The sequence below is a fragment of the Garra rufa genome, chromosome 1, assembly GCF_049309525.1.
Source record: "Garra rufa chromosome 1, GarRuf1.0, whole genome shotgun sequence".
NCBI classification, from domain to species: Eukaryota; Metazoa; Chordata; class Actinopteri; order Cypriniformes; family Cyprinidae; genus Garra; species Garra rufa.
In genome coordinates this window covers 15,044,173-15,100,735 of record NC_133361.1, presented here as the reverse complement: position 1 = coordinate 15,100,735, position 56,563 = coordinate 15,044,173, and the positions used below count along the sequence as shown (strand labels likewise).

The following is a 56,563-nucleotide window of genomic DNA, read 5'->3' as shown; positions in this document are numbered from 1 at the left end:
AGTCAGTAACATGAGTGTGGGTATAAAAAGAGTATTTTAGGGAAGCAGAGTATTTAAGAAGTAAAGATGGGCAGAGGTTCACCAGTCTGCAAAATAATTTTAATAATCCTCAGAGTAAACTTATGAAGGCTTTGAATGTCTCTACGTCTGCAGTACATCATAGTAATAATATCATATGATTCAAAGAATCTCTTTATGCAAGGACAGTGGAAAATCTTTTAAAACATTTTGGGTGAGAATCAAAAAATGTTTGTCAGGATTGGCTATATAAGTTGTTTTTCCCCCTCTACATATTTCATCCAGTGTTTACCAAAATTGTGCCTCTTGTATTCTTCAGACACAACTGCATTATCTAGACTTAATAGCAAAATTGCTTTGACATTTTAATGTCTGGAAAATGTATTAACTAAATAAATAAAGTGTTGTTGTTTGCTGACTCTCAACTCAGTTTGTCTCTTTAGCAACAGATAAACACAGTGTTATGTGCTGTGTCAGAATGTAACCAACAATGCATCAGTACATGTTAAAAATATGTTAACACAAAGTGCGCCAGATATCAGCCATAATATGAATAAATGTTGTAAATCTGTGTCCATCTGTGTATGTAAACAATAATTTAAGCATTATCTTTTAATTTGAATACATCCCAGTGAAATAATCTACAATAATGTGGTTAAAATGTATAATACAGAATTTTAGCAGACATTGACCTTAAATCTCGAAATAAGATGGAAATGCACAGTTTATCTTTTAATAATGTGGTTTGGATAGAACATAAACTGTTTGTGTTCCAGTCTTTCCACCGTTTTTATTACTGTATCTGTATAGTACAAATGCTTTTGTGTGAGTATTTATATTCTGTTCTAGCGCTGTATTAGGTTGGAAAATATAACTGGTTTAACCTGCGCCCTCCTGTGGTGGACTTAGTGAATGCATTTATGTCAGTGTAAATCTTACTTTCGTTTTCGAAAACATCGAGGAGTTGGTGGTAAAATGACGCGTATTTTGGGTAAGGTGTTAAACCACACATATTTGACACAAATCTGAATATAATTTTACATAGATAAAATGTATATTTCATTTTTTAAAGAAATTAATACTCTAGACTCCTGCTGCTGTGTGCTTGCATGCGCAAAATTAAAGTATGGGATATCTTATTATTTTGAGTTGCCAAGTATTACCTGACTGGATTGAGATTTTAACCACAGGAGCGGAGTTAAGCACACTATTAATAGCTTTGAAAACAGGCTCCATATAAGGGTATGCTCTTCTGACAAGCGCATGTAGCCTATATTTCTCTTCTCGCTTTTTTCTCCCCTAGTCAGATTTCTTCTTTTATTTTGAACCCCGGCGGCTGAAATGGCGCAAAATCCGCGTGAGTATCAAATTACAACGAATGAACACGTTTATTTGAGGAAAAAAAAAAAAAAAAAACCTGTCTTGTAGAACTAGCTAGATTAAACGATCGTTTCCGTTAGTTCCATAACATTGCCCCAGGCAGGACATTTCCTCTGGCCTGAATCTGGCCCATATCAACAACTAAAGTATGGACCAGATAAGTAGCCTATTTGTTCGCCGGCCCCAAACTCGTCCACGTCTTTCTAGCCAGAACCGAACCCAAAATGAGTCAAATCCTGAAAAGAAGCGGCTCAGTGATTCTTGGGAATTTGGATAAAACATGTCCTAACAAGAAAAGTGCTCATTCTGTTGGAAATGAAGAACATTTTCATAAATCAAAAGAATCAAGATTATAATCAGAGGGTCAGTTGCACATATGTAAGGTTCTTTTATAGTTTTATTTTAATTTTGTATTAATTTAATTATCAAATCTGGCCCATTGCCTACAAAATCACTTGTCCTCAGATAGGAGATAATCATTTCAGCTTGATTAAAAAAGCAAAAAGTAATCATTTAATTGAATAACAATTTTACTATATAAAAGAGTACATTGTAATATGTATCAAAAATTACAAACACTGTGTTTTGAATAATATTTACAATTATTTTTGGTTGCACAAAATGTGTCCCACATATGCGTCACCACCGTCAGATATTTATAAAAGGCAATAAAATCAGGCAACTACAAGGTCAACTGCATTCCTGAGGACCACATTATCAAATCTTCAGCTCTACTGCATGCTTCAAGATCAGCCAAGCTCCTGTAAATTTGCTATTTTCTCTTAAACTTGTTCATATTTTTGGACACTACTACTGTGGCAACCATAACATGTCAACACCGTCTCTTTTGTATAAATAATATTAGATTTGATTATGACATAAATGTATACTTTTTAAAAACAAGTCTGAAGTAGCTAGCAACAGAGTGGAAACAAGATGGCTAATGTGAACAACTAATGCATATCATGTGAAATAGTAGGTTTTTGTCACCACCGTCAGATGTCACCACACTGTAAAAAATTTGCTGTAGTTCTGCAGCTGGTTGCCAGTAACTTACTGTAGATTTTTAATTTATGTTATTTACTGGCAACAGTTTGTTCAAAGTTAAATGAACATTAAACATTAACAAGTCTTTGTCTTTACAGAATAAAACTATAAAATAACAACCTACTGCAAAGCATTCTGGGAACCAGAAACCTTCATCAACCTTTTTCTGTTTTTTTCCTTCAGATTTTGGTTCCCAGAATGCTTTGCATGAGGCTGTTATTTTAGTTTTATTCTGTAAAGATAAAGACTTGTTAATGTTTAATGTTCAATTAACTTTGAACAAACTGTTGCCAGTAAATAGCATAAATTAAAATCTACAGTAAGTTACTGGCAACCAGCTGCCAGTAATACTGTAATTTCTACAGATTTTGTTTACAGTGCACCGTCAGGTTTTCTGTCTGACGATGTTGAAATAATTGAAAAATATTTTATCACAGTGCTCAGGATTGTTATTTGTTGGACCAAATAGTTAAATAAAGTTGTTAAACAAGAAGGCGTTGACTTGAGTGGTATACATTTTGGAATTTTATGTTGTAATGAGGCCACTGTCACCACCGTCAGATTAGTGTCACCACCGTCAGAGGGAGTTTTAATTTTTTTAAATAAATATGCATAGGGGCCTACACTATTTTTTGTCAGTGCTGCTGAGTTATTAAAGTAATAGTTTCTTTTAATACAAAAATACATTTGTTAAATAAAAAACTTTTTTTGTTTGATTTAAGCAAAAAGTAAACGTTGTAAAACGCTAAAAATTAAAACGCCTATTTTATGAAAAAAATACAAAATGGGGAGGTGACACCAGTACATTGTTGAAAAGCTAAGACCTTGGTCTATAATAATATACATTCAGATGGTGTAATTAAACACATTTTTTTTTTGAAAATTAAAACCTGTTTTATCCAAATTCCCAAGAATCACTGGGCTGATGTATAGATTTTATACAGGCACGGCGTAAATATTTTAAACGCGAAAAACTAAACCTTATGCGATTTCAAACGAGATGTGTGGCACCTCAGATTCAATTTCACCCACTCCTACCCCCCAAAACCCTTAACCAAACCATTCGTTTCGGACGATCAGCAGTGTTAAACATTCACTGCTAAATTCAAGTTAAAAAGAAATTACTTACAAAAAATCTGCAAATTTTTAATTAGTTTACATGGTAATGACTACTAAAATTAACCTGCCGGGAACGTTCTAGAAACAGCCTCTAGTCAGTATGGATAATAATGCAGATATTAATATTGATTGGTTTTATTTATCCATGTATTTATTTATTTATTTTAATTTATAGAAAGCAAGGGAGACCAAAGTCCATTTGAAATTCGTCCCAACAGTAAGTGAAACAAAACAAACTATGTTTGACAAAGCATATTAATAACTTGCATTTTATGTGAAACTCAACAAATGTTGTAAACCATAAATAATTAAACCAGACTTAATTTTTGTATGTTAATTCTAAAAAAAATCTAAAAATTCAGAAACTGTTGTTTGTTTGTTTGTTTGTTTGTTTGATTCAAAGTAATATAATGGAAATTGTAAAACTCCAGTTGACATGTATTGTGTGTTTCAGTGAGTGATCTGAGGATTGTTCTGGTGGGGAAGAACGTGTCAGAAAACAACAGAGTTGGAAACTTAATCTTAAATAAAAATGTGTTTAGAAAGAAAACACCACAACCTGATGTAGAGACGTTCAGTGAAAGAGTGGAGAGGAGACACATCACAGTCATCAACACAACTCACCTGCTCAATCCAGTACTCAGACTACAAACAATAACTCATAATGTGTCCAAGTTGTCTCCTCCAGAACCTGATGTGATCATACTGGTGCTGCAGCACAATGATTTTACTGAGAAGAATAGAGACATATTACCTTCAGTGTTGAATTGCTTTGGCGAACAGACAATGAAGCGCACAATGATTCTGACTACTGATTATGAGACACACAGCACTGAACCGACATCTGAAGAAAACAAATTTATTCAGCAACTATCTGCAGAATGTGGAGGAGGACAACTTCAACTTCAAAACACACAACGCTCTCAAATACTTCAAAAAGTGGATGAAATAATCAGTCAAGGTGCAGTTAAAAAGAAACATGTCTCATCAGTGCTTCAAGAGGACATCAGTAAGTCTTCTACAATTTCTACCAACTGCTGTTAAGAATGTTTTCATATTAATTATTCAAATAAGATTCAAATTAATGATGAACGTGTTTATATTTCTATTTGACTTACAGGTAGAGAGTAAATTATATTTACCAAAAGTTTCTGACTTTTAATGTCAAAGCTGAAATGTGTCACAGTCCTGTCTGTTCATCTGGTCTCCCCCTGTCATTTTGTCATTTTTGGTTTCACCCTCATCAGCCTGTCATCCCCATCACCTGTGTTTAATTAGTCATCTGTGTCACCTGTGTTTAATCATCTAGTCACCCTTTAAAAGTCTGTTTGTATCTTCAGTTCTTGTCGGTCTTTAACGTTGGATGTCGTGTGTGTAAGTGTTCCTGCCTGATCCTGCCTGTTCCTGCATTGTTCTTCTTGAAGTGTTATATAAAATATATTGTTAATTGTTAATCTTGTCTCTCGTCTCGTCTCGTCCTGCACACAACCCTGACAGAAAGACCGACCCAAAACAGTTCACGGCGTCTTCCCCTGCGTTTCTTTTCCGTTTTTTGAATCAGTGTTTGTTTTATTTTTTTTTCCCTTATGAATATCCCTGCTGTCCGCATCATCCTGCTGGAGCAGGGGAACCGCTCTCTCGAGGACCACATAAGTGACTTTATGTACCTCGCGCCGATGACGCATTACCCGGACCGCTGCCTGTGCACGTTCTTCCGTGCAGGACTTAACATCGCCACTAAAGCGCAGCTGTCCGGGGAGGGTCCTCGAGAGAGCCTCGCCGGTTACATCGAGTGGGTGCTGGTGTCCAGCAGAGCTTCGTTGACCGCGAAGGATGACACCAGCCCCACTCCAGACCCAGAGCCCAGCCAAACATCACCCCGACATGCAGAGTATGAGCCCGCATTCACCGCGGACGGAGAGCCTGAGCCCGGAGCGGCCACAGTATGGACTGCCGATGGGATCAAAACCTCCGACCAAGAGCGTGAGCCGACCTCTACATCTGCTACGGTGGAGTGCTGCGTGGAGCAAGAGAGGGCGGTAGAGAGCCCTGCCCACTGCACCACCACTGGGGGTGAGCTTGAGCAACACTCTGGGGATTTAATAGACTTCTTCTCAGAAACACTGGCCTGCCTGAACTTCCCACCCACCCGCCCTCTTCTGCCTAATCCTGGATCCCCGCTGGTTCCGTCCAGCCATCCTGAATCCCCGCTGGTTCCGTCCAGCCATCCTGAGTCTCCGCTGGTTCCGTCCAGCCGTCCTGAATCTCCGCTGGTCCCGTCCAGCCGTCCTGAATCTCCGCTGGTCCCGTCCAGCCATCCTGAATCTCCGCTGGTTCCGTCCAGCCGTCCTGAATCTCCGCTGGTTCCGTCCAGCCCTCCTGAGTCTCCGCTGGTTCCGTCCAGTCATCCTGAATCTCCGCTGGTTCCGTCCAGTCATCCTGAATCTCCGCTGGTTCCGTCCAGCCATCCTGAATCTCTGCTGGTTCCATCCAGCCTTCCAGAAACCCCGCTGTCACCTGTCAGTCCCCCTGCTCACCCTCAGTCCTCCATCTGTGCAGTGGGCTCGCCGCAGGTCTGCCAGCTTCCATCGGCGTCTCGGCTGGAGGATCCCTCATCTCCACCTCCAGCCTCAGAGTCCAGAACTCCGCCTCGGCCCTCCGACCCTGCGGCTCCACCACGGCTCTCAGCTCCCTCATCTTCAGCGTCGCCCGTCGGCCCACCAGCTCCACCGGGCTTCCTCGTCCCTCCGGCTCCGCCTTGGTCGGTTGTCGTCCCGCCATCGCCTACGGACTCTACTCCTCTGGCTACGCCTCGTCGCTCCGTCCCATCGGCTCCGTTGGGCTCCTCCCTCCCCCCGGCTCCACCTCAGTCCTCTGTCGCTCTGGCTCCACCGCGGCCCTCTGGATCTCCGCCTCCGCCTTGGTCGCCAGAGCCTCTGGCTCCGCCTTGGCCCTCCGGATCCTCGGTGTCGCCCAGGATCTTCGGCTCTCCGTCTCCGCCTCGGGCTCATCCTTCACCTGCTCTGCCTCTGTCGGTCGGACCCCTGGAGTCGTCAGCCCATCCTCCACCATGGCTCCTCCCTCCGTCGGCTCCACCATGGATCTTCATGGCTGTGGCCTGGGTCTTGCTCTGTGCCTCCTGCTCCGGGTCCCTCCTGTTTCTTCCCTGGCTCCTCCCACCTTCGTCGCCCCCCTGGACTTTGTTTGTTGTCCCCCTCCAGGGGTGCCGTCCTCCGCCAAAGCCTCCTCCCACATGGACTCTGTTTTTTCGCTCCCCTTCTCTTTTTTTTTTTTTTTTTTTTTTTTTTTTGTTGTTCCCCACGGCGCGAGGACGCGCCTTTTCGGAGGGGGGTGTAATGTCACAGTCCTGTCTGTTCATCTGGTCTCCCCCTGTCATTTTGTCATTTTTGGTTTCAGTCCTGCCTGTTCCTGCATTGTTCTTCTTGAAGTGTTATATAAAATATATTGTTAATTGTTAATCTTGTCTCTCGTCTCGTCTCGTCCTGCACACAACCCTGACAAAATGTGCCAGTTTTATATAATGGTCCGTCATTAATTGGTAACAAACTGATCAAGAAGTGATGCAGGACAGTGAGTAGTACTACATTATCACTTCACTTACTACTATTAGCTACTTTTACTTTGAAAACAAACTAATAATTAGTTCCCTATTAGATAAACAGTAAGTAAATGAGAGTAGTTTTATTAAATAAATGTTAACTATAATTAATAATTAGAACATTAATGCATCTGATTTTACTTATCACTAGACATCACAACTCTTTTAAAACTTAAAAGATCTTTCACTTTAGTTAATATTGTTTTTCACTTTAGTTATTTTTGTATCCATTTTAGTTAATAGTGAAATGTTATTATGGTGCTATTAATTTGTCCTTTTTTATTTCCTACATGGTTACATTATCTGACATTCTAAAGTACAACCCAATGTTCTAAATGCTTATCATCATAACCTCGACATGTTTTGAACATATTCACTAAATCCAGTCAGTCTTGATCAGTGTTTCATGTTATAGTCATCACATCTGATACTATTGGGTGATGTTATTTTCAGAGAGCCAAAGGCGACAAAGTCCGTATGGAGATCGTCCTAACAGTAAGTCTATTATAGTTATATTATAACTCCAGACTTTTATTTATTTATTTATTTTAAATATTGTGAAATTGTGGTTCTTTCTGCTGAAATATATATTTGTTGTTGTTTTGTACTCTAACTTCATTATAATGTAAACAATGTGAAATCAAATTAATTAAATTATTCTATATGAATCAGAGCCCAGCCTTTTATCCATTTACATTTCTTAATTTAAATGGTTATAAAACCAGTATATTAAATATTTTGAGTGATTCTATTTTTGCATGAAGTGTTTATCTGTGTTTCAGTGTGTGATCTGAGGATTATTCTTTTGGGGAAGAATGTATCAGAAAACAGCAGAGTCAGCAACTCCATCCTGGGAATAGATGTGTGTGAGAGTGGTACATCTATACAGCAGCACAATGTGACAGTAGTTGGTGGAACAGTGAAGGACAGACACGTTAAAATCATTAACACTCTTCATCTGCTGGATCTAAACATCTCAAATCATCAGATTGAACAGACAGTGAGAGAGTGTGTGGAGATGTCTGCTCCAGGACCTCATGCGTTCATAGTCATACTGCAGTATAAAGACTTCACTCAGGAGGACATGAGAAGAGTGAAATTTGTACTGAAAAAATTCAGTGAAGAAGCAATTAAACGCACCATTGTTCTCATGACTGATAAAGGGACAACGTCACAAATGCATACAGTTACTTATCAGTTTATAAAGGAGTGTGGAGGAGGACATATTGAGTTTGAAAAAGAAAACCCAGAATGGCAATCTGACATATTCAAGACGGTTGATAAGATGATTCAGGAAAGCCAGGAACAATATCTTACATGTGATATATATGAAGATGTTGAAGGAACATCAGGGGATGAAGAGCAGAGCAGATCTGATGGTTCAGTCAGATCAGAAGAAAAAAACAAAGTGTGTTCTTATTACAAAGATGATGGAAAACCCGAACAGAGCAAGAGAAGTGAAGAAAGTCTGAGTACGTTTTTAGAATTTCTCTTCTTATTATGTTAATGAGATACAATAACTATACAAAACTGCACTGCGAATCATTCTCATTGAATAAAGTATACATGTACATAATGCAAATAGAAAAAACTCAATGAACAGGAACAAGGACACAAGAATGAATTTAGAAACAGGGAAAAGGGTAACGCTTTAGATTACAGCCCACAAAGAACTACGTAAGTAAACTGAATTTACGGTGTAGTTTCTGTATTTATAGTGTACCTATATATAACGAACATGTAGGTATAAGGGAAGAATATGTTAAATTTGGGTAATTAGGGGGTAACAAACCAGATATGCAACATGCAAAGAACTACATAACTATACTGAAATTACGGTGTACGTTTCTGTAATTATAGTGTACCTACAGTATTAAAGCACGTACGTGTAGGGAGAACATATGTTACATTTTGATAATTGGAATAACAACCAGATATGCGACCTGCAAAAAACTGTAAGCAAACCTACGTTACGGTGTTAACAGGTATCTCTATTACTGTGCCAGGCATAAATCATACGTTTGGTGTATTTACACGTAAGCTTTTTTAAATAAATGGTAAAATACACTCTTGTTGCATTTAATTACAGGGTAAGTGCGCCATCTGCGGGCTGTAAATTAAAGTGGCGATTGTTCCGCTCTTGTTCAAAGAAGTTACAGGGTAAGTAGACATCTGCGGGCTGTAAATTAAAGTGGCGATTGTTACCCCCTTGTTCAACGAAGTTACAGAGTAGGTACAATACATATACGCACAATCTGAAAATATATCTAAAATATATCTGAACATATTTTTTAAAGTTGCTAATCTCACTCCTACCACTAAACCTAACGTTAACTATGACTGTACAGTAATAAAAATATAAAAGACAGGAAAGTGCAATCATAATCATTTATTTATTGCAAAAATGTCAACAGCTGTACAAAAAAGTAATCCAAATAACGATGCGTCTGCAGCCACAGTCCTCTCTGGCGGAATACTGTAGGTTTGAGGTGCAGTAGGATGAGAGCAGAATTTAAATTGTTAATTGCTGAAAATATTATTCAGATTATTGTCTTGATCCACTCCTCAAAGGCGCCCACGCATCATTTCAACACATTTCACCAGAAAAACGGCATGTCGTAATCTGTGACGAATGCAGGTGAGAGCCAATGAACGTCCGATTTTCCTGTCGCAAAATTCACTACAGCACGGGTTTATGGCTGATGCTGCTGGACTCGCTGTTCGAGATGCAGATGAAGATCGCCGGATAAAGGCTTGAAATTGGGTCTGGTCCTCGCAAATCGTATGGATTCTGAAGATCTGGGTTACAGCACACGAATAAAATTGTTTCATTTTGTAATTAAGATGCGTGTTCCGTGTATTTTATGGTTCTGTTATTAGTCACAGCATGTCAGAGAAAACGCCTTATGTGTCCCACCACGGCAAACGAAGTGAATATTACATGAATGATTAAACGATTGCAGAAATTTTATGTATTTTAAGGGTTTAAAGTGTAGTCTTGATAACATTATGTAGACCTATAGTTTAGTGTCTGTAAAAACGTAAATAAATGTATGTTTTGTAGAACCACATTTTACGTAAAATACCTATGAATTATTATGAGGTCACATTTCTATGTATTGTGTACCTACCCTGTAACTTCTTTGAACAAGAGTGGAACAATCGCCACTTTAATTTACAGCCCGCAGATGGCGCACTTACCCTGTAATTACATGGAACAAGAGTGTATTTTACCAGTAATTTAAAAAAGCTTACGTGTAGATACACCAAACGTATGATTTATGCCTGGCACAGTAATAAAGATACCTGTTAACACCGTAACTTAGGTTTGCTTACAGTTTTTTGCAGGTCGCATATCTGGTTGTTATTCCAATTATCAAAATGTAACATATGTTCTCCCTACACGTACGTGCTTTAATACTGTAGGTACATTATAATTACAGAAACGTACACCGTAATTTCAGTATACTTATGTAGTTCTTTGCAGGTTGCATATCTGAGTTGTTACCCCCTAATTACCCAAATTTATCACATTCTTCCCTTATACCTACATGCACGTTCTTTAATAGGTACACTATAATTACAGAAACGTACACCGTAATTTCAGTATAGTTATGTAGTTCTTTGCATGTTGCATATCTGGTTTGTTACCCCCTAATTACCCAAATTTAACATATTCTTCCCTTATACCTACATGTTCGTTATATATAGGTACACTATAATTACAGAAACTTACACCGTAAATTCAGTTTACTTACGTAGTTCTTTGCGGGCTGTAATCTAAAGCGTTACCGGGAAAAGCTGTTAATGCTTTGGATCAACAACAACAACAACTAAAAAAATCTTACCAAATAAAAGCATCATCAACGAAAACAAAAGCTGTTGCAAAGTTAACATTTGGAATGACAAAATAAAGCTTTACTATTTTGTACATTCATAGTTTTCTTTTTTTTTTTTCAAACAGTTGATGTAAGGGAGTGGATTCGCTCCAACTGTAAGTTGATGAACTTATTGGAAGCTAACATTTTCATATTCTCAAATGTGCTTGTTGTTTAAGGAAGTCTAATGCCTTTGATATTTTTTCAGTGCGAGCAAATTTCTCTAGAAAACAGAAGCTGAACCTGGTGCTGTGTGGAAGTGATTCAACATGCAAAGTCTCGATGTCCAAACTTTTACGAGAAAAAAAAATAAAATTTTCACATCACAGACAGAGCAGTAAAGAGTGTGTGAAGAAAGAGAAGGTTCAAGGTCGTCAGATCAGTGTGGTGGAGCTTCCAGCTCTCAATCGACTCTCAGAGGAGGAAGTGATGCGGCAGACTCTCCGCTGTGTGTCTCTCTGTGATCCTGGAGTTCATGCTTTCCTGTTCATTATTCCTGGTGGTCTACTTACTGATGAAGACAAAGCAGAAATAGAGAAAATCCAGAAGAACTTTTATTCCAGAGAGCATTTCATAGTAATGTTTATCAATGATGTCACTATTGAAGGACCAGTGACAAACATAAAATTCAGCACAGAATGTCAGAGTTTAATCAGTCGTTGCGGAGGTCGATACTGTGTGATGAGTTTAAAAGATCATGAAGACTCACGACAGATCCCAGATCTACTGAATTATTTAGAGAACATGGAGACTGAACCATATTCACAACAGACGTACGTGAAAGCTCAAAAGAACAGAGTCAGGCGTCAAACAGAGGAGAAATATGAAGAGAAACTGAAGAAAATGGAGGATGAAATCAAATATTTAAAGCAGCAGATTCAGACAGGCGGTGAGTGTATCTTTTTTGCTTATGCATCTTCATCAGAATGTAGAAATAGTTTTCTCACAATTTTGCAGAAAGATTTATCTGATTTATAGTTGAGTCAATCTTTTGAGTAAGCTCTTTTCCATTAACTTGTCACATTGGTTAGCAAAACAGTAACATGATGCTCTAACTAATGAAAAATCAAGAACTAATCACAATAAGGGGAGTTAAGTTAAAAGGGACAGTTCACCCAAAAATGACAATATGCTGTTAATTTACTCCCCCTCAGGCCATCCAAGATGCATAAGAATCAAGAAAAAAAAAAAAAAAAAAATCTAATCAAGTGCAATGATTGGTCTATGCATGAACTTTCCTAATGTATGCACAGACAGAGCTAGGTAATAAAATATTACATGTAATCTGGATTGCAGTGTAAATTCCAAAAAGTAAGAGTATTACATTTAATAAATTAGTTATTTCACAGATACAATGGTCAGTCAAAAACTGCCCAGACTAAGCTACAGAGCTAAATTCCATCTACCATCTTTGTCCCTATGTAACAAAAACATCTGGGCCCTCATTTATCAACAGTGCGTAGAAAAGGTTCTATATTTTGTCCAACGAATGAAATTTAGAATGTGCCTAAGTACAAGAAAATCCGCATTTATCAAACGTGCGCACGCAGTTCTTACGCACATGAGTAAGCAGTCATTGTTGATAAATACCACATGTGCGTAAGTACCATGCTCGTTCACATTCATGGTCATTAGCATTCGGAAACGCCTCCAATTAACCATATATGGTGACAACACTTCCCTTTTAAAATTACGTGATTGTGTTTTTTCCTCACTGCAATAATGGCAAAGAGAGCAAAGAAGAGGAACTTCACAAACACAGAATTAGAGATACTTGTAAATGAAGTTGAATCCAACCAACAGATATTGTTTAGTTCATTCACTGCAGGAGGAATTACAAATAAAAGAAAAAATGCTGCATGGGAGAATGTCACCAATGCAGTTAATTCCGTTGGGTCTGAGGAGAGAACTGTCCCAGAAAAATAAAAAAAATAAAAATAAGGTTTGATATTAAATTATTGGCTAAAAAACGTGTCACAGCACACGCTCTCTGCGGAGCGCATTGTTTGCCAAGTCTTCCAATAACGCAAGATAAGCCATTGCACTGAAACAAATATATTTCACATCTGTCTTTTTTTTTTTTTTTTTACTTTTTTTTTTATGGAACATTTTTACATCAAAGGAAAAGAAAGAAACAAAAAAAAAATCCAAATAAAACAAATACAGTAGGGGGTATACATTCTGTTTTTTAACAAGTATGCATAAAATTCTAATTTGTACTTGTACATTATTTATATTCAGTGGTTGTTTATATTACAGTATTCAGTCCATTTCTTCCAATATTTTAGAAACAAGTCCTTTTTGAGTCTCAAAATAAAAGTCAATTCTTCCATATTACATATTTCTTTAACAATTTCTATCCATTCACCAAGTGAGGGGGTGTCTTGCTTATACCAATGCCTGGTGATGCTCTTCTTACATGCTACACTTAATATATTTACAAGATACACATCTTCTTTCAACACAATGTCTGCAAAATTTCCAAGATACAATGTTATAAAATCTCTTGGTACTTCATATCCTAAGATCTTTTTAAACTCCGATAAAACCATGTTCCAAAAAGGTAATATCTTTGTACAACTCCAGAAAATATGAAAATGGTCAACATCGACCTGACCGCACATCCTCCAGCATAGTTGTGATGTAGATAATTGTTTACTTTTAATTTTAGGAGTAATGAAAAAACGCACCAAATTTTTCCATGCAAACTCTTTCCACCTCCGTGAGCAGGTAATTGTATGCTGTGACTTACAGGAAAAATACCATTTTTCATTTGGAATTTCTTCCTCTAATTCTTTTTCCCATTTCTGCTTAATATAGCTAGATGAGTCTTTTCCACTCTCCCTCAGGGCCAGGTAGAAAGAAGAAATTATTTTAGGATTATTCCTTGTGTAGGATTCAGTTATCAATTTTACTAACTTGTTCAATTCAGTAGTACCCATTCTTTTATATTCTCTTTCAAAATAATCCCGAATTTGTAAATAACGATAAAAATCTTTATTATCCAAATTATAATTGTGTTTTAACTCTGAAAAACTTTTGAATTGTTTTTGTGCAACGAAAGTGCACAATGCAGTTAAACCTTTGTTTGCCCATCTTTTGAAACCAGCATCAAAAAGCCCTGGTTTAAAATTATGGTCAAAAGACACCCATCTCAGCAATATAATCTGGTTTTGTAGGTTATACCGCTCGACCAATTTAAACCACACCTCAAGTGTGTTAACTGTTATTTGATCTAGGTTATTTTTTAGGGCTAAGAATTTTTCTTTGTCACCTAAAAGACATTGTATAGGCAGTCCCTGGTTTGTCTGTTCTATATTTTTCCATTTAGACGTAAAACTAGGGTTACACCAGCAAACACAAGACCTAATTTGTGCTGCATAAAAATATTCCAGTAGATTTGGCAAGGCTAGCCCTCCTTTGTCTTTTGCTAGCTGTAACGTTGTGTATTTTATTCGAGGTTTTTTCCCTTCCCAGACAAATCTTGAAATTGTCTTGTCCCAAGCCCTGAACTGATTCTTAGGAATCATTACCGGCAGAGCCTGAAAAAGATACAGTAATCTCGGAACAATATTCATTTTCACTACCTCTATTCTTGAACTAAATTCCATAGGTAGAGTTGACCATCTCTCGATATCTCTTTGGATGTTTTTATTAATGATATTATAATTTTTATGATAGAGTTCTGAATATTCTTTGGTCAGAATTACCCCAAGATATTTTATATATTTTGCCTCCCATTTTAGATTACAAGTTTGCCTAATTAATTGTGAAGGGGAGAAATTAAATGTTAAAACCTGAGTTTTTGAAACATTTATCTTATAACCAGATAATTTACCAAACTCTAGCAGTAGATTCATAAGTACAGGGAGAGCAGTTCCAGGCTCCCTAAGATAGATAATTACATCATCAGCAAACAACCCAATTACATGATGTTCTCCTCCAATTCTTATCCCACTCAAGTTCTCACTTTGCCTAACTGCTTGAGCCAAAGGCTCGATGTAAAGAGCAAAAAGAGTAGGGCTTAAACAACAGCCCTGTCTCGTACCCCTATATAAATTAAAACTGGCTGTCAAATTTCCATTTACCTTAATTCTGGCTCTTGGTTCTGAATAAATTGTTCTAATACACTGTATTGAGTTTTCACTAAAACCAAATCGTTCAAGCACCTGGTACAGAAAGGCCCAATTGACACTATCAAATGCCTTTTCTGCATCAAGGCTCAAAATAGCTGCACATTCATGGTTCTCTGTAATTTTATCTATGACATGTAATGTTCTCCTTATGTTATCATGTGTTTGTCGGTTCTTGATAAAACCAGTTTGGTCCTCATCAATTAGGTCGGGTAAAAATGTTTCAATCCTTTTACAGAGAATTGAAGTATATAGTTTATAGTCCACATTTAATATTGAGATTGGTCTATATGAATCACAAAGTTCTTTATTTTTACCCTCTTTTGGGATTACTGTTATGACAGCGTCCCTCCATGATGGGGGGAGTTTGCCTTCTTTAAGAGTCTCATTTAAAGATCTTAACAAGATTGGTTTTAAATCCTCTCTAAAAATCTTGTACCATTCAGATGGGAGGCCGTCACTGCCTGGAGATTTATTGTTTTTTAGTCCACTTATCGCTTTATCTATTTCTTCCATCATGATTGGCGCAGTGAGGAATTTATTTTGTATTGTGCCAATTGTGGGTAGATCTAGTGTGTCCAGAAATGTTTTCATCTTTTCTATATTTACAGCTGGGGGTTGAGAATATAGTGATTTATAATACTTCTCAAAAATAGTTTCTATCTTTTCTGGTTCATATACTAATTGCTTCATCTTAGGATCCTGAATTTTGTAGACCGTATTCAACGTCTGTTGTTTCTTTAATTGTCGAGCTAGTATCTTTGTACTTTTAGGGCCAGACTCGTAATAAGATTGCTTTGTGTATCTCAACTTTTTCTCTAACTCACTTTTCAAAATATCATTTATCTTTCCCCTTATTTCTCTCATTTGTTTATGTATCTCTTGGTCCTGTTTATTTTTATGTCTGTGTTCTAGAGTTTGTAATTCTTTAACTAGGTTATCATATGTTGCTAATCTGGCTTTTTTAAAAGCTGCAGTCATTGCTATTATCTTCCCCCTTATAACTGCCTTAGCAGCGTCCCATACAAAAATGGGGCTAACATCTCCTTTATCATTCTCCTCCTTATATAATTTAATATCATTTTTTATTTGTTTAACTATTTCCTTATTATTTAATATTCCTACATTAAGTCTCCACAATGTGTTCTTTTTTCGAGTGTTCATGTCTATTTTTAATTTTATTACACTATGGTCTGATAAATCTGCTACACCAATTTCACATTCTTTCACTTTATGTTGATCTTCTTTACTTATCAAAAAATAATCAATTCGCGAGTGGACTTTATGTGGCACTGAATAATGAGTATAATCTCTGGATAGTGGGTGAATCTCTCTCCACACGTCAATTAGGCCAAGATCTTCCATGAGGTTCCTAACACACTTTGAAATTTGTCTTTTTCTATTACAGTGGCTGGTGGTATCCAGTTTCGGGTTTAATACTACATTAAAATCCCCCCTAAAATTAGAACCCCCTCTGTCTCTTGAGCTACTACATCAAAAAGGTGTTTGAAAAAATTTTGATCACTTTCAGGTGGGGCATATACATTGACCAATGTAACCAGTGTATTCTCAATTTTGCCCTTTACTACAATATATCTTCCTTCCTTGTCACTTATTTCCTTACAGTATTCAAAGCAGACTGAGTTAGGGATAAGAACTGCCACTCCTCTCCTATGTCCTGTTTTAAAGGAGCTATAAAAACAGTTTCTATAACCAAGTTTCTTTAACTTTTCATGCTCCTGTTGCGAAAGATGTGTCTCCTGCAAAAACACCACCTGTGCTTTTTCTTTTTTAATTTTAGCTAAGACTCTCCCCCTTTTAGCTGGATTACATAATCCATTTATGTTTTGTGATACAATCTTCATTAATTTCTAAATTGACAAAGTAAACAGCACAATACCCTCCAAAATTCCGAGAACTGTACACTTCAGAACACAACAAAAAACACATTTCAACTGCAGTGTATCTTAAACTTCCTGAACAGTGAAAATACAAGTGAGAGAATAAAAAAAAATAAAAAAATAAAAAAAAAATAAAAACGGGTGTACTTATTCACCTAGCAAGTCCCGTTGGAGGTATGCGGGGCTAGCCTTTGAAGAAGGGGCCCGCCCTAGGTGCATGAAGCAGCGTATCCCAAATATGCTACTCACCACAAACTCTAGTTAAAGTCCAACGAAATTAAGTAAAACGAAATAAATGAAATGTTGCATTCCTCCCTAACAGTCAAAATTACTGTTTCAAACTCTGTTTCATTTTACATGGGATATCTAAAGATTGATGAATTACTCTGGATCTCACCACAACAGGTGCTCAGCAGTTCGCATTTCCTCTGTTAATTTGGTGACATGCGTTGGAATTCTTGAAGCTTTTGTCGAACTCGTAGGTTCCTCTCCGAGTCTTTGTTGCCAGTGCTTTGCCAGGTCATGCAGTTTTGTAGCCGTTCTTCCAGAGGGTCGATTCTGGGATCCGTTGCACTTCCTCCATCGTTATTCGTCGCTGACGTCCTGATGATCCCGCGGCCCATCATGTCTTTCTCCGCTTCCTCAGGGGTGTTGTACGTCCGTACTCCATCGCTCCAATGAATGCGTATTTTCGTGAAGGGAGTCTGAAACAGTATCTTCTCTTCTTTTAGCACTTTCTTTATGCCATTGTATCCTTTTCGTTTTTGCATTATTTCTGTTGCGTAGTCGTGATCGAACGAAATCGGACGACTCTGCACCTGTATCCGTTTTTGCCAAGCCAGTTTCAGAACAGTTTCTTTAACCGCGAACTGAAGGAAATTAGCAATGATAGATCGTGGAGGCGAGTTTGAATTCGGCTTTGGGAGCAAAGCTCGGTGTGCGCGTTGGATTTGGAGGTCAATGTCAAGTCCCAATTCTTTTTTGAGGAGTGCATCCACGAACTGAGCGACTGAACTTCCATCCTCTGCACCCTCCGGAATTCCGTAGATTCGAATGTTGTTTCTGCGTGCTCTCGATTCAATGTCAGTCAGTTTCTCTTGCATTTCTCGGTTCTTTCGGAGTGTTTTCAGCAGAGCAGCATTCGCCTCGATAGACCACGTCTCCAGCTGTTCGATTCGTTTTTCTGCCTCGGTAAGCCTACCTTGTTGTTTTTGAATTTCGCAAGTGTTCGTTGTCAGTTTTTCATTTATCTCATGTTTGAATTGGGCGAACTCCTGTTTCATGCTGTTCTTGAATTCTTCTGTAAATGATCTTAATTCGGTCTTCATTTCTTTTCTCAAGTCATTGATTTGGATGCTTATAGTTTCAAGTGGGACTTAGGCTGTTCGCCTTCCCGTGTTAGCTTAGCTTCCTCACGGTCACCAGGCGAAACACCTGTGTTGTCGATCATACTTTGCTCATTCCCCTTTGTTTGACTATTAAGAATTCTACGAGTCTTTGTTTTGGTACCCCCACTCATTTTACATCAGAATGCGAGTCAAGAATTTGAATTTCAGGGGTTGAATCTGTCTGACTATCGGGAGCTACTGATTATGCAGCCGTTCACGCCGCCATCTTCCGCCGATCTCTTCACATCTGTCTTTTATAGGGTTTGACACCAATTAAGCATCATGTTTAAAACTAGACAAATTATAAATTGAGTGTTTTAAAGGAAACACAGGACATATGTGGATTGCTTAATGCTTACTGTGACACTCTTAAATGCTTTTTATTTGTAGTGTCGCTATTCTACCACTAGATTATCTGCGTAAGCATGCTCAGAGGTGTGCTTATATTTACACACATTTCTACGTATAAGTACAACTTGGTGAATCCCACACTTTGCGTGAAATTGTTCTTACGCACTCACTACGCACAAATCTGTCCGTACGCACCATTGATAAATGAGGGCCCTGAATAATACCATGTTCATACGGAGTTTAAAAGATAAGGAGTATAACACCCTACATAGAAACTACAATCCAAATTTCTACAAGACATCCCCTATAAATACAACAAAACATCACCCTTCAATTATAAACTTTTCAAAACTCAAAGTTATGTAACAATTTCAATATACTTAAATGCCTAATGGTCAGAGACCTGAATCATTGTAAACCATATTTTCAAATGTAACTTAAATTGTGCTAAGGTAGGACACTGTCTAATATTAATTGGTGAATTATTATCAGTTATTGGCAACTCTTAAATCTAATTGACCAAAATCAGTAACTCTAAAATTCACTGCACAATCAACTCTTGCTGAAGCTCTATTTTGTCTTATATTTTAGTACAAGAAAAAACTTGGGCGAAAGTGCAAAATTATTAACAAATTTAAAGGTCCCATATCGTCAAAATCAAAATTTCCTGGCTTTTTTCATGATAACTAAGGTCTAGGGGCTGTGTAACTACCATATGAGTTTCAAAACAGTCAATCCACAGTAAACTGCACACAGCCTGCTTAAAGTAGCTGTTCATTTTCACGAGCAGCTGTGACTTCCGTAACGATGTGACGTCCGATCGACTCAAGTCACCGCCTTCAGTCACAAACCAACGTCCCACCCTCCTTTTGTCAAACCCCCAGACAACAACGCATCCATTCCATTACTGAGCAACAACAACAGGAAAACAAGTGGAGAAAACCCTGTTCAGTAGATAGATGTCAAGCTACGATCATTACACAGGCTTCAGAACAACGTGAATATAGACCAGCGGCACGTCAACTTCAGCCTCTTTCACACAGCGATTCCGGTAAATACACGCATAATGTGTCCCACGATTTGTTCCGGAATTGTTTAATTTGGTTCATTCACAGTTGTTTTCCGGAATCTGTGCGTGCTTTGCACACAAACAATAAAGACATGTGACGTTTGGATGTAATGCGACGCGTACGTTTCACTAAACTGAAACTAACCTGAACAAACTGTGCTTCGGCGCTGATAGTGAGGAGCTGGCTCTGCCTGATGATCGCTGCTTCATTCCACTTTGCACGTAACGTTATTTTTCGTTGTGAAGAGTCGCTTGATAACGTGCATCATTACTACAACACTGCCTTTAGGTTCTGGCTTTGGTTCACACAGTTCCCGTAATTTTCCAGAATCAGCGCGCATTGTGAAAGGGGCTTTACTAAAGCAACAGTTATGTAGCTTACTGCATTCGGTGTTTGTAAAAGAAAAAACATTAATGATCATTCTAAAATATCCTGTTGAGTATCAGCTCTCTCTATTGCTCTGAGCTCGCTTACGCTTACAGCATACATGACCGTAGTTACCTGTGATTGGCCTGGTTGTGCGTCACTCAGAAAACAACAGGCCAATCAGATGAGAGGCTCATGAATATTAATTAGATGGGCCAAAATCGACCTGTTTTTGACAGAGCTCCTAAAAAAGGAGCTGTAAAAATATATTGAGATGGATTTTGGCACTTATACCGCAAATATGTATTCTTAAGGACATCAACAAATAAAATAAACCTCCAGAAATGTGTACGATATGGGACCTTTAAACATTAAACAACACTTGTAGAACAAGAGCAAAAAAAAAAAAAAAAAAAACACTTGTTAATAATTATGATATTCTTGTCAAATACTTTTAAAGCACATTTATACAAAGTATATAAAGGTCTAAGAGTTGATTTTCCTGTCCAAGACCATAAATACAATAGGAAAAATCTAAAAAAAGATCAAATAATTAAAAAATATTAAAAAGCTTCTATTGAGTTCACTGTGTATAAAAGTAAAATTTCTAACTTGAGGGGTCTCTGCATGGACTTCAAAGTGTGTATCTGAGTGATAACTCCAAGACCAATCACATCAAATTATAATTTATTAATTTTTGTTTTATTTTGTAATATTGATTCATTTTTCAGCCAATTTTTTGAGGAGACACTGCTTCCCCTGCCTTCTTGGAGGAAACACCTTTGATATCTGTGTATGTTTAGAGAAATTACAAAGTTATGTCAAAGAGTCATTAGGCTGATTTGGTTGTCTCTTGTGTGTTTCAGGTTCTGATCTGAGGATTGTTCTGCTTGGAAAGAGTGTGTCAGAAAACAATCGAGTGGGGAACTTCATATTAGGGGAAGATATATTTGACAGTGAACCTACTTCAGTGGACAGGAAGCTCCATCAGCACAGGCAGAAAGTTGGCACAGGATTGAAAGACAGATTTGTGAGCATCATCATCAATCCTCAGCTGCTCCAGCCACATGTGTCATCTGGTCAAATAACACAGACAGTGAGAGAGTGTGTGAACATGTCAGCTCCAGGACCTCATGTGTTCATACTCGTACTACAGCACAATGACTTCACTGAAGAGGACAGATACAGAGTGAAGCATGTGCTAGAAGAATTCAGTGGCGAAGCCATTAAACGCACTATAGTGATCACGACGGATGAAGAGACATACACATCAATGATTAGTTCTTATTTCATGAATAAATCGATTCCTCAGTTAATAAAGGATTGTGGAGGAAGACATTTGAAGTTTGATGAAAATAAAACAGGATGGCAATCTGAGATATTCAAAATGGTTGATGAGAAAGTCACAGGAGATTTAGAAGAATATCTCATATGCAACATATTTCCTGATGTTAAAGAACCAACTTTGGATCAAGAGCAGAGTAGATCAGAAGAAGAAAATCAGGAGAGTTCTTACCACAGAGATGATGGAAAACCTGAGGAGGCACAGAAAGAAAGTAATGAAGGTAATTTAGCTTTTTTTTATGAATCATAATTTTGGCTTTCTAAACATACTGCCATTATTTACTGTAAGGTTGTTTCCCTACGGTGGTTAAGGCTGTAGGATTTTCTAATGACTAATGAAGCTATTTCAGCACAATGGTGTAAAACTGAAAGCTCTCATTACCACCCACTGTCACTTATACCAATGATGGAAATAAGCACAATTGTAATACCAAAATACGTTGAATTTCAATATGTAGCACTTCAATGTTAATTTTGAATACAGACTAGTTAGCATATAATTTGTAAATGAAATGGTTTAATAACAGTATTTCATTATTCATTATTATTATTTCTTTATATCTATAATTACACACAAATTAATAAATAAAGGACAGAAAAATACTAGAGCTTTTAAAAAAAACGTCTCTAAACTATGTTCTAACTTTGAGAGAAATAGATCCAACTTGGAAATTGCATAATTTCATCCTAATTTTCAATTTCAGATCCCTGGAGTAAACTAGTCTTTGGTCTGAGCAGTGCATAATATGTTACTGTTGTATAACTGTTGTTTATTCTTTTGCTGCCATTGCGTTTATTTCTGAAATTCAAACTCAGGACTTAAAAGCACCATGTCATAACAATGAACTGGAATACACAGATGAATTGGTCAGAGGTGTGATAAAGACCAGACCACACAAAAGCCAGAGCTACACAGCAAAATCCAGTTGCAGTTAAGCAATTCATTGAGTAATTATTGAGCAGTGACTTTCTGGATCTTTGATGCTGATCTAGACATGCAGCTGTACAATACATAAGTGAAAAAAAGCATACTAACCAGATTTATTTCCATCAACGACATAAACAATTATTGAGTTTATTGATTTTTGTTTGATTAAAAAAAATAACTTTTCTCTGGCTGCTGTTACTCAGTGTATAGGACAAAATTGTCTTGGTCCTGGTCTGGTCTTGTTGATTGGCCTGGGTCTTGGACTTGGAGGTCTGCCATTGTATAATGTATAAACATTCTATTGTCTCTTAATGTGTTTTTCAGTGTCAGCAAATGTCTTTAGAAAACAGAAGCTAAATCTGGTGTTGTGTGGAAATGATACACTTACAGTCTCTGTGTCAAAACTCTTAAGAGGGGAGAAGATTAAACCATCACATGAAAGAGCACTCAGGTCAGAGAGTGTCTGGAGAAAAGTGGAGCTTCATGATCGTCTGATCAATCTGGTGGAGCTTCCAGCTCTCAATCGGCTCTCAGAGGAGGAAGTGATGCGTCAAACTCTCCGCTGTGTGTCTCTCTGTGATCCTGGAGTTCATGCTTTCATCATCATTGTTCCTGTTGGTCCTCTGACTGATGAAGACAAAGCAGAAGTAGAGAAAATTAAAATAATATTTGACTCCAGAGAGCACTTCATACTTCTCTTTGCTACAGATCTCACTGATGAAGGATTTGCAACAGAGTTTATTGGATCAAACGCAGATTCAAAGAGGTTAATCAGTCTCTGTGGGGGTCAATACAGACTGATGGGGTTAAAAGGACCTGAAAACTCAAGACAGATCCCAGATCTACTGGATTATATAGAGAACATGAAGACTGAACCATATTCACCTCATATGTATGTGAAAGCTCAAGAGAACAGAGTCAGACAGGAGGTTGAAGAACAACGTAAGAAAGAAGTGAGTGAAATGGAGACCAAAATCAAAGAGTTAGAGCAGAAAATTCAGTCAGATGGTGAGTGGATTTTTTTGTTCTGTACATTATATATATTCTATATTGTCTAGAATACCTAGGCTAATTCTTATGAAGATTGTTGAACATTTCAAAACTTTATCTAGGGGCTGTTAATTAATTAAAATAGGGGCAGTTGTGGCCTAATGGTTAGAGAGTTTGACTTGTAACCTGAAGGTAGTGGGTCTGAGTCTCAGTACCAGCAGGAGTGAATTACCAGCGCTGTCTTCCACTTTCGTGGCTATAAATTCCTTTGTTAAAAGATGCAACAGAAGCAAACCAAAGACAGTAAAAAACCATGTGCTTCCTCAGCTGATTACAATAACTACAATTACTATAGGCTTAAATACTACGGCCTGGTTTCACAGACAGGGCTTAGACTAAGCCAGGATTAGTAAACACACAAGCTTTATAATAGCTGTTTCACCAGCATTTGACCCGAAAGCCAGCTAAACATTTTTGTAATTGACCAGTAGGGGAGAGCGGGGCACAACCTAACACTTTTTGAATTTCGCAGTTTATGTAAATCCACGTGGGGTTCAGAGTGCAATTTTTATCCACATTATTTTCACATTTGTCTAGTACAAATATATTACTTTGTTTCATATTTACAGTGTATACGTTTTTCGTTATTAACCTCAAAACAGTTTGTTTGTATATGCACCCACCGAGGGCGATTCCTTATTTTTTCAAGAATTATTACGCTTAGTTGTGAGTCTAGAGGAGTGTCTTGTGGTGTTTGGGGGCAATTTAAATGTGGTGCTGGATCCACAGTTAGATAGATCTAATCACGTGCTAATCACAAGCTACGCCAAATCGTGCTAAAAATCGAATCGAATCGAACGCAGCTGAACGCACATGATGGAGATTTACTACTAATCAAAGTACCGGCTTCTTTGACTAAACGCGCCTCATAATCGCATTCGATTTATCGTGCAGTCTGATTCAGTGATCTCTGGATGTTTTAATTCATTTTTGCGACACTCCAATATATGCAACGTTTGGCGTTTACAAAATGGTGGTGCTAGGGATTATATATTCTTTTCAGCTTGTCATTAGAGTTATTCAACGATTGATTATCTACTCATGCCCCCTTCACCGATTCCCTATATTAGTAAAGTTAAAATTCTACCACTTCTTTTATCTGATCATTCTACGACAATTGCATCTTTAACTCCTGCATCGTTGGGCACTAAACTCAACCGATGGAAATTTAACACCTCCTTGTTACAAGATTGTACATTTGTGGCTGAGTTACGCAGCTCTTTGACAGAGTTTTTACAGATTAACAGAGATTCAGCCTCTGACCCTTAAGTATTATGGGAAACCATTAAATGTTTTATTAGGGGTAAATGTATGAGTTTTTCATCCTTTAATAAAAAGTGCAGAGAGGGCTGTAAATGTGAATTAGAAAAACAGATTAATCTATTAGAAAAGGAAATAAAATATAACTTTTGTGGGACTAAAGCCAAAATAGTAAATGTCCTTAAATTGGAATTAAAATCCATATATTTACATAGAGCTGAATTCATCATGCATCATACTAGACAATATATTATTTCCATGGAGAACGGTGTTGGCTTTGAAGTTGAAACATAGTGAATCTAAGACTAGTATATCAGCTATTAGACATGAGGGCTTAGTATATACTCAACCTAAGGATGTAAACAGAGTATTTAGAGACTACTACCAACATTTGTATACTTCAAAATCCAACTCTGACCCAACAAATTTTCATTTATTCCTTAAACATTTAAATTTACCCAAATTAAATGACGCTCAGCTCAACATATTGGATAACCCCTTGACAATCGAGGAATTAAAATCCGCTTTGGATTGCATGAATAGTAAGAAGGCCCCCAGAGTTACTGAAGACATTATGGGACATAATAGCACCTTTGATTTTTAATTCTCTTAACGTTGCGTTAGAAAAAGGAGCTTTACACAGGGATCAAACTACAGCTTTAGTAACTTTGCTGCTTAAGAAAGGTAAGGATCCACTTGAATGCTATAGTTACATGCCAGATAGCCTTCTATCCAAAGATTCAAAGCTTTTGGAAAAGGTCCTGGCCTTAAGATGGGATCGATGTATAGGAGACTTGATTACCTATGATCAATCAGGTTTTTTAAGGGAGAGATACACTGCAGACAGCATATGTAGGCTTCTGCATATTATTCAACAAACAGACTTATATACAGCTTCCTCTGCAATCCTTTCTCTGGATGCAGAGAAAGCATTTGACAGAATTGAGTGGAGCTTTTTGTGGTCTGTCCTAGAGTATTTTGAGTTTGGTTCCTTTTCTCTACAAGCAGTTAAAACTATTTATTCTGAATGCTCAGCCAGAGTAATCACTGGTTCTTCTATCTCCCCTTCCTTTTATCTTGGCAGGGGCACTCGTCAAGGCTGTCCCCTGTCACCCTTGCTTTTTAATTTATCGTTAGAGCCTTTGGCCCAATCAGTCAGACAATCTTCTGCAATAGTTCCAATAAGTTGTATGAATACATCCCATAAAATATCACTTTACGCTGATGACGTTTTGTTGTATATATTGTGACGAGCGTCCCGGACAATCATCAGCGTCGCCCTGGAAACCAACGAGCGCAACGCCCACACGCTCATCACAGTGGAATCGGACTCAGCTGCCGCTCATCAGCCGGCGTCCTTATAAACGGCACGCCGGTGACTCACTCTGAGAACGATCTCCACAGAGCTCACACACTAACAGTTTCTCTCCTCTCTGTTCTTCCAGACAGCAGCTGACGTCCGATTCCCCTGCACATACCACTGGATTTACACAGAGCACAAGGATTGAGAGCACCGACCGTCACGAGCTTCACTCAGTGCACCGCCAACTACTTTCACTTTGTTGCATCTTTTCATTAATAAATCCACCCTCCGGGGCTGAACTGTGAGTTTTCTGTCCTGTGCTTCTTCCCACCCGTGACAGTCTGGTGGAGAATGCGGGCAGATTGGTGAAGATTTCACAGGCAGAAAACGTTTTTTTTTCTCACCTATTTGTTTTTTTTTCTGTTTTTTCACCATGTCCCGGTCCACGGCGGTAGGCGTGCGCTCCTCCCCCGAGATGGACCAGCTTCTACAACGCCTCACCGAGGTCAGCATCCGCCAACAACAAATCGTTGAACATCTGGCCACCCGGCAGGGCGAGACGGAGCAAGAATTAGCAGCTCTTCAAGCAGCCACCGCCGCCCAACGCGCTCCGCTATTAGATGCCCGCGCTCAGGCGGCCCGGCTGTTGCCAAAGCTGACGCCTCATGACGATGTCGAGGCATTTCTGCAGATGTTTGAAAACACTGCCGTGACGGAAGAGTGGCCACAGGAAGACTGGGCACGGGCGTTGGCACCCCTTCTCACCGGCGAGGCACAGCGTGCATATTTCTCTCTCTCTCCTACGGCTGCGGAGCAGTATAAGGAAGTGAAGAATGAAATTCTCGGTCGATTGGGACTTTCCCCGGTTTGTGCTGCGCAGCTGTTCCACGACTGGGAATATAAACCTCGACTTCCCGCCCGTGCCCAGATCGTTGAACTCGCCCGCCTGGCCCGTCATTGGCTATTAGAAGGTAACCCATCAGCAGATCGAGTAGCGGAGCACGTTGTCATTGAGCGCCTGTTGCGGGCTCTACCCCGCCCCCATTGCCAGGCTGTGAGTATGAGAAGTCCGTCCACTCTGCAAGAGCTCATCGACGCGGTGGAGTTGGCGGATGCTACCCAACAGCGGGAGGCCGGGGAGAGAGCGCCGCCTTTTCCCCGGAGGGTGGTCCAGGAGCGACGCGCCGGAGGGCACACCGCGACCGTTCAGCAGGCCGGCGGCTCCTTGTCAAGGATCTCCCCGTGCCGGTACTGCTGGGAAGGGATTGGCCAGGTTTTGACCGCCTGTTTGCAGCCGCTACCCAGCCTGCCAGCCCGAGAGGGAGCCGCCGAAGACCCAGGACACCTCGTGGACCACGCCGTCGCCCAGTCCTTCTGGCCTCGGATAGCGGGAGAGATGGTGAGTCCCCTTCACAACACCCTAACGTTTTTTATGATGTCTTCCAACAGGCTACTGAAGGGGGCTCGTTCGCCAGGGAGCAGCGAGAGGATGACCGGCTCAAACATTGTTGGAGTCAAGTACGAACCGTGGATGGCCGAGATGTCCTACCAGCCCCACACCCTCTCCCGCACTTCGTGGTCCAAAATGGCCTGCTGTATTGTGTCGCACAGCGAAGGGGGGAGGAAAAACGCTTACTCGTCGTACCCCGGACAAAGACGGGGACGATCCTGGAACTAGCTCATTCGCACCCCATGGCTGGCCACCTGGGTCAGGAAAATACTGTGCGGAGGATTCGAGACCGTTTCCACTGGCCCGGTCTGGACGGTGAAGTTAAACGGTTTTGTCAAGCCTGCCCCACTTGTCAGCGGACTTCCCCGAGGAAACCTCCCCCCTCACCGCTGATTCCTTTGCCCATCATCGACGTGCCCTTCGAGCGCATCGGGATGGACCTGGTGGGCCCGCTGCCGAAGTCTGCCCGGGGCCACGAACACATCCTCGTGGTGGTTGATTATGCCACGCGGTACCCTGAGGCTGTTCCCCTTCGAAGGGCCACCGCCAAGAACATCGCCCAGGAGCTCTTCCAGCTGTTCAGCCGCGTGGGCATACCCTCCGAGATCCTGACCGATCAAGGTACTCCCTTCATGTCCCGGCTAATGGCAGATCTCTGCAGGCTGCTGCGGGTGAAGCAGTTGAGGACCACCGTCTACCACCCGCAGACCGATGGGCTCGTCGAACGCTTTAACCAGACCCTTAAACAGATGCTTCGACGAGTCACAGCAGAGGACAGGAGGGACTGGGACCTGATGCTTCCATACGTCCTCTTTGGCGTCCGAGAGGTCCCTCAGGCCTCAACTGGCTTCACCCCATTCGAGCTCCTCTTCGGCAGACAACCCCGCGGCCTCCTGGATGTGGCGAAGGAGGCCTGGGAGCAGCAGCAGCCTGCCCGTCACCGCTCTGTAATTGAACACGTCCAGCAGATGAGGGAAAAGATCGACTGGGTGATGCCATTAGTCCGGGAACACCTGGCCAAAGCGCAGCAGGCTCAACAGCGACACTACGGCCGGACCGCCCAACCACAGGAGTTTCAGCCAGGAGACCGAGTAATGGTCCTAGTCCCCACAGCGGCCTGCAAATTCCTCGCCACCTGGCAAGGGCCCTACACCGTCATCGAGAGAGTCGGGCCCGTTAATTATCGTCTCCGACAACCTGGCCGAAGACGTGCAGACCAAATCTACCACGTAAACCTCCTCAAAAGATGGGTCGGGACTATGGACCAGCTCGTGGCCTTCAACACCTCCGAACCCGTGGTTGTGGATGTGAACCCCCACCTTTCTGCTGCCCAGAAGGGAGACCTCCAACACCTGATCGGTCAGTTCTCCGATGTGTTTTCGCCACTCCCCGGGCGGACCCACGTTCTACATCACGACATCCGCACCCCACCTGGAGTCGTCGTTTGGCAGCAGCCGTACCGGGTCCCAGAGGCTCGTCGGCAGGCTGTTGAGGACGAGGTCCAACAGATGCTGAAGTTAGGGGTGATTGAACCATCTCGCAGCCCATGGTCCAGCCCGATCGTCATGGTCCCAAAACCGGACGGCACCCTCCGGTTCTGTAACGACTTCAGGCGACTCAATGAAGTATCGGAGTTTGACGGCTACCCCATGCCTCGAGTGGATGAACTCCTAGACCGATTGGGACGGGCCCGGTATATTTCGACGTTGGACCTAACTAAAGGTTACTGGCAAGTACCTCTCTCGGAAACCGCCAAACCGAAAACCGCCTTTTCCACCCCCAGCGGCCACTGGCAATACCGGACCCTCCCCTTCGGTCTTCATGGAGCCCCAGCAACCTTCCAACGACTAATGGATGTCATCCTCCGGCCACATCAAGCGTACGCCGCCGCGTACTTGGATGATGTAGTCATCCACTCAGAGGCATGGGAGGACCATCTCGACCGTCTCCGGAGGGTGCTGACTGAACTATGAAAGGCTGGGCTGACCGCCAACCCCCGCAAATGTCACCTGCCGTTACAGGAAGCCAAGTACCTGGGTTACCAAGTCGGAAGGGGATTAATCAGGCCACAAGAACAGAAGGTAGAAGCCGTAAGGTCCGCGCCAAAACCGAAGACGAAAACTCAGGTACGGGCTTTCTTGGGGTTGGCGGGATATTACCGCTGTTTCATCCCTAACTTCTCCTCTCTAGCCGCCCCCCTGACAGATCTGACCAGGAAGGGACAGCCAGAGAGAGTACAATGGTCTCCAGCAGCGGACGATGCCTTCCAGGAAATCAAAAGGGTCCTCACCTCTGAACCGATCCTGCGGGCTCCCGACTTTAGCTGTCCCTTCCTGCTACAGACGGATGCTTCGGACACGGGCCTCGGGGCAGTCCTCTCACAGGTCCAGGAGGGCGAGGAGCATCCAGTCCTTTACATCAGTCGAAAGCTGGTCCCAGCCGAGAGAAATTATGCCACTGTGGAAAAAGAGGCCCTGGCCATCAAGTGGGCAGTCCTGGAGCTGCGCTACTACCTCCTAGGCCGGAGGTTCACCCTGGTAACTGACCACGCTCCACTCCAGTGGATGGCCAAGGCTAAGGACACCAACGCCAGGGTGACCAGATGGTTCCTCGCGCTCCAGGACTTCCACTTTGACATCAAACATCGGGCCGGGGCCGCCAACTCCAACGCTGATGGACTCTCTCGAATCTGGGCAGCTTTCGCAGGTCTGTCAGGGGTCACTCCCCACCCACCCCCTATTTCTCCCCTGCTAACTCATGTCTTCCACAGGACCAGGTCGACGCTTGGGGGGGGGGGGGGAGTGTGACGAGCGTCCCGGACAATCATCAGCGTCGCCCTGGAAACCAACGAGCGCAACGCCCACACGCTCATCACAGTGGAAACGGACTCAGCTGCCCACCCGTGACAATATCAAACACCACAGACTCGGTTAAGGAATGCTTAAAATCATTTGATAAATTTGGTAATGTTAGGAGAAGAGAGAAGGACCCAGAGGCGAAGGCCAGGAAAAGCAACAGAAATCTTTTTTGTTCTTGGCAACAACAATAATAATTATAACTCGGGCTGTCTGCCGACCACCTCCTCTTCGGTAGCGCAGATTAGGTTTCTGTACAGGATAAACAGGAAGGAAAAGTCTCTAAAGGACAGGAGCGCTCAAACCCCGGCAATGCAGCAAGGGGGAAATCCTCTGCAGGTAAGGGTTAGCCAGCAAAGGGTGTCAGGGGTGGGTGAGTCGCCGAAGATGCATTACTGGATGACTGGGTAGACACAGAAGACTCTAGACAGTTACTTGCAAAACGACAGGACCATACAAACACACGACAGGACCAAACTTGACTTGACTTGATAGCTTAACTAATTCAGGAACAAGTTAAGAGATCACAGAGAGATGGAGTACAGACATGTAGAGTAATAATCTGTCAGTAAAGCCCAGAAACAAACAGGTAGAAAAAGAGAAGGCAATCAGAGCAAAATGGGGAACAGGTGCCGTAGCAATCAGCGCGAGCCCAGATTGCGATAGCAGACAGCTGGAGTAGAGAGAAAAGACATAGAGAGAAGAGACTAGATGACGTGAGTCAAACCCGACCCGCAACAGGTAAACTGTCTGGTTAGGAAAGGAAAGGAGGTGACGTGAGGCCAAGTATGGTGACCCATACTAAGAATTTGTGCTCTTCATTTAACCCATCCAAGTGCACACACACAGTAGTGAACACACACACGGAGCAGTGGGCAGCCATTGCTGCGGCGCCCGGGGAGCAGTTGGGGGTTCGGTGCCTTGCTCAAGGGACTCACCTCAGTCATGGTATTGAGGGTGGAGAGAGTGCTGTACGTTCACTCCCCCCACCTACAATCCCTGCCGGACCTGAGACTCAAACCCGCAACCTTTGGGTTACAAGTCTGACTCTAACCATTAGGCCACAGCTGCCCCCTTACAAAATTAATTGGAACAAATCCATACTTATACCCCTTAATTTAGCTGCTAAATCAGAATTTACCCACCACGATTCCTGTCAGTGACCAATTTGATTATCTTGGAATCAGAGTTTCTCTTCCGAGGGAACTCTCACCACGTCCTCTAGGGGTCGCTATTGGGGAACGCTGCAGCGTGACTCTTGCTTGAAGAATGCATATGAAAAAACTACATTAAATGGCCGACGACAATGTATGACGTCACTGCGGCATGACCGCCGCTGATGGTGCGTCACTCCCGGGCTTCACTGTATAAAAGAGGCGCCGATGTAAACACACATCATCTTCGCCGTCTTCAGCTTCTCTTTGTCTAAGAGTACATGTATTCTCTCACTGAAGGCCTGCGTGTGACGTGTGTGGTAATCTGATACCCGCACTTTCACACTGAGTTTTTGTGCGGTGAGAACGCAAGCAACATTAGCTCTTGAGAGAGTAGAATGCAATCGGCGCTCATTGCTTATTTGTAACGAGAGGCACGCTCTCATACCCACTTACACGACTCTCAGCTATGTGGGTGTGGTAAATTACAGCACGTCCAGCTCCCGAGGGAACTAATGTGCTCATCGTGAAAACGCATTCGCAAAGGAGGTGAGTTTCTCTGTTCCTCATTTTGATGAGTGTGTTTACCTCTCACGGTATTAACTAACGCATTTGCGGTGTTGCCAGTGGCTCCTTGCTTGCTTTGTTCCTGAGGGAATTTGGTGCTTGAGCCGAATATGTGCTGCGCGCCACGATTGTGGAGGTAATTAACTGCCCAAAAAAAAAGGGGGGGGGGGGGGGTTCCTGAGACTAGTTCAGCCATGATTATGGAAGAACAGTCTTATTAACTGCAGCTGTCTGAGGCTAGCTGTGTGTTAATTCTTCCCCCTTTAGGGTCTGGAGGCTTTTGGTCAGTTTTCACCTCTGGTGGTCCTTCCTACACACACAGATATCTGAGGACCCCTTTGGGTTTTTTTGAGCAGTTCTCTTTTAGCTCTTGCCTAGATGGTGCTGTCTCCACTGCTAGGGTTTTAAGTAGACAGTCCACTCTGTTGGTTTGGGCTGCGTTTGGGAGGGCTACCCAGAGGTCTTTCACTGATCTGTTAGTTTTCCCAGGCTCATTGACCTTGCTGGATTTATGTGACTATGGACAAGGTAGACCACTGCCTTTAAGTCCTTCATTCCATGAAGGCCCAGGTCTGAGCCCCAATAACACGAGCTCCCTGCGTGCTACCTTGAACCTGTAACTACTAAGCGGTTCTTATGTCCCATAAGAACCTCCGCTACCTGTGGTCCAGATTTGAACTCCTTAAACAGGTTTTGTTTAAGTTTGAGTTAAATGCTGGTCACTTATGGGTGAGTACGGTCCATTTTTTCTTTTTAATAAAAGAAAAGGAACTTCATACTGTCTCAGGCCTGTGTGTTGTGTTTTTGCTTCTCGGAGAAAAATATGACGAGTCTATGGTCCTATGGATTATGGTTACAGCAGTGTTCGTCCTTTCCACGCCACAGGTCGTACGGTAAACCACCCTTACAGCATTTGTTATACATAGGACTTATGTCCTCTTCAAGGTAAGCCCCCTAAGTTTCTTTCTTAGGATTTCCCTTGACATGTTTAACGCTGTCCTTTGCAGGCCTTTTCTGAGAATCCCTCTTCCAGACCCTCTCTGGAAGAGGGATTGCAGAGCCGGAGAGATCTCATCAGCGGAAGGTTCTTTCCAGCAACTCCTAAGTTTTGTCTCCAAGGAGCAATTTCTCAGTCCTCTAGTTGCTGCTCCGGGGAATTTATGTCCTGTTGAGACAGGAACATAAGTCCACCTAGACTGGGGTCTGTTGATCCCCCGGTTAGTCTTAGGGCAGAGTCGGTTCAACCTAAGTAGTACTCCCCTTTCCGCAGAAAAGTTTTATTCAGAGTACGACCGGTAGTGACGCAGCAGCAGCGGCGGTCATGCCGCGGTGACATCATATGCTGTCCCCAGCCATTTTACGTAGTTTTTTCATATGCATTTTTCAGACACGGGTACATAAGTAATCTAGAGATGTTTTCCTTCATTGTCTCGTATTTCCAAGTGGAACTATCAGTCAAGATTAAGAGTGATCTTCTGTGTCGGTCTCCACTCTGTTTGGCTCTTCATGGAAGACTAGCTACTATTAAGATCAATATACTTCCGAGGCTAAGCTTTTTATTTTTAGTGTTACCTTTGACACAACCTACTGGTTGTTTTAAAGAGATCAATACAGCAGTATGCAAATTCTTGTGGAATAATAAACAGCCTAAAATTCATTTTAAATCTATGCACTGGCTAAAACCTCATGGTGGTTTATCCCTACCAGATTTTTGGTCCTATTATTTATCATACCAGGCATGACTACTTTGGACATGGCTAGATGTTGACTCCTCTGTCCCATGGCATATTTTAGAAACTTTTGGAAAAGTTTGGTCCAATTATATGCCATTCTATTAAAACCTGGAAATCAACAGAGAAGATTATGGGAGCTTCAGATTCTTATAGTGACTCTACCCCCATTTGGCATAACAATAATCTTTGCACTGGTAGCAAACCATTAGTTTCCAAATGCTGGGTTGAATGTGGTATCCACACTTTTAAAGACCTGTACAGCGATTATGGGCTCAAGTCCTTTCAGATCCTAAAGTTTTTCTATACTTAAGATTAAGATGTGCACTAAAAGCTTATGGAATACCCTGGTAAATATAAAATATCTCCCCATCCTATGCTAAATTGGATAGATTCTAGTATGGCTCCTAGAGGTATTGTGAATATAATTTATAAATCACTCGTGATTCGACAGTATTCAAACATTCCGAATGAGGGTTTCTGGGAAAGAGAATCTAACACTGTGATTGACTGGGATAATCTCTGGGGAAATTGTTTTGTTACCTCTAAAAACCTAGCTCACCCAATTATCCATTATAAGTTAATCTGCCACTCCTTGTTTATTATATGAAATGTAAAGAAAGTCTGACCCCTTCTGTCAACTGTGTAATAGCTCTAGTCAAGGTACATATATTAATATATTCTGGGACTGTTCCGAAATTGACTTGCTCTGGTCCTTGGTACAGGGCTTATTGTCAGATCTTCATAATACTCAGATCCAAAAGGACCCATTGCTTTTTCTTTTGCTGGATGATTTGTCACTAAAGTTATCTGTCAATAAGGATTCTATCTGCTGCTCTGACTGCTGCTAAAAAGGTTATTTTAAAACTGTGTTTGGAACCATCGACCCCAGTTAGATTGATGTGGATGTCATACTTGCTGGACATTGCCCGCTTGGAGTGCACCACAGCCAAAATACATGGTACCACCATTTTGGTTAGACCTTATTGACATCCTGATTGTGTTGGGTGTTTTTTTTATATATATATATATGGGCAGATCTCGGGCTCTACTGTAAAAAGTTATAAACTAAAAATGTTTAATAAATAAAGAATCGAGAAAAAAAACAACAGGTAAAATTAGTGTTTTTTTTTAACTACCATTTAGATTTTTTAATCAAAGTATATTGCAAACTTTTCATTAGGACCCTAAAGCATCATATTAACTTGAGTAAAATGGGCATCCGATGACCCCTTTAACTAACATTAATTAATGGAACCTTAATGTAGAGTGTTACCTAAAAACTTATACAGCTGCATTTTTTCCTAATATTTTTAACTTTAGGGGCACATACTGTAACTGCATTTATGGACTACATAGTTGTTGCCATGCATCATTTTAGTCAACTGTACAGAAAGCAAGATGATCAGACCTGTATGTCATCTTACATTTCATACAGTTGACTGTTGACAAACGTGATTCAGGGCAGTTATATGCCCTAAAAATATACGATATGCACATATGAATTTTTGTATTTATATAATAAATATTTGATATTTATTGTTATCAATTGATAAATGTTATCACACAAGAAGAGACAAAAAATATCACATGTATGCTGTTATTGTCCTGAAGAGCAAATGTGATTTCAAAGTTCTGTAAATGAGAAGTTAATATTGTGATACATTTTGGATATTATATAGATATATTTTGGTGATATTCTTTGATGTGTAATTTATTTATTTACAAGATTAACTGATTAATACACAAATGCATTATTTTCAGGTGCTGAAGTCGAAGCAGATGATCTGAAGAGTTTGAGGATTGTTTTGATCGGAAGGACAGGAAATGGAAAGAGTGCAACAGGAAACACTATTCTGGGAAAAAAAGAATTTCATAGCCAGTTAAACACAGATTCAGTGACGACTGTTTGCAAGAAAGCAGCAGGTGAAGTTGATGATCGATCAGTAGCTGTTGTTGATACTCCAGGACTCTTTGACACGATACTGACAAATGATCAAGTGGTGGAAGAAATAGTGAAATGTGTTTCACTGTCATCACCTGGACCTCATGTTTTTCTCATCGTGTTGAGTTTGGGAAGATTCACCAAAGAAGAAACGGACACTGTGGATCTTATAAAGAAGACCTTTGGTCCAAAAGCTGCTCAGTTCAGCATCATTCTGTTCACTGGAGGAGACAATCTTGAAGATGAATCCATAAAAGATTTTGTGATGAGAAGTACCAATGCAGAACTGAAGAAAGTGATCAGTAATTGTGGAAACAGATTCCTGGCTTTCAATAACAGAGAAAAACAAGACAGAACTCAAGTGATTCAACTGTTAAACATGATAGAAGAGCTGAAAAATACTAATGCTGGTCGATACTTCACTAACTGCATGTTTGAGGAGGCAGAGATGTCCATTAAAAAGAGAACGGAGGAAATACTGAAAGAGAGAGAGAGAGAAATTCAGGCACAAAATGAGAAATTGAGAGTCAAATATGAGACAGAAATGGAAGAACTAAAGACGAGACTAGAAGAAGAGAAAAGAAAAGCAGATGAGGAAAGAAAACAAAGAGAGAATGAGTTCAGACAAAAAGAGGAAAAACTTCTAAAAGATTTTGAAGAAAAACACAAATTAGAACAACAGAAAAGAGAGGAGGAAAACCAGAAACGATTAGAGGAGGAAAAACAACTAAGAGCTGAATATGATGAAAAAATTGAAGGGATGAAGAGAGAGACTGAAAATCAGAGATTGCAGTATGAAAAACAGCAAAAAGAGAGAGAAGAAGAAGATAGAAAGAGAGAAGAGAAATACAGACAAGAGCAAGAAAATATGAAACATGAACAAGAACGCATTATAGCAGAATTAAAGATGAAACAGAAAGAAGAAATAAAAAAGAGAGATATGGAGAAGAAAATGAGAAATGAAGAAGAAGAGAAAGAAAGACGGGAATGGGAGAGAAAAATAAAAGAAGCTGAAAATAACACTAAAGAGATTCAAGAGGAAATTAAACGACAGCAGAGAGAATGGGAGGAGGAAAAGAAACAACAAATGAGAGAACAAGAAGAAGAAGAAAGAAAGAGAAAAGAGAAACACAAGGAACAACTGAGGGAAAAACAAGAAGAACTGGAGAAAATGAGACAGAGATTTGAAAGAGAAAGAGAAGAAGAACAACAGAAGATAGAGGAGGAAAAACAGAGACAGAAAAGAGAAAGAGAAGAAAAAGAGAAAGAATATAAGAAAAAGAAAACTGAAATGAAAAGTCATTATGAAAGTCTGGAACAAGAGAGAAAACAGGACTGGGAGAGAAGAAAACGAGAAGATGACGAGAGACGAGAAGAAGAGAAAAAGACATGGAAGGAAAAGATTGAAAATCTGAAACAAGAGCAAGAAGAAGAGATCAAAAGAAGAGAAACAGAAGAGAAGGAGAGAAAAGAAAGAGAAAAGAAAGAGAGGGATGAAATGAATCAGAAACATGAAGAGGAAATAAAAGAGATGAAAACAAAACATCAAGATGAAGCCAGAAAACAAGCAGAAGAATTTAATGATTTCAGAGAGAGAAAAGAGCAGCAGTTGAAAGAGATGCTGGATGAACGTGAGAAACAATATGAATTACTAGAAAAACTCTGTCAACACCTGAAAAAACAGAAAGAAGAAGAAATAAAAGAGCTGCAAGACCAGAAAGAAAAAGAAAGAAAAGAGCTGCAAGACCAGAAAGAAGAAGAAATAAAAGAGCTGCAAGACCAGAAAGAAGAAATAAAAGAACTGCAAGACCAGAAAGAAAAAGAAAGAAAAGAGCTGCTAGACGAAATTGAAAACCTGAAGAAGAAAAAACAGTGTGTTATTATGTGATGGTTTGATAGATTTGTTTTCAGCCTGAGGTGGAGCTGTTTTCTTACTGTCAGGATCCCCTAAATGAGTTACTGTGCACTAGAGACTTGCGCGGGACGGATTTTTCAGTCTCGCCCCCGCCCGCTCCCGCCGAAATAAATGTTATCTCGTCTCCCGCCCGCAAAAGCCCACATAAAATTAACCTATATAGATTTTTTCAGTACATCGGTTGAATTTACATGAAAAAGTTCTGTAACATCTCGTACAGTAAGTTCCACTAGACCCCAGCATAAATGCTCTGGATAAAATATTTGTTATTTAGGCTAAGCATCAACATTCACAAACCACTGTTATTCTTAACAAAAAAGCAAACATGAGCTACTGCGTGCATCCACTCTGTTGCGTTGGGTCCCGCGGGATTGCAGGTCTGCCCCCCCCCCACCCCCCACCCCCTTGCTGAATGTGATAGTTTTTGAAAGTCAAACCGAAAAACAGTGCGCATAATAAAGCTATTGACTATCCATGACATAATAGGCATTTTTACATTTATGTACACAATAATAATCTTTTACATCATAATCCTTTCGTTTTTACAATTTGGCACGCTTGTGTGCTGCGCGTCCCTGTGTGTGTATTAAGCAGACTGTATGCTCATTGTGCACCTATCTTAGGTCAGAACTCTAAAAAAAATTACACTTGCATTGCGCATGATAGGGACCATAGTGTTTAGTTTGTTTCATTTTCAGTACACATATGTGACCCTGGACCAAAAAGCAATCATAAGTGTAAATTTGTCGCAATTGAGATTATGTCATCTGAAAGCTGAGTAAATCCATTGATATATTGCAATGCATATTACTAATCAAAAATCAAGTTTTTATATATTTATGGTAGAAAATGTACAAAATATCTTCATGGAACATGATCTTCACTTAATATGCTAATGATTTTTGGCATAAAAGAAAAATCTATATTTTTGACCCATACAATGTATTTTTGGCTATTGCTACAAATATACCCGTGCTACTTAAGACTGGTTTTGTGGTCAAGGGTCACATATTAGTTGTCTAGCTACTGCAATGCTTTCTATTCTTGTTTAATCTTATGATTTTGGGGTTTCATGATATGTTCATATGTAGGAAATAATAGGGATTTTGAGGTTTTATGGGATGTTGATGTAAAGCTTCCTAGACTTAGCATTGAATCTGAAAAAACAACAAGTGCTTTTTGATTTTTACACTTTATTTCCTGCTTTCTTTTCTTTCACAGCTTCCTCTGTCCTCTTGGCTAATGGCTGTTTTGGATTTTAAATACAAGATTAAACTGATGTCTTCCGATGGCATCTGGTAAAAAGATTAGATTCAGTAGGATCCATGAAGCTGTATTTGGTTTTGTTTTCTATTCTGTTTCAGTGTGGAGTTCAGAACAGAATCAAACTCAATAAACCAGTAATTCAAATATTAAGAGAAGAGACACATGGCATGACAGCTAAGCACATTTTTGCTCAAAAAACTGTTTTTTGCCTTTCAAAGTAAAATTTATATGATCAAGGTTTTTTGAGTGTTGCGTCTGAACAATTATAGACAAGTTTGAAAATATTTTACACATGTTTTGGTACTTTAGCAGGCTATACAGTCTATACAGTTAGCATAATGTTAGCTCTAAAATGCAGGATCATGCTAGTCTTTCAAAATTGTCGGGCGGGGGTGATTTGTGCCAGTGGGGTGTTAAGTAATAGTCTGGATCTAGACCATCAGGGGTGACCAACCCTGTTCCTGGAGATCTACCTACCTGCAGACTTTAGTTCCAGTCCTGCTCCAACACAGCTGTCTGTAATTAACACATGCTACCTAAGAGATTAATTAGATTAGTTTGATTAGGGTTTGAGCTGAACTTAGTATGATGGTAGCTCTCCAGGAAAATGTTTGAGCATCCCTGATCTAGACTTACATGCCTTACATAACTTACATACGGATATAATCTGTGTGAGGAGATGAGCGTGCCTCATCAGTGTTTGATTTACCTGCCGTTTGTCAGTTTTTTAAGTGGCTTAAATCACAATCGGATGTTCAGAAATGTTTAGAAATAAGTCATTTTTTTCTTATATGTTACATGATTGACAGACAGTGTTTTGTTGATAATTTTGTTTTGTTCTAATTATTCACAAATATCATGTATTGTGTATTTGAGTTTTTTTGAATTTTCTGAAAAAGTAGAAAATATGACATGCCAATAGTTTAATAAGGTAACAATATCTAAATAAACCTTAAATGAGTAATCTTGTATTGAATTTGTCTTGATTTTATATAGCATTACAGTTCATGAAATTAAAATGTTCTTTTTTACTTCAATAATCTCTGGCACAATTTACCCCGATGTATTCTCCCCAAAGGTACAACTTACCCTGCGGCAAGTTGTGCAACGAGACCACTTTTTTTTCTGAAAGCTATAATTCTGAATCAGTTTATTTCAGATCCAAAGTTATTGTTCCCAGAGATGCACCACATCCTGAAATATATGTACATGCTTAAATTGGAGGGATTACTGTCATGGCTTCACTATAAAGTCACTTTGAGTAAAAACTGGCACAACTCACCCCACTCCCCTTATGTGTGTCACATGAAGCTGCTGCCTGTGTAGAGCGCCTCAAATCACTCACTAATAAGGGTTTATTATCTGTAGTAGATTTGAAACTGAGACAGACTGAATGATGATTATGAATCATAACTATGTGCCATATAAACACACTCTCCTCTCGGCACTTTCTACTTGTACATTTCAGGGTAACTTTAATATTTATTTACGTAAAGTATCTATATTATAAAGTGCTGCATAATAAACTACAGGAGGAACTAGTTCATGACTGAAATGCCTTAAACATCTGTTACTCTCATGTGGTTCACACTGGGTTGAGAAGTTTACCGTAGTAAATAGCTGCAGATTCGAATGAAGCAATGTGGTGTCTCTTCATTTTCTTTTCACTCTTGAATGTTTTCCTGCTGTTCTTTCTGTTTCTCTGAGTAAATGAGTCTGAAACCTCTTCTCATATGTATGTAAAGATGAGTGAAGTACAGAAGAGACAGATTAAACCTCACAGATGTTTGAAAGCAGCTGTGTGAAGCTTCCTCAGATAACTGTCCTCTTTCATTTAAACGTCTTTTGTTAATCTTTCCTTTCCAGACCCATTTTCAATGATGATTATTATCAAATAAATACATTTGAAGTCAAGTTTACACCTTTCAGAATCTGCAAAATGTTAATACTTTTACCAAAATTAGTGAAGATGCAATGAGATGTTTAACATAAAAGACATTTGAAAATAGCCCACAAGAGAAAATAATAGCTGAATTAAAAAAAAAAATACCCTGTTCAAAAGTTTACATGCACTTGATACTGCATTGTTACCTGAATGCTCAATCCACAGCGCTTTTTTTATTTTTTTTGCGATAGTCGATCACGAGTCCCTTGTTTGTTCTGAACAGTTAAACTGCCCGCTGTTCTTCAGGAAAATCCTTCAGGTCCAAACATTTTTTTTTCAGCATTTTTGTGTATTTGAACCCTTTCCAACAATGACTGTATGATTTTGAGATCCATCTTTTCACACTGAGGACAACTGAGCGACTCATATGCAGCTATTACAGAAGGTTCAAACACTCACTGATGCTCCAGAAGGAAAACTATGCATTATAAGAGTCAGGGGGTGAAAACTTTAGAACAGAATGAAGATGTGTGGTTTTCCTTATTTTGCCTAAATATGTTTTTCTTTCTTTTTTCTGTTTAGTAGGCTACTGCCCTTCGGAAGCTACAGACAATATAACATGTTTCCCAGAAAAAAATAAATTACCCTGATCTTCAAATTTAAAAAAGTTTTAACCCCGCAGCTCTTAATGCATTGACTTTAATTCTGGAGCATCAGTGAGTGTTTGAACTGTACATGATACATCTTTGAAAACGATTAAATTAATTTTAACTCAATTTTGTGCATCTTTGATCCTTTTAGGGTGGGAAGCAGCATTTAGTCAGTTTCTAGATTGCTGTCTGAGAAGGGAGAATTAATCCTACAATTAAAGTTATATTGTAGACAAGATTCACCTCCACTAGGACAATCATCTTTATAAAGTCATTTGATTAAGGAATATTAAAAGTCATATTATAACTGCTGCAGCCGTGTTTTACTGAGATTCTCAGTAGTGTTTAAAATTTCAGTTTTAATTATTGGAACGTTTAGCTTTACCTATTTATCATAAAGTTTGTAGATGACATTCTTCTAGATGCATTTTGAATGTAGGCTAAATGTTGCGTTAAGCTTCTGTTTTCACCGTTTATATCATGTTATATTCATGTTATATCAGTTTATATAATTCATATTTAGTGGCGATTGATGACAATCGGTGAATCATTTAAAATCAAATAACTTTTTTATATATATGTATATAAAAGAAACGAAACACTTTCTTTGATTCTCTTAGTATTTATAGTTTGTCTTGTGATTTAAAGTCTCCACAGGAGGGCGCCGGTGAGTTTTTACTGTACAAGTGCATTTGATCGTCACGTGACTTTCGCTTTACAAACCTAACGGAGTTGCTGAGATTATGGCACACAGCGCCTGTGAGATCTGGATTTAACTAACCAGACACTTTACTAACATACTGCTTGAGTTAACCAGCAGAATTAACGCTTACTGACAATGGATAATCTCCCAACCAACATAACCTTTTCTTTTTCGAGTTGTTTGCTGAGCTGTTGTGCTGGCTAGTGTTAGTTTAATTGTGTAATTTCCAGACGCTACACGAACATTCATGTAAAGTATAACAACAAAGTTGACTGACAAACTATATTTTTAGGCATGTTGTTTTTATATTGTTGTCATGGCACGACACTGAAAGCTCTAAGCTGGCTTGTTCTAATTTGATTACTTTGCCACTTGTAGAAATTGTTAAAAGTTACTTTCAGCGTGTTATTGTGCAGATTATAATGTAAGATTTTTATTTCAGTGATTGCTGGATCTGATCTTGCTCGCAGCAGTAGTTGGAGCATAGATCAACCTCCTCCTGATAGTAAGTCTATATTTATAAATAGGGCCTACACAAAGAAAATGAAGACTACATAGAAATCATAAACAAATCATTCACTTTAAGTCAGAATTCAGTTGCAAATATGCATCCTGGTGGATTCTGTTTCCCTTTATATATATATATATATATATATATATATATATATATATATATATATATAAAAAGATTAATATTAAGCATTTGTGTTTTGTGTTTCAGTAAGTGATCTGACTGATGTAATGTGTTAAAAGTCATTTTCCACATGCTATTGTGGAGATTGTAACCTAAGATTTTTGTTTCAGTGACTGCTGGATCTGATCTTGCTCACAGCAGTAGTTGGAGCATGGATCCACCTCCTGCGAGTAAGTCTTTATATTTATAAATACATGAAGAAAATGAAGAGTGTGTGGAGATTTGGGCAGAATCAGAATTCATTTGCAAATATGCATCCTGGTTTTTTCTCTCTTAAAAAAAAGCATTTGTGTTTCAGTAAGCGATGTGACTCCTCTGAGGATTGTCCTCCTGGGGAAGGATGTGTCAGAAAACAGTCAAGTGGGAAACTCCATATTAGGACGAGCAGCGTTTGACAGTGAAGCTTTTCCAGGCATTATAGAGAGACTCAGAGGACGATTGAAGGACAGACATGTAACCATCATCAACAGTCCTCAGCTGCTCCAGACAAACATCTCAGATCATCAGATCACGCAGACAGTGAGAGAGTGTGTGTATCTGTCTGATCCAGGACCTCATGCGTTTATAGTCATACTACAGTATAAAGACTTCACTGAAGAAGACATGAGAAGAGTGAAAAATGTCCTGAAAGAATTCAGTGAAGAGGCGATTAAGCGCACTATAGTGATCACGACTGATGAAGAGCCACATGATGCTGAAGGAGCGTCTGTGAGAGCTAATGAATTAATTAAGCAGTTAAACACTGAATGTGGAGGAGGACATCTGCAGCTTGATCATAAAAATGAGGAATGGTGCTCAATAATATTGCAACGACTAGAGAAAATCCTTGAAGAAAACAGTGAAGAATATCTCACACATGAGCCGTATCATGATACAGAAGGATCATCAGTTGATGAAGACTGGAGCAGATCTTCTACCTCACTCAGAATAGAAGAGGAAGAGTCGGATGGAGATGAAGATGGGAAATCAGGCACTTGTATAAAGAAAAAGGAAGCAAAAGGTTTTCTTCATAATATATCAAAAATATCTCTTCGTAAGTATTCCCGCTTTTGCAATGACATATTCAGCTGTGTTCTGACACCAGTTCTGTATTCATGTTTCCACACATTTTTTTACAGTTAGTACTCCAGATCTAAGAGCAGAGCGTCGAGCAAAGAGTAAGTTTATGAACCGAGATAAAGCCAAGTGTTTTTTATTACTAATACTTATGAAATTAATATAACAAAAAAAGATATTTGAAAACGTTACAGTGAACTCTTTTATTGTTGTTGTTTAAGGAAGTGTATATGCGAGCAGAAAACAGAAGCTGTGTGTTGTGTTGTGTGGAAGCGATGGAAGACTGAAAGCCTTCGTATCAAAACTTCTCAGAGGAAAAAAGCAGTTTCTTCCCCTCTTACACCTGAAAGATAAAGAGTGTGCAAGGAGAGACATGGAGCTTCATGGACGTCTGATCAGTCTGGTGGAGCTTCCATCTCTGACTCAGCTCTCAGAGTATGAAGTGATGCATCAGACTCATCAATCTGTGTCTCTCTGTGATCCTGGAGTTCATGTTTTCCTCCTCATTATTCCTGACGCTCCACTGACTGATGCAGACAAAGCAGAAATGGAGGCGATGCAGAAGACTTTCAGCTCAAGGATCAAAAACCACCTCATGGTTCTTATAATCCAGGAGAAGAACGTGTTTAGTAAACTGATCAGTAGTAAAACTCATATGTGTCCTCAGTCATTTGGAGGTCGACAGTTTGTTTTGGAGAACGGCTCACAGATTCCAGATCTGCTGCAGGATGTGGAGAACATGGTACAAGAGAACAGAGGAAGTTACTACACGACCTTTATGTACCTTCAGGCTCGAGTAGAACTGGAGAGAAACAAACACAGAGCTGAAATAGAGGAACTGAGACGATCTTTGAGGAAAACTCCATCAACAGCAGTTCATGAAAAAGTGTGTTAATTTGTTCTTGCCCATTATGTAAATTGGGTGTGTGTTTGAATTTGTGAAGATCCTGTAAATTAAATTGTTATATACAGTGGTGTGAAAAAGTGTTGGCCCCCTTCCTGATTTTTGTTTGTCACACTTTAATGTTTCAGGTCATCAAACAAATGTAAATATTAATCAAAGATAACACATGTAAACACAACATGCAGTTTTTGAATGAAGTTTTTTTTTATTATGAAGGGAAAACAAAATGGCTCTGTGTGAAAAAGTGTTTGCCCCCTAAATTTAATAACTGGTTGGGCCACCCTTAGCAGCAACAACTGCAATCAAACGTTTGCGATAACTTGCAATGAGTCTGTTACAGTGCTGTGCAGGAATTTTGGCCCACTCATCTTGGCAAATTTATTGTAATTCAGCCACATTGGAGGGTTTTCGAACATGAACCGCCTTTTTAAGGTCATGCCACAGCATCTCAATAGGATTCAGGTCAGGACTTTGACTAGGCCACTCCAAAGTCTTCATTTTGTTTTTCTTCAGCCATTCAGAGTTGGATTTGCTATTGTGTTTTGGATTATTGTCCTGCTGCAGAACCCAAGTTCGCTTCAGTTTCAGGATTTTTTTGGTAGACAGCAGAATTCATGGTTCCATTGATCACAGCAAGTCTTCCAGGTCCAGAAGCAGCAAAACAGCCCCAGACCATCATGCAGTGTTACTTTTACTTTTACTTTTTACACACACCTTCCAAAAAGTTCAACTTTTGTCTCGTCAGTCCACAGAGTATTTTCCCAAAAGTCTTGGGGATGATTAAGATCTGTTCTGGCAAAACTGAGACGAGCCTTTATGTTCTTTTTGCTCAGCAGCGGTTTTCATCTTGGAACTCTGCCACGCTGGCCATTTTTTGCCCAGTCTCTTTCTTATGGTGGAGTCATGAACACTGAACTTAACTGAGGCAAGAGAGGCCTGCAGTTCTTTAGATGTTGTTGTGGGGTCTTTTGTGACCTCTCAGGTGAGTCGTCGCTGCGCTCTTGGGAAGGCTCACCACTGTTTCATGTTTTTGCCATTTGTGGATAATGGCTCTCACTGTGGTTCGCTGGAGTCCCAAAGATTTGGAAATGGCTTTATAACCTTTTCCAGACTAATAGATCTCAGGGGCAAACACTGTTTCACACAGGGCCATGTGGGTTTGGATTTTTTCCCTTCATAAACAAAAAAACCTTCATTTAAAAACTGCATGTTGTGTTATCTTTGATTAATATTAAAATTAGTTTGATGATCTGACTCATTAAAGTGTGACAAACATGCAAAATAAAAAAAAATAATGGAGGGGGCCAACACTTTTTCACACCACTGTTTATCCACCTTATTGTCCAATATTTATGTAACTACTATCTGTCAATATAACTAGAAAAAGGTTGCTTTAGTAAATGCGAATTTATTTTTGTTTTATGTTTCATGTCAGTAATTGTTCTTTTCTTTCTGTTTGCAGGTTTAACAAACAGTTATCTTGCTGTGAGGATTGTGCTGCTGGGAAGGACGGGTGTTGGGAAAAGTGCAACGGGAAACACAATACTGAGAAGAGAAGCTTTTATATCGAAACTGACTTCACGCTCAGTGACCAGAGAGTGTGAGAAAGAAACTTCAGAGTTCAACAGAAGACAGATAACTGTGATCGACACTCCAGGCCTGTTTGATACTGGAGTTGATAATGTTGAGACCAGGAAGGAGATTGTGAAGTGCGTCTCAATGGCGGCTCCTGGTCCACATGTGTTTCTGCTGGTGATTCCACTGGGACGATTCACTCAAGAGGAGAAAGATGCAGTGAAGATGATCCAGGACATGTTTGGAGACAAATCCAGAATGTACACCATGGTGCTTTTCACCAGAGGAGGTGATCTGAGAGGAACAACAATTGAAGACTTTATTGAAGCTAATGATAGCTTACAGTACCTCATCCAGCAGTGTGGAAAGAGATACCATGTGTTCAATAATAATGAGACTAAAGGTAAGAGACAGGTTTCTGCATTGCTGGATAAGATTGACTGTATGGTGGCAACAAATGGAGGGAGATTTTACACCAGTGAGATGTTCCAGCAGGTGGAGAAGAACATCAAAGAGGAACAAGACAAAATCATGAAAGAGAAAGAAGAAGAGATCAAGAGAAAAGAAGAGGAGCTGAGAGCCAAATATGAAGCAAAAATTGAACAAATGAAGAAAGAAAATGAGAGAGAAAGACAAGAGATGCAGAGTGAACTGAGAAAAAGTGAGGAAGAATTCAGAAAGAGAGAAGAAGAGATCAAGAAAGAAACGGATGGAAATCTACAAAAAGAGCTGCAGAGAAAACTAGAGGAGAAACAGAAATTATGTGAAGAAGAAAATGAAAGAAAAGAAAAAGCTTTGGGAGAACAACAGCAAAACTTCATAAAATACCTGGAGGAAAATCACAAGAAAGAAAAACAAAAACTCCAGGAGAAAATTCAGCGTGAAACAAGAGAACAAGCAGAGCGTGAATATCTCATAAAACTTGAAAGAGAAGTAGCTAAAGCTTTAAAAGAAGCTGAAGAACAACTACCATATAGCGCAAAACGAGCTCGAGACTGGAGTCTGTATGGAAGTTTTGTTGGAGCAGCTGCTGGAAGTTTAGTTGGTTCTTATGAAGACGTCGTGTGTTGGATTATCAGCATACGTTCTAAATATCAAGCTCAAATGCAAACTGAAGAGTATGTTCAGGTATAACCCCATTTCCAAACGCGGTGTAAAATGCAAATAAAAACAGAAAGCAGTTATTTTATTCACAATAGAACATAGAAAACATATAAAAAGTTAAACTGAGGAATTGTAGCATTTGAAGAAAAAAATTGACAATTTTACATTTGATGTCTGGTCTCAAAGTTGGGACTGGGGCAACAAAAGGCTGAAAGTAAGTGTTTCTAAAAAAAGAAACAGCTGGAGGAACTTTTAGCAACTAATTGTTAATTGGGAACAGTCAGTAACATGAGTGTGGGTATAAAAAGAGTATCTTAGGGAAGCAGAGTATTTAAGAAGTAAAGATGGGCAGAGGTTCACCAGTCCGCAAAATAATTTTAATAATCCTCAGAGTAAACCTATGAAGGCTTTGCATGTCTCTACGTCTGCAGTACATCATCATAATAATATCATAAGATTAAAAGAATCTCTTTATGCAAGGACAGTGGCAAAATCTTTTAAAACATTTTGGGTGAGAATCAAAAAATGTTTGTCAGGATTGGCTATATAAGTTGTTTTTCCCCCTCTACATATTTCATTCAGTGTTTACCAAAATTGTGCCTCTTGTATTCTTCAGACACAACTGCATTATCTAGACTTAATAGCAAAATTGCTTAGACATTTTAATGTCTGGAAAATGTATTAACTAAATAAATAAAGTGTTGTTGTTTGCTGACTCTCAGCTCAGTTTGTCTCTTTAGCAACAGATAAACACAGTTTTATGTGCTGTGTCAGAATGTAACCAACAATGCATCAGTACATGTTAAAAATGTTAACACAAAGTGGGCCAGATATCAGCTATAATCTGAATAAATGTTGTAAATCTGTGTCCATCTGTGTATGTAAACAATAATTTAAGCATTATCTTTTAATTTAAATACATCCCAGTGAAATAACCTACAATAATGTGGTTAAAATGTATAATACAGAATTTTAGCAGACATTGTACGACCTCAAATCTCGAAATAAGATGGAAAAGCACAATTAGTCTTTTAATAATGTGGTCTGGATAGGAAATAAACTGTTTGTGTTCCAGTCCACGGTTTTTTATTACTGTATCTGTATAGTACAAATGCTTTTGTGTTAGTATTTATATTGTTTTGCATGTTCTATAGCGCTGTATTAATTAAGTTAGAAAATATAAATAGTTTAACATGCGCTCTCCTGTGGTGGATTTAGTGTATGCATTTATGTCAGTGTAAATCTTACTTTCGTTTTCGAAAACATCGAGGAGTTGGTGGTAAAATGACGCATATTTTGGGTAAGGTGTTAAACCACACATATTTGACACAAATCAAAATATAATTTTACACCGATAAAATGTTTATTTTTACTGCTGTCTTAAAATTTACTTTTTTAAAGAAATTAATACTCTAGACTCCTGCTGCTGTGTGCTTGCATGTGCAAAATTAAAGTAGCCTATGGGATATCTTATTATTTTGAGTTGCCAAGTATTACCTGACTGGATTGAGATTTTAATCACAGGAGTTAAACACACGCGACTACGGTATTTATAGCTTTGAATACAGGCTCCATATAAGGGTATCCTCTTCTGACAAGCGCATGTATTTCTCTTCTCGCTTTTTTCTCCCCTAGTCAGATTTCTTCTTTTATTTTGAACCTCGGGGGCTGAAATGGCGCAAAATCCGCGTGAGTATCAAATTACAACGAATGAACATGTTTATTTGAAAAGAAAAAAAAACTGTCTTGTTGAGCTAGCTAGTTTAAACGATCGTTTCCGTTAGTTCCATAACATTGCCCCAGGCAGGACATTTCCTCTGGCCTGAATCTGGCCCATATCAACAACTAAAGTATGGCCCAGATAAGTATTTGTTCGCCGGCCCCAAACTCGTCCACGTCTTTTTAGCCAGAACCGAACCCAAAATGAGTCAAATCCTGAAAAGAAGCGGCTGATATATAGATTTTATACAGGCACGGCGTAAAGATTTTTAAACGCGAAAAACTAAATCTTATGCGATTTCAAACGAGATTTGTGGCACCTCAGATTCAATTTCAACCACTCCAACCCCCCCAAACCCTTAACCAAACCATTCGATTCGCACGATCAGCTGTAAACATTCACTGCTAAATTCAAGTTTTGCGCGTTGTCTGCATGGCGCCGAGCTAGATATACGCGCTCAGTGCTTTTAGCCTATATTCAGTGTTTTCAACCAAATAAAAAATGTTTCAGTCTTAAAAATAAATTACTAACAAAAGATCTGCAAATTTTTAATTAGTTTACATGATAATGACTACTAAAATTAACCTGCAGGGAACGTTCTCTCTAAAACTTCAAAATAACCTGAATGGGACGTTCTAGGGACAGACTCTAGTCAGTAAGGATAATAATGCAGATATTAATATTGATTGGTTTTATTGATCCATGTATTTATTTATTTATTTAAATTTATAGAAAGCAAGGGAGACCAAAGTCCATTTGAAATTTGTCCCAACAGTAAGTGAAACAAAACAAACTATGTTTGACAAAGCATATTAATATCTTGCATTTTATGTGAAACACAGCAAATGTTGTAAACCATAAATAATTAAACCAGACTTAATTTTTGCATGTTAATTCTAAAAAAATCTAAAAATTCAGAAACTGTTGTTTGTTTGTTTGTTTGTTTGATTCAATAAAATATAATGGAAATTGTAAAACTCCATTTGACATGGTCGGTGTATGTATTGTGTGTTTCAGTGAGTGATCTGAGGATTGTTCTGGTGGGGAAGAACGCATCTGAAAACAACAGAGTTGGAAACTTAATTTTAAATAAAAAAGTGTTTGGAAAGAAAACACCACAACCTGATGTAGAGACGTTCAGTGAAAGAGTGAAGAGGAGACACATCACAGTCATCAACACAACTCACCTGCTCAATCCAGTACTCAAACCACAAACAATAACACATAATGTGTCCAAGTTGTCTCCTCCAGAACCTGATGTGATCATACTGGTGCTGCAGCACAATGATTTTACTGAGAAGAATAGAGAGATATTACCTTCAGTGTTGAATTGCTTTGGTGAACCGGCAATGAAGCACACAATGATTCTGACTACTGATGATGAAACACACAGCACTAAACAGACATCTGAAGAAAACAAATTTATTCAGCAAATATCTGCAGAATGTGGAGGAGGACAACTTCAACTTCAAAAAACACAACGCTCTCAAATACTTCAAAAAGTGGATGAAATAATCAGTCAAGGTGCAGTTAAAAAGAAACATGTCTCATCAGTGCTTCAAGAGGACATCAGTCTTCTACAATTACTACCAACTGCTGTAAAGAATGTTTTCATATTAATTATTCAAATAAGATTCAAATTAATGATGAACATGTTTATATTTCTATTTGACTTTCAGGTGGACAGTAAATTATATTTACCAAAAGTTTCTGACTTTTAATGTCAAAGCTGAAATGTGCCAGTTTTACATAATGGTCCGTCATTAATAGGTAACAAACTAAGCAAGAAGTAATGCAGGACAGTGAGTAGAACTACATTATCACTTCGCTTACTACTATTAGCTCATTTTAATTTGAAAACAAACTAATAATTTGTTCCCTATTAGATAAACAGTAAGTAAATGAGAGTAGTTTTATTAAATAAATGTTACTGTAATTTAAATTATAAAAATTATTATAATTTTTTTTATAATTTAAAAACTATAATTTATAATTAGAACATTAATGCATCTGATTTTACTTATCACTAGACATCACAACTCTTTTAAAACTTAAAAGATCTTTCACTTCAGTTAATATTGTTTTTCACTTTAGTTATTCTTGTATCCATATTAGTTAATAGTGAAATGTTATTATGGTGCTATTAATTTGTCCTTTTTTATCTCCTACATGGTTACATTATCTGACATTCTAAAGTGCAACCCAATGTTCTAAATGCTTATCATCATAACCTCGACATGTTTTGAACATATTCACTAAATCCAGTCAGTCTTAATCAGTGTTTCATGTTATATTCATCACATCTGATACTAATGGGTGATGTTATTTTCAGAGAGCCAAAGGCGACAAAGTCCATATGGAGATCGTCCTAACAGTAAGTCTATTATAGTTATATTATAACTCCAGACTTTTATTTATTTATTTATTTATTTTAAATATTGTGAAGTTGTGGTTCTTTCTGCTGAAATATATATTTGTTGTTGTTTTGTACTCTGTAACTTCTTAATAATGTAAACAATGTGAAATCCTGTTGCAAATTAATTAAATTATTCTAAATGAATCAAAGCCAAGGCTTTTATCCATTTACATTTCTTAATTTAAATGGCTATAAAACCAGAATATTAAATATTTTGTGTGATTCTGTTTTTGCATGTGTTTATGTGTGTTTCAGTGAGTGATCTGAGGATTATTCTTTTGGGGAAGAATGTATCAGAAAACAGCAGAGTCAGAAACTCCATCCTGGGAATAGATGTGTGTGAGAGTGATGCATTTATACAGCAGCACAATGTGACCGTAATTGGTGGAACAGTGAAGGACAGACACGTAACAATCATTAACACTCTTCATCTGCTGGATCTAAACATCTCAAATCATCAGATTGAACAGACAGTGAGAGAGTGTGTGGAGATGTCTGCTCCAGGACCTCATGCGTTCATAGTCATACTGCAGTATAAAGACTTCACTCAGGAGGACATGAGAAGAGTGACATTTGTACTGAAAAAATTCAGTGAAGAAGCAATTAAACGCACCATTGTTCTCATGACTGATAAAGGGACAACGTCACAAATGCATACTGTTACTTATCAGTTTATAAAGGAGTGTGGAGGAGGACATATTGAGTTTGAAAAAGAAAACCCAGAATGGCAATCTGACATATTCAAGAGGGTTGATAAAATAATTCAGGAAAGCCAAAAAAAAAATATCTTATATGTGATATATATGAAGATGTTGAAGGAACATCAGGGGATGAAGAGCAGAGCAGATCTGATGGTTCAGTCAGATCAGAAGAAAAAAACAAAGAGTGTTCTTATTACAAAGATGATTGAAAACCCGAACAGAGCAAGAGAAGTGAAGAAAGTCTAAGCACGTTTTCAGAATTTTTCTTATTATTATGTTAATGAGATAACATAACTATACAAAACTACACTGCGAATCATTCTCATTGAATAAAGTGTACATTTTCATATTCTCAAATGTGCTTGTTGTTTAAGAAAGTCTAATATCTTTGATATGTTTTTCAGTGCCATCAAATTTCTCTGGAAAACAGAAGCTGAATCTGTAATGTAATGTAAAGTCTCGATGTCCAAACTTTTACGAGGGAAAACTATAAACAAATCACATCAGAGAGAGAGCAGTAAATAGTGTGTGAAGAAAGAGGAGAAGGTTCATGGTCGTCAGATCAGTCTGGTGGAGCTTCCAGCTCTCAATCGGCTCTCAGAGGAGGAAGTGATGCATCAGACTCTCCGCTGTGTGTCTCTCTTTGATCCTGGAGTTCATGCTTTCCTCATCATTATTCCTGCTGATCTACTTACTGATGAAGACAAAGCAGAAGTAGAGAAGATCCAGAAGAACTTTTACTCCAGAGAGCATTTAAATAGTAATTGATAAATAGTAATGTTTATCAATGACACTGTTAAAGAACCACAGACAAACTTCATTAAGTTCAGCACAGAATGTCAGAGATTAATCAGTCGTTGTGGAGGTCGATACCGTGTGATGGGTTTAAAAGAGCATGAAGACTCACAACAGATCCCAGAACTACTGGATTATATAGAAAACATGGAGACTGAACCATATTCACAACAGATCTATCTTAAAGATCTAGAGAACAGAGTCAGACATCAAACAGAAGAGAAATATGAAGAAAAACTGAAGAAAATGGAGAGTAAAATCAAACATTTGAATCAGCAGATTCAGTCAGGAGGTGAGTGTATCTTTTATGCTTATGCATCTTCATCAGAAAGTGGAAATAGTTCTCTCACAATTTTGCAGAAAGATTTATCTGATTTACAGTTGAATCAATCTTTTGAGTAAGCTCTTTTCCATTAACTTGTCAAAGTGGTTAGCAAAACAGTAGCATGATGCTTTAACTAACGAAAAATCAAGAACTAATCACAATAACGGGAGTTAAGTTAAAAGCGACAGTTCACCCAAAAATGAAAATATGCTGTTAATTTACTTACCCTCAGGCCATCCAAGATGCATAAGAATCAAAAAAGGAATTCTAATAAAGTGAAATGATCTTTTGGTCTTTGCATGAAGTTTCCTAATGATGTATGCACAAACAGAGCTGTGTTGTAAAATATTTCATGTAATCTGGATTGCAGAGTAAATTCCAAAAAGTAAGAGTATATTTAATTAGTTATTTCAAAGGGACAATGGACAGTCCAAAATGCCCCAGATTAAGCTAGAACTAAATTCCATCTGCTGTCCCTATTTAACAAAAACATCAGAATAATACCATGTACAATACCGTGTTTAAAAGATAAGGAGTATACTACACCACATTGAAACTACAATCCAAATTTCTGCAAGACATCCCCTATAAATATTACAAAACATCACCCTTCAATTATAAACTTTTCAAAACTCAAAGTTATGTAACAATTTCAATACACTTAAATGCCTAATGGTCACAGACATGATTCAACTTAAATTGTGCTAAGGTAGGACACTGTCTAATATTAATTGGTGAATTATTATCAGTTATTGGCAGCTCTTAAATCTGATTGACCAAAATCAGTAACTCTACAATTCACTGCACAATCACCTCTTGCCAAAGCTCTATTTTGTCTGAAATTTTTAGTACAAGAAAAAATAAATTCTTTCAAGGGTGAATGTGCAAAATTATTAACAATTTTAAACATTAAACAACACTTGCAAAAGCACAAAAGCAAAAACAACAACAACAACAAAAAAAAAACTTATTGATAATTATGATATTCTTGTCAAATACTTTTAAAGCATATTTATACAAAGTATATAAAGGTCTAAGAGTGGATTTTTCTGTCCAAGACCTTTTTATAAAAGTAAAATTTCTAACTTGAGGGGTCTCTGCATGGACTTCTAAGTGTGTAACTCCAAGACCAATCACATCAAATAATAATTTATTAATTTTTGTTTTATTTTGTAACATCGAGTTGAGCGATTCATTGAGTAATAATTGAGCAGTGACTTTCTGGATCTTTGATGCTGATCTAGACATGGAGCTGTATAATACCTAAGTAAAAGAGCATACTAACCAGATTTAATTCCATCATACAATGACATAAACTGTCATTGACAGTTAAAAGAGGTTTAGATATTGAAGTTTTATTGAAAATAAAAGTTTGGTTTAGTTTGACTTGAAAAATAGCTTTTCTCTGGCTGCTGTATATCTGTTTATAAGACATAACTGTTTTGGTCAAACAAAATAAAGACATTGTATAATGTATAAACATTCCATTGTCTTTAATGTGTTTTTCAGTGTCAGCAAATTTCTCTGAAAAACAGCTAAATCTGGTGTTGTGTGGAAATGATACCCTTACAGTCTCTGTGTCAAAACTCTTACGAGGGGAGAAGATTAAACCATCACATGAAGAAGCAATCAGGTCAGAGAGCGTCTGGAGAAAAGTGGAGCTTCATGATCATCAGATCAATCGGGTGGAGCTTCCAGCTCTCAGTCGACTCTCAGAGGAGGAAGTGATGCGTCAGACTCTCCGCTGTGTGTCTCTCTGTGATCCTGGAGTTCATGCTTTCATCATCATTCCTTCTGTTGGTCCTTTCACTGATGAAGACAAAGCAGAAGTAGAGAAAATTAAAATAATATTTGACTCCAGAGAGCACTTCATATCGCTATTCGCAACAGATCTCACTGACGAAGGATTTGCAACAAAGTTTGTTGGATCAAACGCAGATTCAAAGAGGTTAATCAGTCTCTGTGGGGGTCAATACAGACTGATGGGGTTAAAAGGACCTGAAAACTCAAGACAGATCCCAGATCTACTGGATTATATAGAGAACATGAAGACTGAACCATATTCACCTCATATGTATGTGAAAGCTCAAGAGAACAGAGTCAGACAGGAGGTTGAAGAACAACATAAGAAAGAAGAATGGAGACCAAAATCAAAGAGTTAGAGCAGAAAATTCAGTCAGATGGTGAGTGGATTTTTTTGTTCTGTGAATTATATATATATACTGTATATATATTGTCTAGAATAGCTAATTCTTATGAAGATTGTTGAACATTTCAAAACTTTATCTAGGGGCTATCAAGGCTATAAATTCCATAGTTAAAAGATACAACAGAAGCAAACCAAAGACACTGTAGAAAAACCATGTTCTTCCTTAGCTGATTACCATTTCACTTCAATGAACTCACATATTGTATAGTGAGGAAATGAGTTCCACTGTGATGGACCATATTGGACATCTGTTGATTTACATCTCATGCTAATTTTAACATCTAGAGGTCAAAATTAATGCAACCATGCAAGTGCATTAATTGATATGGTCACACACACAAACATTTCTTAAGATACTTACGCTTTCTATGTAACAATGATATGTGACCCTGGACCACAAAACCAGTCATGTTTGCATACCTGTGCAATAGCCAACAATACAGTGTATGGGTCAAAATTATAGATTTTAGTTTTATGCCAAAAATCATTAGGATATTAAGTAAAGATCATGTTCCATGAAGGTATTTTGTAAATTCCCTACCGTAAATATATCAAAACTTAATTTTTGATTAGTAATGGACAGTGCTAAGAACTTAATTTGGAGAACTTTAAAGGCGATTTTCTCAATATTTTGCACCCTCAGATTCCAGCCTTATTCAAATTTCAGATGATGTATAGATCTCAGTTTCCAAAAAAAAAAAAAAAAAAAAAAAAATGCCCCTTGTGACTGGTTTTGTGGTCCAGGGTCATATATAACAATAACATTCAATGACCAGTGCTTTATTTTTG

General features: G+C 38.9%; 2 protein-coding genes and 1 pseudogene across 2 annotated transcripts; all 3 read left to right on the top strand.

Annotated features, from left to right (window-relative positions):
- Positions 1-993: 993 nt before the first annotated feature.
- Positions 994-16,631, top strand: LOC141288966 (GTPase IMAP family member 8-like). The gene is made up of 6 exons (XM_073821191.1): positions 994-1,009; positions 4,019-4,573; positions 7,966-8,655; positions 11,148-11,177; positions 11,270-11,950; positions 16,603-16,631. The coding sequence occupies exons 1-6, from the start codon at positions 994-996 to the stop codon at positions 16,629-16,631; spliced, it is 2,001 nt and encodes a 666-aa protein (XP_073677292.1).
- Positions 16,632-22,639: 6,008 nt separating this feature from the next.
- Positions 22,640-47,638, top strand: LOC141288870 (uncharacterized). The gene is made up of 9 exons (XM_073821104.1): positions 22,640-23,550; positions 35,676-37,732; positions 42,221-42,239; positions 42,718-42,780; positions 43,080-43,139; positions 43,268-43,969; positions 44,088-44,126; positions 44,247-44,913; positions 46,405-47,638. The coding sequence occupies exons 1-9, from the start codon at positions 22,854-22,856 to the stop codon at positions 47,636-47,638; spliced, it is 5,538 nt and encodes a 1,845-aa protein (XP_073677205.1). The 5' UTR covers positions 22,640-22,853.
- Positions 47,639-49,281: 1,643 nt separating this feature from the next.
- On the top strand, positions 49,282-55,727 carry LOC141288786 (GTPase IMAP family member 8-like; annotated as a pseudogene).
- The last annotated feature ends 836 nt before the right edge of the window (positions 55,728-56,563 follow it).

Excerpts from the sequence above, each read along its gene's own strand:
- LOC141288870 (XM_073821104.1), top strand. The coding sequence starts at position 22,854 with ATGTGTTTTTCAGTGTCAGCAAATGTCTTTAGAAAACAGAAGCTAAAT. Across the intron at positions 43,970-44,087 it reads AAAGAAAAAGGAAGCAAAAG|TTAGTACTCCAGATCTAAGA; the intron begins GTTTTCTTCATA and ends ATTTTTTTACAG. Across the intron at positions 44,914-46,404 it reads ACAGCAGTTCATGAAAAAGT|TTATCTTGCTGTGAGGATTG; the intron begins GTGTTAATTTGT and ends TTTAACAAACAG.
- LOC141288966 (XM_073821191.1), top strand. Across the intron at positions 4,574-7,965 it reads AGTGCTTCAAGAGGACATCA|TGTGTGATCTGAGGATTATT; the intron begins GTAAGTCTTCTA and ends TCTGTGTTTCAG. Across the intron at positions 11,951-16,602 it reads GCAGCAGATTCAGACAGGCG|TGGCTGGTGGTATCCAGTTT; the intron begins GTGAGTGTATCT and ends TTTCTATTACAG.